The 72,089-nt window shown below is 35.2% G+C and overlaps 5 protein-coding genes across 10 annotated transcripts in view; 3 read left to right on the plus strand and 2 right to left on the minus strand.

Moving 5' to 3' along the window:
* The first annotated feature begins 11,668 nt into the window (after positions 1-11,668).
* Positions 11,669-34,934, plus strand: LOC121254199 (uncharacterized WD repeat-containing protein C2A9.03-like). Of its 5 annotated transcripts, none has more exons than XM_041154186.1 (11): positions 11,669-11,811; positions 27,693-27,742; positions 28,554-28,692; positions 28,795-28,962; positions 29,087-29,173; positions 29,568-29,702; positions 29,911-30,021; positions 32,443-32,534; positions 32,625-32,730; positions 33,291-33,377; positions 34,131-34,934. In XM_041154186.1, the coding sequence occupies exons 3-11, from the start codon at positions 28,561-28,563 to the stop codon at positions 34,542-34,544; spliced, it is 1,332 nt and encodes a 443-aa protein (XP_041010120.1). In that variant the 5' UTR covers positions 11,669-11,811; positions 27,693-27,742; positions 28,554-28,560; the 3' UTR covers positions 34,545-34,934. The 5 variants fall into 5 exon arrangements, with proteins under 5 accessions (XP_041010120.1, XP_041010113.1, XP_041010095.1 ...); XM_041154179.1 differs by having other exon boundaries at positions 27,693-27,736; positions 28,534-28,692; XM_041154161.1 differs by having other exon boundaries at positions 27,693-27,736.
* On the plus strand, positions 11,711-13,933 carry LOC121254189 (protein WHAT'S THIS FACTOR 1, chloroplastic). The gene is made up of 2 exons (XM_041154151.1): positions 11,711-11,853; positions 12,212-13,933. Exon 2 carries the CDS (start codon positions 12,436-12,438, stop codon positions 13,897-13,899), a length of 1,464 nt encoding a protein of 487 aa, XP_041010085.1. The 5' UTR covers positions 11,711-11,853; positions 12,212-12,435; the 3' UTR covers positions 13,900-13,933.
* Positions 34,935-50,187: 15,253 nt separating the features above from the next.
* On the plus strand, positions 50,188-53,948 carry LOC121254228 (probably inactive leucine-rich repeat receptor-like protein kinase At3g28040). Its single transcript, XM_041154197.1, has 2 exons — positions 50,188-52,178; positions 52,270-53,948. Exons 1-2 carry the CDS (start codon positions 50,632-50,634, stop codon positions 53,747-53,749), a joined length of 3,027 nt encoding a protein of 1,008 aa, XP_041010131.1. The 5' UTR covers positions 50,188-50,631; the 3' UTR covers positions 53,750-53,948.
* Positions 50,797-63,712, minus strand: LOC121254237 (eukaryotic translation initiation factor 3 subunit H). 2 transcript variants are annotated; one of them, XR_005938593.1, is made up of 12 exons: positions 63,414-63,684; positions 63,188-63,304; positions 62,969-63,072; positions 61,211-61,277; positions 59,208-59,341; positions 59,072-59,120; positions 58,466-58,537; positions 58,281-58,382; positions 58,135-58,202; positions 57,155-57,307; positions 56,565-56,677; positions 50,797-50,811 (listed from the first exon to the last, which is right to left on the minus strand). XR_005938593.1 is itself a non-coding variant. In XM_041154208.1 (11 exons), exons 1-11 carry the CDS (start codon positions 63,501-63,503, stop codon positions 56,620-56,622), a joined length of 1,014 nt encoding a protein of 337 aa, XP_041010142.1. In that variant the 5' UTR covers positions 63,504-63,712; the 3' UTR covers positions 56,361-56,619. The 2 variants fall into 2 exon arrangements, 1 of the variants encoding a protein (XP_041010142.1); XM_041154208.1 differs by lacking the exon at positions 50,797-50,811 and having other exon boundaries at positions 56,361-56,677; positions 63,414-63,712.
* Positions 63,713-71,265: 7,553 nt separating this feature from the next.
* The window catches only part of LOC121254251 (CRIB domain-containing protein RIC4-like), a 3,292-nt gene continuing 2,468 nt past the window's right edge, over positions 71,266-72,089 (minus strand). The window contains exon 3 of the mRNA XM_041154221.1: positions 71,266-71,748. Coding sequence (XP_041010155.1) covers positions 71,495-71,748 — 254 coding nt within the window. The 3' untranslated portion in view covers positions 71,266-71,494. The remainder of the gene's footprint in view (positions 71,749-72,089) is intronic.

Below are 72,089 nucleotides of genomic sequence, written 5' to 3' on the forward strand. Positions count from 1 at the left end.
CAGAAAAAATACTCATCATGCATCTCTGAAAAGTAGCTGGAGCATTACACAAACCAAAAGGCATTATGGTAAAAGCAATGGTGCCAAAAGGACAGGTGAAAGTAGTTTTCTCCTGGTTCTCAGGCGCTACAGCAATTTGATAATAACCAGAGTATCCATCCAAGAAGCAATAAAATGCATTACCAGCCACTCTTTCTAAAATTTGATCCAAAAATGGTAAAGAAAAATGATCATTCCTACTGGCTGAATTAAGTTTTCTATAATCAATGCATATTCTCCAACCAGTAACCAGTCTAGTTGGAATCAACTCATTTTTATCATTTTTGACAACAGTTAAACTAGATTTTTTTTGTACCACTTGAGTTGGACTTACCCACTTACTGTCTGAGATGGGCTAAATGATACACATTTTGCCAACTTCCTTCATGCTAGGATTGAGCCTACGTTGAGAATCACGAACCGGTCTAGCATCATCTTCAAGATGGATTTTATGGGTACAAACAGTAGCATCAATACCTTTGATGTCGACTATTGTCCAACCAATTGCGCCTCGATGCTTTTTTAAGACTTCAATCAACTGGGCTTCATCCTTTTGATTTAACTTTGAGGAAATCACCAAAGGAAAAGTGTCTTCTTCAGGACCAAGAAACACATACTTTAAATCTTGAGAAAGTGGTTTCAGTTCCAACTGGGAAACTTCTTCTTCTGAAGATTTAAGTATGTCTGGTGGTGGTAGAGTTTCAAACTGGGGTTTCCATCTTGCGCCTGCAAATTGTACTTCAAGTGATAAAGAAGAATCTGCAAAACAGTCCAAAAATTCAAAGACATTTTCATCAATATGGTCAGTTTTTTCATCAAGTAAAAATTCATGTGACTAAAAAATGGAATCATTATCAGAGAAATGAAAAGTTGAGCAAATAAATTCTATTGGTGTCAAACTCTCCACAACATTCAAATCACTTGTGTCATCAAAATGTGTTGGCATCATGCAAGCATTGAAAACGTTCGACTCAAGTGCCATGTTCCCAAAAGTAAGCTTCAGAACTCCACTTCTGCAATTAATCAAAGCATTTGATGTAGCTAGAAATGGTCTTCCAAGAATGACAGGAGCTTGGTAAATAATGGAGGCTGGCTGCTGCATATCAAGAACTACAAAATCCACTAGGTAGTAAAATTTTTCCATTGGACCAGCACATCCTCTACAATACCCCTCGGCTCCTTATCTGATCTGTCAGCCAACTGTAGCATGATGGAGGTCTTTTTCAACTCACTCAATCCCAACTGCTCCTACACTGAGAAAGGTAGCAAGTTCACACTACTCCCCAAATCAAGTAAATCCCTCCCAATGCGTGACTCACCGATCATAATGGCAATGTTGGGAGAGTCTGGATCTCCAAACTTCTGAGGAGTCTCGCTCAATATCAATGCACTGACTTGCTCCGTTAGGAAAACTTTCTTCTTTACATTCAGCTTCCTCTTCACTGTGCACAAGTCCTTTAGAAATTTTGCATATGAAGGAACTTGTTGTATGGCATCCAAGAGTGGAATATTAATCTTTACTTGCTTAAAGATCTCCTAAATCTCAGTGTGGTATTTGTTCTTTTGGCTAGCTGCCAATCTCTGAGGATAGGGAACCACAGGTTGGTACCCCATACTAGTTTCAGCATCTGCACTCACAGGCTTCTTCGACTCTGGTCTCACTACCTCTGGTTCTTTTTCAGCTTCACTAGTCTCTGCTGCATCTTCAGGTGTAGGAGAAACTACCTATGTGTCCATAGTCATCTCTGGTTAGGGAACTTCCTTTCCACTTCTCAAAGTAAGAACGACCTTCGCTGTCTCAAAAACCTCTCCTGAGATGCACTTGTTGTTGTGGTTGCCGGTATATTTAAGGATTAGACTGAGGCTGTGCTGGGAATTTCCCTTTCTCTAGAGTGCTCAATGTCGTGCCCATCTTATTGATGGTGCCCCGCAAGTCATTTATGGACTGAGTGTTCTGATTGTTTGTGGTGGCCTGAATCTGCATGAATTGCTGAAGTGTATTGGCCATTTGTGTCATACTGTCATCTAGAGACTTCTTCGCAGATGATTGAGGCTGAGAACTCTGTGCAGCTACATGAGGTTGAAATCCTGGAGACGCTACAAAAGGATAGCTCTGAGAACTCTGATATGACTGATACTGATGCTGAGGAGCAGTCTGATGAAATGGCTGCTGAGAAGGTGGTGGAGACCGGCCAGACTGATCATTCCTCCATGAGAAATTCGGGTGATTCCTCCACCCCGGATTATATGTATGGGAGAAAGGCTGATTTTGTGATCTATTTACCCAGTTCGCTGATTGCATCTACTCAAAGCCACTCTCCTAAAATACTGGCATAATCGGGCAATCTTGGGTCTTGTGGTTCAAATCAGCGCAAATAGAGCATGCCTCTACTGTTTTCACGGCCTTCACTTTTTCCATCTCCATGACCTCTAATCTTCTAGTCAATGCAGCTATTCGGGCTTGAACGTCAGTGTCCTCTTTAAACTCATATATGCCTCCACTAGCAATAGCCCTCAGTGACTGTGCTGTCAAAGAAACTCGATCAGTCCGAGTGTTCCATTGTTGTGCGCTCTCAGCAAGATAGTCAAAAAATAGCAATGCTTCATCAGGTTCCTTACTAAAGAATTCTCCATTGCACATAGTCTGAACAAATTGTTTGCATTGTGGAGTGAGACTAGTGTAAAAATAATTCACCAACCTCCAGGATTCAAAACCGTGATGTGGACAGATGTTCACCAAATCCTTAAACCTTTCCCAACTGGCCTGGAAAGTCTCGTCAGATTTCTGATTGAACTGACTGATCTGCTCTTGTAAATACTGAGTTCTCCGAAAAGGAAAAATTTTTTGTAAGAACTCACGTTGCATATCAGACCAACTGAGATAGAATTAGGTCTTAAAGAATTAAACCAGATCTTCACTTTATCCTTTAAAGAGAAAGGAAATAAACGAAGTCTAATAAATTGATCAGTAGTGGCTCTATTGATAAAAGTAGTACAGGCCAACTCAAAATCTGTCAAGTGCTGATAAGGACTCTCAGAATCCATCCCGTGGAATTGAGGTATCACTGACATCATGCCATGCTTAATGGAAAAAGTAGGTGCATCATCAGTTAAAATAATGTATGGTGGTGTAGTGGTGCGAGTGGGCTGCAAATAATCCCTAAGAGTGTGTGGTGCAGGTGTAGCCATGATTTGTTCAATTTCAATGTCCTAGTCTGTAGAAAAAATAGAAGAGCTATCTGTCTCTGGGCTGTGTATACTACTCTCAGTACTCAATGTACCTCTAACCAACATATTTGAACTGTCTCTCACCCATGACATTAAACATCAGTCCAAATAGCATAAGTAAGGTTCAAGTGATTGAGTAGTAGGTGACAAGTGAAATGTGTAATAAGAGATCAGATAGTGAAAGAAACATTTGAGATAAAAAAATAAAAAAATAACATGTCTAAATTTACGTCAAGCAACTATTCCCCGGCAACGGTACCAAAAACTTGACTCACTCAAAAATGAGTAGCATAAAAGCTATCCCAAGTGCAGGAAGATGTCACGTAATAATTAAGAATAAATTCCTAGATCGTCTCCTCAAGAAAAGTTACTTAAAATCAAACTCAATTAAAATGGTGAAAATATTCACAAAGAGAAAATAAAAATGATGGTATGTGCAATGGATGGAAGAGTGCAACAAGAATGAAAATGGCACTAGTCATTGGACTAGATTCATATTTTTAGATTTTTGAGTGTCGAAATGAAATGTAAAAGACTAACAAATTGAAATTAACAATCAAAGAATCAACTAAACTAAACAATCTTAATTAATCTGAAAATTAAACAATAAAATTGAAATTATTTAAGTCCTAATTAAACTTTAATCAATCTAATATGCAATGAAACTAAGAGATTAATAAAATTAAGTTAAGAATTAAACTAGATTAGAAAGTAATTGACAAAATATGAACTAAAAATTGAAAAGCCCCAAAATTAAGATTCTAGGGTTTATTCTTGTATTCAAATAACAAATTCTCAAAATTAATCCATAACAATTGTAATCACTGTTAAATGAAAACTTAAAGAAGCGAGAAAATAAATAACACGAAGTAAATAAACAGCAAATAAAATGCCCAAACTTCTAAGCTAAATATCTCAAAAATACATCACAAACTTTAAACTAAAATTAAATAAATAGTAGAGAGTGAAAAGAGCAAGCCAAATGAATGGAGATGGAAGTGGTAGGCAATGGAGAAGGCGGCTGGAGCGGCAATTGGACCCTGGAAGAGATCTTCAAATGTTCAGCGTTGCTCTACAATAGTCCCCAATTTTGTGCTAATGATATTCTTAAATAGGGTAGGAAAGAAACCCTAATGTCTTCATATTCCCGTACATAAAATCGTTTAAATTTTAGGACTCAACTTGGTAGTCACGTACGTGCTTTAGAAGTTCGAATTTGGAAATCCTTATTAAAGATAACTTTGTAGCCCTTTAAGATAGCTTTCCAACGCACCAAGAATTGTATCAATCCGATATTTGAACGGAAAGTTATAATTAAAATACTAAAGTGTGTCCATTCTGTCTCCTAACGCATTTTGGACTCTGATCCGAATTATTCTCAAACTCCATCATTATCCTTATTTGAAAGTCCTACACTCATTGAAAGTTCTTAGATTGTTCCAACGTCTTGCCCACTTGAAAGTCTTTTGAATTTGAAATTAGAAATAAAATAATAGAAATTTGAAATAAAATAAAATAAGAATAATAGAATATCAAAAATATGTTGTGCATGTGAATGAACATTGTCCAATTAAATCACAAGTTATAAAATTAAGCATAAATCATGCTATTAACCAATTTAAATCACAACTAGGATTTATTCATTTTAACCATTTTTTCATCTAAAACCAATAATAATATAATGAAATAAATAAAATATATTGGTTCTAAATGTATAAAATATGCAATAATTCAGCTCAATCAATAACCAAACAAGAAAATTTTAGAACAAAAAAATGAGGAATGATAAAAATAAAAATGAAGCTTAAAACATTATTTCATGATCAATAATCGTGTGGTGATCGATCAATGCTCTTAATCAAGATTCTAAACTTAATTTAATTCTTTCTAAAGCTCAAAGAGTCTTGGACTACTCTAATGAGCTAGTCTTCTAAATTCAAATGTTAATCTAAGAATTAATCTATAAGGGTAAACAGGCGGGCTGTTACAGTTTTGCAATCAATCAATTCAAACATGATCTCCCTTCTTTTTTTTTTATTATTTCTCAAAATTTTCAAAATAAATGGGAAAAAATTAAACAAAAGCAAAAAACGAGATAGATTCCCGAACAAGCCCATAAATTTATGTACTAAAATGAGCAATGTAAACCCTTGGTCTGCCAAATTCCAAATTTCCAGATATTGCAGCCAATCGATGGTATGAATAACATATAGGAACAGATAGCTTCAGGGGAGAGAAATTGAGAGGTGCGGCTTGAGAGAGAGAGAGAGAGAGAGGAGGAGGAGGAGGAGAAGAAGAAGAAGAAGCAATGTTCAGCTTGAGAGAGAAGAGATGGGAGAAAGAGAGACAAGGGAATGATGTTGATTACTTATGCCAAATTCCATTCTATTTTTTTTTTAAATGGTGACGCGTCAGGCCATTGGGGATTGGAGGGTATAAGCTCCTCTTGACACCAAATCCGGTTTCTAGCCTCTCCAAATAATATCCATATATCAATATAACTACTTAAGTTTAATTCTAGAGAAAATTCTGATAAGTAGTTCTCGAGTTTATATCACTTGTGAACAACATTACTACTTTTTAGAAACTTCAAATTTACTCTCATTTCGTTGATTACTTTTTCAAAATTCCAATATAAAGTGACACGTCAATAAAATGATTAATATGGTACCCACGTCTCTATAAAAATAAAATAACAATAATTTTTTTTAAAAATGATCACTTACCCCGCCGTGTAGACGCCGTCCCTCGACTCCCACTTGCCGTCTGACCCTTTTGAACCTTGGCACAATCATGCAGTCTCATACCCATCATCCACTCTCAATCGCATCCTTAAGCACTTTTCATCAACGTTGGTAAGTCCCTACACTGGTTGATTGCATCCGTTTGGACCATAACCTATCATGATCATGTAAGAGTTGAAATGAAATGGAAAGAAAAAGGAAAGATGGAAAGATGAAGGAAGATGCGACAGTTTTGTTAGTTAAGGTTTGTCTGATACGTAGTCGTTTTGGGTTTCTGTTGTATTAGCCAGTAGATTGTATAGGAAATACAATTTCGTTTGAGTTAGTGGTTGGAAGAGGAATGGTATCATTCTGTTGATATAAGTGTTAATTGTTGTAAATAGTTGTACGGTGCGTTTTGATTAAATTTATATAAGAAGAACCACGAGTTGGGTCAGAGGCCAACTCTAGATTAGTTGATCATTTCCCTCCAACTCTCTCTCTTCTTCTTGATCTTCTTTCTACTTTCTCTCTCTAATTCTTAGTTCTTGGAGGTTGACTACCTCGAAATAGTTAGGTTAATAGGGGCTCATTACAATTGGTATTAGTTGTTAGTGGGCCACGGCAGAGGGTACACGGTCCTATGCTTAGATTGATGATTTGGTGGACCATTTTCGGCAGCAGCATGATAGGCAGCAGAAACAGATTGAGGATGTAGTTGCAATGTTGGTTTAGCAGCAAGAAGCAACTCCGGTGGATATGGAGACTCACGTTAAAAGATTTTTTGAGTTATTGCAACAAGTTTCAAGAATTTCTTGCAATAATTCAGAAGGTAATGGTCAGACAACACGAAACTTTTAGGAAGCTCAGAATCTTGGCGTAATGGTGATATAAATGAAGGTGCAGTTGAAGTGCTTCATCATGATGTGGGTGATAGAGGGTTTACAAAGGGTATAAAGTTGGACTTTCCAAGGTTTGGGGCTAAGAATCCATCAGCTTGGATTTATAGAGCTAACCAATACTTTCTTTATCATTAAGTACCACTAGGGCAGAGAATATTTTTGGCATCCTTTCATATGGATGAAAAGGCTCTAATATGGTTCCAAGATGCAAGTGAGGCAGGAACTTTCCATTCTTGGGAAGAATTCACTCAAGTTGTGTAGATCAGATTTGGATCATCTGCGTATGATGATCCAATGGAGGCTCTTACAAGATTGAAAAAAGTAAGTTCTGTTACTAATTACAAAGCTGAGTTTGAGTTGCTGTCCAATAGAATTAACGGTGTATCAGGAAAAAAATAAGCTTAGTTGCTTTTTGAGTGGGTTGCATAATGAAGTTAGGTTACCTGTGAGGATGTTGAATCCTACTTCCTTGAATGATGCATTTGGATTATCTAAAATTCAAGAACAATACATTTGGAGTACAAGGAGATTGTGGAAGAATAATTCTATTGAATCCCATCAACAGAGTTCTGAGTGGGGAGTTTCTAAGAATGGTCCTATGGGATCTATTTTGGGCACACCTAAGTCTTTACCTACTGCAAAGCTTCCTTATTAGAACATTTCTGAAGCTCAAATGCAGGAGAGGAGGAAGAAAGGGTTGTGCTACTTTTGTGATGATAAATGGTATCAAGTCCATAAGTGTGTAAAGCCAAAATTGTATGTGATGGAAGGAATAGAGATTTTTTATAGTTATAATACTGAAGAAGTGGATGTGGAGACAAGGATTGATAATGCATTGGAAGGGGGTGAGGGCAGGGGAATATTGCTTCTATTTCATTGCAGGCTATAGGTGGTCTCCAAACCCTAAGACAATAAGGGTGATGGGTCATATTAATAAGAAAAAAAATAGTGATTTTGATTGATGCTGACAGTACCCACAACATTGTAAATACTGCGGTAGTGTCTTGATGTAATTTGGTTGCAGAGATGGAGCACCCTATTCAAGTAAGGGTGGCCAATGGTGAAATGTTAAGTAGTAAGGGAAAGACCTCAAATGCTGGAGTTAATATGCAAGGAACTGTGTTTACAGTTGATTTTTTTGCATTAGATTTAGGAGGTTGTGATGTAGTATTGGGGATTCAGTGGTTGCTATCTTTAGGTCCTGTGCTTTTGGACTTTGTTCAGTTGAAGATGAATTTTTCATATGAAGGGAAGACAGTTTGCCTTAAAGGCCTTACATACACTACTGAGTTGGTGGATGATAAGGAACTTTCCAATATTGCAAAGGTGGGATGGAAGGGATTTTGGTTGCAGCTTTTATTTTCTACTGATAACCAATGTAAGCCTGTAATGCAAGTGGAGATCTCTGAATTGCTGCAGAAATACACTAAGGTTTTTAATGAACCTAGTGGGTTACCTCCCAAGAGGTTGAGAGATTATTAGATAATACTTAAAAATGAGGCCATACCAGTGAGTATAAGACCCTACAGATACCCTTATCTTCAAAAAACAAAAATTGAGAAGATAGTTGCTGACTTGTTGAAATCTTGTGTAATTAGACCTAGCCAGATTCCATTTTCTTCACCAATTTTTTGCTAAGGAAATTAGATGGGTCATGGAGAATGTGTGTGGATTGTAGAGTCTTGAAAGAAACTACTATCAAAGATAAATATCGCATCCCAATTGCGGATGAGTTGTTTGGATCCACTGTGTTTTCTAAGCTGGACATGAGATTCGGTCACCACCAGATTCAAATGAAGAATAAGGATATGCATAAGAGAACTTTTAGAACACATGAGGGACATTATGAGTTCCTTGTCATGCCTTTTAGACTCACTAATGCTCCCTCCACATTCCAAATACTTATGAATGATGTGTTCATGCCACTCTTGAGGCAATTTGTGATAGTGTTTTTTATGATATTCTTGTATACAGTAAAGATTGTAAGTCTCACCTGTATCATTTGGCTACTGTTTTAGAGACTTTGGCAAAAAATCAGTTGTTTGCCAAGAAATCCAAATGTCAATTTGCCTACTCAAAAATTGAATATTTAAGACATTTGATTTTTAAGGATGGAGTGAGAGATGATCCCAAGAAGCTTGAGTCTATGATTAGCTGGTCAATTCCTAAAAATATCAAGTCTTTAAGGGATTTTTTGGGACTGACGGGATATTATAGAAAGTTTATTAAGAGTTATGGTCAAGTAGCAGCTCCTTTGATAGTATTATTGAAGAAAAATGCAATTCAATGGTCTGTGGAAGCAACAAAGGCATTTGAACAGTTGAAGCAGGATGTGACTAGTCCTCTTGTTCTGTCCTTACCAGATTTTACCAAGTAGTTTGTCATTAAATGTGATGCTTGGGTGTGGGGGTGGGTGCAGTCTTGATGTAGGACCATAAACCAATTGGTTTTTTGAGTTAGGCTGTGAAAGGAAAAAATTTGTTGCTGTCAACTTATGAAAAAGAATTATTGACTTTGGTGATAGCTGTTAAGAAATGGAGGCCATACTTGCATGTTAATGCTTTTATTATTAAAACAAATCATCATAGTTTGAAATATTTGTTAGAACAGAAGGCTAGAACAATAGCCTAGCAGATGTGGATTTCAAAATTATTGGGGTAAGAGTTTTCGATTGAGTATAAGAAAGGGGTTAAGAATAAGGTGGATGATGCATTGTCTAGAGTGGACTCTTCAGATGATTTTAATATGCTTGCTGATATTCCCTACTCCAACCTGGTTGGGGAAATTAAAAATGGATTACCTTCCACTTCTTCTTTCTTTTTGAAACATGGCCTTCTATTTAAAAAAGGAAGAATCTATGTGCCAGATTTTCCTGATTTGAAACTTAAGATTTTGCATTTTGATCATGCTAGTCCCACTGCAGGTCACTTGGGCTTTCAGCAGTCACTTCAGAGTGCCGGGGGTGATTTTTACTGGCCAGGCTTAAAGAAAGAAGTGAAGCAATATATGAAGGAATGTGATACTTGTCAGAGAAACAAGGAGGAGAATGTACACCCTACAGGGTTGTTACAACCTTTGCCAGTGCCTTAGCAAGTTTGGACTGACTTTTCCATGGACTTTATAGAAGGGTTGCCGATTTCAAGGGGATATTCTTGTATTATGGTAGTTGTAGATAGGCTATCAAAATACTCCCATTTTTATAACATTGAAGCATCCATTTACAGTTACAAACGTAGTTTCTCTATTCTTTGACAATGTATTCAAGTTACATGGAATGCCTCAAACCATAGTTTCGGATGAGGGCCCCACTTTCACAAGTTCCTTTTGGAAGGATCTCTTTAAGTTGCAAGGGGTTACTCTCTCTTATTCATCTACTTATCATCCCCAAAGTGATTGGCAAACTGAAGTCGTTAACAAATGTGTTGAGCATTTTCTAAGGAGTTTTACAGGTGATAAATCGAGGGAGTTGTATGATTGGTTAACATTGGCTAAGTGGTGGTATAATACCACATTTCATGCCTCAACCAAGTTGACTCCATATGAGGCAGTGCATGGCTGACCTCCAACAAAGTGACAACAGTATATTCTAGGTTTGACAGCTAATCAAGCAGTGAATGACTTGTTAAAGTCAAGGGATTAGATTTTGGCTATCCTCAAACAAAATATGGTAGCTACTAAGGAAAGAATGAAGCTTCAGTTTGATAAAGGCAGAATTGAGAGGGAATTTGTAGTGGGTGATTGGATATATTTAAGGCCTCAGCCTTATAGACAACATTCCTTGGTAACTAGGCATAATCTCAAACTCTCTCCCAAGTTTTTTGGGCCATTTTAGATTACTCAAAAGATTGGACAGGTTGCTTATAGGCTTGTTTTGCCTCAACACACTTCAATCGATCATGTATGTCATGTGTCCTATTTAAAGAGGAAGTTGAGGCAGAATATTTCACCTCTCTCTACACTACCTCTAGTTGATTTATAGGAGAGTTGTCACCTGAACCTATAGCCATTTTACAGCGCAGAAGTAAGAGGGTTAATAATATAGCAGTGGTTGAAGTGCTGGTGTAGTGGCAAAGAGTTGAAATGGAAGATGCTACTTGGGAATTATACTAGCAGTTAAGAGAGAAATTTCCTCACCTTGTGGGCAAGGTGCTCTGAAGGGGAGGAGTATGTCATGATCACATAGGAGCTGAAATGAAATGGAAAGAAGAAGGAAAAATGGAAAGATGAAGGAAGATGCAACAGTTTTGTTAGTTAAGGTTTGTCCAATACGAGTGGTTTTGGGTTTCTGTTGTATTTATGTGTGGCAATGTGGCAATTGGAATTGAAGGTCAGATTAACCTCCAACAAAATCGGACTCAGAGTCAGATGTAGGCCATATCAACTAGGGGTGCTACCCTCATGATGCAGGACGGGGTGCAGGGGACCCTTCCTCGCACCCCACCCTGCTCCCTGTTCCCGATAAGTAAGTCTCACATTGCTTAAGTATGAATATTTTATTATCTTAGCCTTCTATATAAAGATTGACATAGGAGGCTAGGATAATATAATAACTGAATCTTTTTAATAAATTGAATATATATACAATATATTTATTTATATATATAAATTTTAAAAAAATATTTTTTAATATGTGAAACAGAGTGGGGGTGGGACAGGGTCCTGCTGGGATCATCCTAACCCCCGCCCTTGTTGGTCCTTCTCCCTACGAGATGGGTCGAACGTATTATTATTGTTATTTTCACTTTTTTACCTCTTTTCTTTCACCTTCCCGCGATTCACATCATTCACTTATCAAAGATAGACACGAGACTACTTCCTTCGTTCCCTTCCCCGACTCGCTACAGCAAAAGTTGCCTGATTTCTTCGCCCATTCTCCTCACTCACTGCCCACTCTTCCCCCCTCGTTCCCTCCTCCTCCTTTCTCTCTTTCGCTTTGACGGAGATGCTTCTCAGTTTATCACGTATCGGTTCTTCTCTCTCTCTCTCTCTCTCTCTCATCTTCTGTTTTAGCTTTTTCTTTAGGGTTTTCCGGATTCTTCTTTTGTTTTTGAGTGTTCTGCGAAGCAAGCATATACGATTAGTTATTTCCCCCAAATTGATTTCTCAACCCGCGACTACTTGGTTTCTTCAATTTTGTATTTTGAGGCGTTGGAGAGTTCCTTTCTTCAGTTATATTTTCGTACTATCTATTTACACACAAAGGCTTCGTTTTTACTCAATCTTCCTTCATTTTGTTTTATTTTTTAGCTTTAATTGTAGTTTATGGGCGTATATCTACCTGAATCGTATATAGATATAACATTGAATTTCATTCTACAGATGGAAATAAAAGCTACAACAAGATCCAGCTCCATGTTCATGCAGAATACCTGCTCTAGAAGAAGAAGCCTTATTGGGAAAGAATTTTGAAGTTGTTATCTAATAGAAAGAAAGAGTGAGACTGATGGTGTCATATTATCTAATCGCGTGGTAGTTTTACTTTTACCCTCCTTCCACAAGGTGTAGACTTTATTTAAAGCTTGTTACCACGACAAGTTTGAAAAATGGCATTGTCCCTGCCATTCTCATCCCAAAGGGATTGGCCAATCTCTTTCCTCAATTCTAGTTTACTCCCTAGGAATCCTCCTTCATTTCATGCTAACAGTAACCAATATTTCAGGAATAATAAGAACTTCAGAAATCTATCCATTTCGATTTCCTGTTCATCACTCAAAATTGTTCGAAGTCCTTCACTAGACCGGCATGTTGTGAAGCAAAATAAGATTCGGTTTATTCAAAAGCTGAAAACACTGCTCCTTTCTAAACCAAAACACTTTTTGCCAATCCGCATTGTTTCGAAATGCCGATCATACCTTTGCCTTCCAAAGCCTCGCTCCATCCTCTCAATGATTCATCGTTATCCTTTAATTTTTGAAATCTTCCCAGTCCCAAGAGCACCCGTACCAATGAATGCAACAAAATCATATTCTCAACTATGTGTTCGTCTAACCCCAGCTGCAGCAGCTCTTGCCACCCAGGAATTAAATCTCAAATCAGCCATCTCAATGACCTTGGCAGCCAAACTCCAGAAACTTCTCATGCTCTCTTCTCACCGTCGGCTTCTTCTGTCAAAGTTGGTTCACCTGGCTCCAGATCTTGGCCTACCCCCTAATTTCCGTTCCCGTCTATGCAATGACCACCCTGACAAATTTAAAATTGTGGATACCTCCTACGGTTGTGCGCTTCAACTTGTCACTTGGGATCAAGACTTAGCAAAGCCTTTACCCTCTCCTGAAGTTCATTCGCGTGGGCTGATAGTAGATAGGCCTTTGAAATTTAAACAGCTTAGACTTCGAAGGGGACTGAACTTGAAGAGACGGCACCAGGATTTTTTGATCAAGTTCAGGGAAATGCCCGATGTGTGCCCTTATAATACTTCTGTGGGGGCATTTGTGAAAGAGTCCATCGAAGCAGAGAAAAGAGCTTGTGCAGTGGTGAGAGAAGTGTTAGGGATGACAATTGAGAAGAGGACTTTAATTGACCACTTGACTCATTTCAGGAAGGATTTTGGGCTGTCTAACAAGTTGAGGGGAATGATTGTGAGGCACCCAGAGATATTCTATGTGAGTTTGAAAGGGCAGAGGGACTCTGTGTTTTTGGTGGAGGGCTTTGATGAGAAAGGAGCCCTGTTGGAGAAGGACGAGACTTTGGCCATTAAAGAACAATTGATGGCACTGGTTAGGGAGGGAAAGAGGATGAGACGAGAGAAGAGAAAGGCTAGGATCTATAGCTATCCCACTGGTGATGGTGATGATGGTGATGCTTATGAGGTTGACAACAGTGATGATGACCATGATGATTGCTTGGATGACTTGTTCGAGTATGAGGATCCATATTTGGATTATGATGTTACTGATGGTGACGAGACCAACGAATCATTTGGCCACATGGAGAATGGGGTGTTTTGGACAGCAGATTCTACTTCTCTTCTTAATGATGTGGATGTAGCAAATTTCGAACCTTGGTAACTATGAATGTCAAAACAACGTACACATCTTGCAGCGTACACATCTTGCAGAAAAATGGTAAAAGTTAGGCATAGTGATTTCCTAGTGTTCAATATTGTGACATACATAAATTTGGATTGTTGCATATATCTTTAGTCGTAAGTCTGGACTTTGTAGGTCATTTGATGTATATCGTGCCAACAGAGTATTTGTAAAGAGAGAATATGGACCATAATCTATCTGTAGTTCCAGTCATTAACCAGTGGTGCCTCGAGTCTTTCGACCCATGATTTCAAACTTTTGTGTGAAAGGTAGAATGCGAATGGCACACGAATACACGAGTCCATTGGTGCTTCGGATTCTTCTGTCTTTTGTTAGTATCAAGTGTACAATGTTAATCCGTGAAGTGGCATTTGGTTGACTATTTTCGGGCTGCTGATGTGGGACATCATATTTTCTGATGCACCAAATGTCTTCCGTACCAGATTTCAGGCATGTTTTCAGTTTATTGTCATTTATTACTTTCATCAACAATGAAGGAATAGGTCTTCTGGGATATGGCACTGTAGAAGATAGGAGAGATGCTTATTTCCTGTAAGTTAATGTCAAAATGTTCCTCTGGTGAAAGTATTGTTGATTGTAGCAAACTATAGCTAATAAGGCATAGGAAGGGTTTGCTTTCGATGGAATTCTATCCTCTAGAGAGAGAAGCAATTCTTTTCTAGTTCTTTATCAAAAACTCTTCCAGGAAACATCTTTGGTTATTCTTGGGGAAAGTATTTGTTACAAATATATTAGCAAATAGGGAAACTAAATGGGTATTTAGGGAAACCTGATTCAATCCATAATGCTCCTATAAGAGGTCTCCCAGTTTAGATGTCTGAGGGATTTTGTTTTAGTATACAACAACTGTCTTAACATTCTTGTATCTGTGGAAAAGAATCTTGTCCTTTAATCAGTTTTCACCTTATTTTAGAGTAAGTTGATATGTCTGTTAACCTGAATCACAATCTGCCTATGATCCTTGGTCCTTTTGCCTGCCAGTATGTTTGAGAAAGAAATAATCCATTTTACAGACTCTGCACCCTTAGATTTGGAGACTGATAGCTTTTATCTGATGAGAAAGAGCTGTATAGAATCTCAGCTACAAAAAATTCATGATGGCATGGCTGAGGATATCCTCATCATGTCATGGGAATGCCATGTGGGAACAGCTTGTAGGGGAGTTAATTGGAACAGGCATTCCCTCACCGATCTTCGGGCAGCTGTATAATGCATTGGTGGCCCTTGTTTAGCCTCACTCTGCTGACATCTTGCTCAAGACTACCGAAGTTGGTCCAGTGGAATGCCAGATTTGTTGCTCTGGCGCTTTAATCAGGAGTACAGAGGTGAAGCATAGATTGTTGAAGTGAAAGGCCCTAGGGATCAGCGTGGCTACTTTTTCTAATGGACTGTGGGTTTAATACAGAGGTGAGCCCCTTGCAAATGTCTATATGAGAAGTCATTGATTTTCTGTAAGGGGGGAAGAAAAACATGACAAGAATGAATATATGAGCGAATAATTACATTAAGAGATCACCATGAAGAATTCTCTTCAATCCTTATGTATGTCTTTTGTGACACAACAATGAATTATTCTGCCTCTGTTCAGAAAGCAATATTCGAGTGAAACCCTACTCTATCGAAATTCAAGAACATCAGGTTCTGTGGTGGGGCAAGCAGAATGTCCAAGTCTGGCGACAATAAGAAAAAAGAATATAATAATATCAGCTCAGTTTAACTCTTTGGGCTCGTTTGAATAATGATATGAGACAGTTTTAGATGAGTTTAATAAAATATTGTCATAATATTATTTTGTAATATTATTATTGTTTTGAGAATTGAAAAAATTAAATTATTTATTATATTTTATATGAGAATTTGAAAAAGTTGTAATGATGATATGAGATGGGTTAAAAATATTTTTGTATCCAAATGGGACTTTAAGGTGAGAGTTCTTGAAAGAAAGCCGGTAGTGGATATTATTAATTAATGAGTAATGTTATATACCACTCTCTCATCTTATTTTGATCATACTAAGTAGTATGTGGCACATTCTTCACTATTAAATGATAAAGAAACATGCAATAAATGATTATTTAATAGTGATAATTGTGTCACATCATATTTAGTAAAATGAAAGTGAGATGGTAGTATAGTGAATAGAATTTTTCTTAATTTATTGGGCTGGATTTGTTTCTCGGCTTGGTGCTTGAGTGGTAGTAGAAGACCATGTCTTCGTTTACTTGATGACATGGAACATATATATGCCTTATTTTACCCGAGGTAAGGCCGTATCTTCCATTTTTACTCACTTTGTTTCTATGAGATTTTGAGATTTGGGTGGTCATTTTTCGATAACATCGACCCCACTCCCTTTCTTTTTAGATGGTAGAAAGATAGATCATTGATTCCTGGTGGATATATATTTGTTGACTTTATTAAATCCCAAAAGTGCAATGTCTACTGTTTCATACATATTCTGAGCTGTTATCTAATTGTTTTTCTATTGGTTTCTGTGACCCTGAAGACATATTTATGTAATTCGTTTATGTTGGCTATATGATGAAGCCAAGACACTCGTGAGTCGTGACCCGCATGAATCAGATACTTTCAAAGCCTATGAGTTCCAGCAAATCCAAGTTCTACCAAGATTTCTTAGTAGCATTGCCTATTTCCCATATATAGTTTTAAAAGCATGAAACTTTTCTCCTATGAAACCATATTATCCCCTCCAAATCCACAAAATTTGAAAGCTTAAAGGGTCTTCACACTTATTTTTTGAAATATTTGTCTAAAAAATCTTGAAAAAACTAGTTGTCCTAAACACATTTGAGACCATAGCTGATCAGTTGTCATTTTCATATGATCATGACCATGCTTCTACCTAACAATATTTTTCTTTCTTCAATATAGTTCTTTGCATCCAGTAGATTTCTTTATATTTACTTACCTGATATATAGGAAAATATACAGAAATAAGTTTATTGCATTAGTCATGAACCTCAGCTCACAAATTTCGGAAGTTTTGGTTGGTTTGAATACAAACATCATCTCATCATTATAATTTTATCAAATTCTAACGCAAAATATAATAAACTATTCAACTTTTTCAAATATCAAAATAATAATAATATTAAAAATAATATTTTATTCAACTCATTTCACTATGAGCCCTAATGGTCTTGATCCAACTTCTTTGTATTGGTCACTTCTTTTTTGGTAGGGGAAAATTTTTCACCCATATACAGCATCTCCCATTTTCATTTTTCACCATAAAGTACCAAAGATTTCAATTTGTACCATAAGCTGCCAACATTTCTCAATTTGCACCCTCAGTTTTAATGACCATTGTAATTATATTACGTGACCCATTTTTTGTTTACCTTAATGATCAGATCTAAACAAGGGGTGAGCATTGAAAAATGTAGGTAGTTTAGGCTGCAAGTTGTGGTGTATTTTCTACTTATCAAAAAAAAAAGTTGAAGTGTATTTTTTCCTTTTTTTTTCATACCTGGTAATGAGGAGAACATGAAACTTTCGTGTTGTGAAATCTTGTGAATGTTTAGGGGTTGTTTCGACGGAACTATTCCTCTCTCTTTTCATGATATGGAATAACAAATATATAAATTATTTTCATTAAATAACTGTTATTATTTGTTTAACCTTTTTTTATCTTTCATGGCCAAGTTACTCATGCTAGTAGTTTGTCGACCTAAGATGTTTTCTAAGAGATCCGTATTCTTTTTTCAAGATTATCGGTTAGAGAAAGAGAAAACATAACAGAAAGATCGGCATCGAATGACTTGGACTGTGGCTGACCAAATTTTTAGGGCGGTGTGTGGAGACCACACACTGATGATTGTGGGATGGGGTGGGTTAGATCTGAAAGATCTTGAGGTAGCGAATCTACTAGTACGACGCATATAGCCATTGGACGCATTTTGGGACGTTGGATGCATTTTGGCGCAACGGCGCGTGACAGCCATGTGTAGAACAAACCATGCATGAGTATCACAAGCTGAGATTTTCACCACAATTCCACTTCATCCCAATAGATCAGCAACTATGAGGTTGCGTGGTGGGGCGCTTGCAAGCTGTCGGTTATCAAAGTGCAGTAGATCTGACCAAAATCGAGCCAGTGGAAATGAGGGATTAAAAACACCAACAAAGAAACTTATACACAAATAGGTACTAAAAAAATAAAAGGAGATGAGGATAACTCTTCTATGGAAAAATAGATTAGAAAAGATTAGAAAATTTTCTAGAGAGAAGCGGGAGTTTCTCTTTCTAGAAAGAGAGAAGTGGGGAATTATTGAGAATCATCATTTCATCAGGATTTGGATCATCCATAATTATTAAGAGTCTAAAGTGAGATAAATATGCACATAAAATGGACAATGCTGATCTGTATTTAACAAATGTTCCATGGCATACTTCATGTATTTAACAAATGTTCCAGAGCATACTTCATGTATTTATCTATCTCCCACTCTAAGCCTAGAGTCAAAAACTTTGAGAGATTTCCATCACTTTTATTATTCTCTAATGTGACATTAAATAATTGACAGATAAGTAAAAAATAATTGGTATATATGTAAAAAGTGTGTTTCTCTCTCTTTAATGTGCACCCTCCATTAAATCTAATAATCATGATTTCATTCATTTTCAATCCATCTTAATAGTCAAAATTCGATGAGGGTTCTAATTGTTAAGATTTGATAGTTGAAGGGTGTAATATGTCAATTTTGTTTTTTGTGTATAATGCAAAGCATCTATTAGTTGAAGGTTGGAAAGTTTATTTTTTAAAAATTAATGAAATTAGCAGTATATATATAAAATGAAAGGAAATGAATCTAATTTCGAATCCATAAAACCCAAGTCAAGACCAAGCTCGCAATACCCATTTTAGTCCATAATGAGCCTTTTATGAAAGCTTGCATACATATCGAGGAAATTGTGGATAAACAAAACTTGGAGGTTGGATCATATAGATTTCTTATCTAGCAAACATATATTGCTAAAGAAAGAATTGTTCAGATAACAGTGATTTTGTTCATCTGTACTCTTCATAAAAAAATCTCATTCACAACCCACCATGCTCATGTTGTTGTATTCAGCTTGCAACCCTTCCTCGAATTGAGTTGTTTGTTAAGTATATTTTTGAGCGGGTGAAAGAAAAATGGAAGCCATTTACAGTTAGGTCATTTGTTTGTCTAGCTCTCAAAGTATCAATGGAGTAAAGAGGGAGGAGGAATGGTCGATTCGATATGGTGGCGATGGATGTGCTTTGGAGGTAAGGGGGAAGGGAGAAGAAGGGGGTTTTGGTTGTCTTGGGTTTTCTTCAGAGGCAAAATAGGGATGATCAAGATTGTGTTGGGGTGGCCAAAGGAAATAGGAGAGTTTGTGAGACTTTATTTTCATAATAATTAGTCCTTACTACCAATTGTTACATATCCACATAGAAAAGTAATCTTAATTTTTCTCATCATATACCTTAGAACAATATTGATTTAGGAATCTATTTTTCTATTCTATTTAGGGGTGTTCAACCGGGTCCCAGACTGGGTATCCGGGTATACTCGGCCCGGAACCCGGATTTTAAATCCGGACCGGGTTCTAGCCCGGATATACCCGGGTTATGACCCGGGCCGAAACTCAGATTAATCTGGATTTTTACAACCCGCAAATCCGAGTTCCGGACTATACCCGGTTTTTTTTTTAGTCCATATTTCAATTTAAAAGCCTAATTTTTTTTTTAAATGCCTATATTAAAGACTTTTCAAGAAAAATCCATGTTGAAGAGCATAATTCCCTTCATGTAAAAGCCTAAAAGCCTATATTTATTTTAAAAAATGTTGAAAATCATAATTTTTTATAAAAGCCTGTATTTTATGAAAAATTTGTCTAAGCCAAGTTAAAAAGCATCATACTAACATTGTCAAGAATAATAAAAGTACATAAAAATGAAAAACTAAAATGCATGCAATCCCCTACATATATATTACATTATTTGTCATTTATACATTACATTACAAAATATAAAATTACAAGATATGAATTACAAAATCATTAGCATGGTCTTCCATCAATTATTTAATCTCACACCGAGTATCAACTTTAAGTGATTTGAATGACTGAAAGAGATCCTGCAAAAAACAAAAGTTTTGAATAGTTAGAAAAGCTATGTAGTCTTTTAATCTCACACCAAAATTGTAATGCCAAAATTGTTATCAAGCATAAAGCATAAAGCAAAGCAGGAGTTATATAAATTAATAGAAGAGAATCGACAATGGAGCCAAGGAAAAGAGCCAATATCTGTAAAAGCTAGAAAGTTTCTTTAAACTTAAAAGCTTACAGTCCCAGTTGAAAGGAGACTATGTCGTAAAAATCCAGATCTAACCCATAAAAATACTCCTCAAACATTGTCATCAAAACAGGGAAACATCAAGCATCTGTTTATATCATAACTCATTGCTAAACCAATATGGTATGGAGGAATGGAATGGAATACTTTTACCTTTGGGAACATATAGGCAAAGAATCATGGCAGATGATGCTATCTTTAGAAGACCATATGAAGCATTATAATTTATGACATTATCATTAATTACAATTCTTGCAAGCGATAAGCAGAAATAGAAGTCAGTTCCATGTTATGTCAAAAGAGAGTTATAGCTTATCCTACCTTATCCACAAAGACAGACACAACAATGCAAGTAAAAGAAACAAAGGGCTATGCTCAGCTATCTAAAGCTATACACATGCTACAGACACGAGGGTGCATAACTGTCAACTATTCCAAAGAAGAGACTTCTAAATATTTTCTCAACCCATCAAGCAATCTGCCTATAAATATATATATATATATATATATGAATAAATATAGATAGAAGTCACTATTGGGAGCATCCATTTTGCACACATGATGTGGCATCATCTAGACCACACATCTCCCCAAGTGAGTGTTGTGAACAATCAACTAGAAGTAGCCATGCAGTGAGTGCAAAGTGTGCACTGCCACAATGGCTTCTCTCTAGCATTACTATATATATATATATATTGTTGCGTTACCAACAAATGACATAAATCCTGCACCACACCCTGTTCTCTGCATCAAAAGCATAGTCACTGCTGAATGCATCTATTACTTTTACTACATATTGACAATCTTCTCATAAGTAATATATCTGCGGGAGCAAATGAAAGGGTCAAAAAAGGAACCTTCTGGGAAAAAACCCTTAAAACTTAAGAATCGCCAAAAGAGGAAACTGATCGAAGATCCAAATCACAGCACCAACGAGAAGATTTACGCTTCTCATCAGCTGAACAAAGCCCATCATAATCTTTCAAATACCGAGACATTTTAACCCATAAAAATACTCCTCAAACATTCTGATCAAAACAAAATCAAAATCAACAAACAAAGAGAAGAAAACATACCCACGGATGAAGACGACGGCACGAGGATCTAACCCATAAAAAATACTCCTCAAATATTCAGACATTCTCATCAAAACAAACTCAAAATCAACAACGAGAGAAAAAAACAAACAGAGAGAAGAAAGCATACCCAAGGATGAAGACGACGGCACGAGGATGAAGAAAACAAACAGAGAGGGTTTCGGCAGCTTAGAAAAGAAAAAGAAACGGATGAGGAAATCGGGAAAATCTTTGAGGCCAACGACGAGACAGATCGTGGTCACAGGTAGGGAGTGAAGAATGAAAGAGAGACACGGTGGCTACTAGTGTTTCGTGGCTAGGGTTTCGCGTTATAGAGAGAGAGTGTGTGTGTGTGGTTGGGGGAGTGATAAGCGACGAAATGAAGTTTGGAGCTGAAGTCAGATTTTTTCTTTTTTATACAAACTCGGGTACCAGCTTTTTAATACAGAATCCGACTTTCATACCCAGATCCCGGCCGGCTATATCCGGTTTTCACCATGTGGGTTTCGGCCCGGGTAAAACCGTAACCAGAACCCGGTTATCCGGGTTCCCGACCGGGCCGGAAAAAAACCCGACCCGGATGAACAGTCTTAATTCTATTATATAAAAAAAGCGTTTTCTTTATGTGATATATATTTACGTAATACTAGATACAATCTTAGAGTGTGTAAGTTTTGCGCACTTCTTTTAAAAAAAGTAGGGCTTATCTTGAAAAAGTTAGATTTTTAATGTGGGTTTCAGTTTTTCTTTAATTATGTTCAAAAGAAGTGTGCATGACTTCCATATTCTATAACTGTATAAACCATTTTCCTATCCAACACTCTTTTGTAAAACTTAGAAACAATCTTGAGATAGTAACAAATAACTAAGGTGGGTTCGGTCTGGTACGGTACTGGTTCTTAATAACCAAAATTGGCCCTAAACTGGTGTGGTACTAGTTTTCAAATTTTGAAAATTGTTTTAAACCGAACCAGACTGGTATATATATCTTTTTAATTTTGTATATTATATTATATATATTCTATGTTAAATTGCTAATTAATCTGACATGAAATTCTAATCTTATTATTCAAGTCTATTAATCTTATAACATAAATTTAATATAACACTTGATGAAAGTTAGACTCTACTTATACTAGTATAATTAGACATTAATTATACTATTTTAGTCTTATTCTTCAAGTTTATTAATCTTACTAATAAGTTAGACACTACTTATATTATACTAGTACAATTGAACATAAATATATTAGTAATTGGTAATAATAAATACTAAATTCTAACAATTAATTTTATTATTGAAAAAATTATAATACTAAACTTATATAGTGCCACATGTATAAACAAAAAATCGGACCGGACTGGACCGAAATCTGAAAAATCGAAAGTTTCTGTTTCAGTGATGAATCAGTTCATATCAGTTCTTAAATTTCTAAAACCAATGCATAACGATTTGGTTCCAAAATTTCTCCAAAACTAAATCGAACTAGACCAGTTACATCCCTAAGGATAAAAGAAAAAATTTCTCACTCCATAATTTTCATAACAAATAATGATAATTATCAACAATTAAGAAAAAATCTTGAGGTGTAATCGGTCCAAATATGTCCGGTTTTGAACAAATTTTGGAATTGAGTTGGTATACACCAGTTTGAAAATTTAAGAATTGATACAGACCAATTCATCATCGAAATCGAAACTTTCTCTATTTTTTCAATTTCAATCTAGTTCGGTCTAATTTTTCAGGTTTACTGTTTATATATGTGACATTATATAAGTTTAGTATTATAATTTTTTCAACACCTCGTTTGGATATAGAAACACTCTCAATCTATCTCATCTCATCTTATCATTACAACTTTTCCAAATTCTCATACAAAATATAATAAATAATTCAACTTTTTTAAATTCAAAAATAATAATAATATTAAAAAATAATATTCTAACAATTATTCACTATCCAAACGAGCCTAATTAATTGTTAAAGTTTAATATTTATTATTAACAATTACTAATTCATTAGTATCTAATTATACTAGTATAGTATAAGTAGTGTCTAACTTATTAGTAAGATTAACTTATTAGTTATAAGATAAATATACATGAATAATAAGATTAAAATTTCATGTTAGATTAATTAACAATTTAGCATATATTATATATATTATAATCTAAAAAAAATTATCTATAATATAAAAATTAAATAAAAAAAATATTTTATATATAATATAAAAAATTAAAAAAATATATAACTATACCAGTCTTGTTCAGTTCAAACCAATTCTTGAAATATAAAAATCAATATTGAACCGGTTTAGAACTGGTTTCAATTCTTAAGAATCAGTATCGGACTGGATTGATTACGAACCGATCGATTCCATCTGTTTTTCAATTTTTTTTTACACCCTTAAGAATATCCACGTATTGCCATATATAGACTTATTAAAATCCCAAACAATATAAAATAATAAATCCCCTACCAAAATTTATGAAGCCATACTACCAAAGACCAAAAGACTATAATATAAAACTACAAATGACACTCTAATAAGACAACAATAATAGATGTTTGGATGCTATACGAGTCCTAACATAACAATATTAAATGTTAGAGGAATATGATGCCAAATAAAATAGTATTCTTTAATATATCACCTAAAATTAAACCTAAGAATGCAAGCCTTGTTTTAGTAACGCATTTTATAATAATATTTGAATAGTAATATTTAAATGAAATGCTTTCCATATTTTTCCATTCTCGTGAACCGTCCATCACAATTCTTCCTACCGTTCACATCAAACCCATCTTGAGACTTGCAGCTATCAGTCTCTTTTTTATGTTTGACATAAACTTTTCACTTAGAATTTTAAGACTATCTTGGGATCCTAATTTGGATTTGATTTCATCTTTTATGACCTACATCACACGGCATTATTCAAGCATAGAGGACACGTATTTGATTTTGCACTAACTCTAATAATAATATTAATAATAATAATAATAATAATAATAATAATAATAATAATAACAATAGCGACAACAACAACGACAATAACATAATGTATAGGAAAATTAATTCTACTTACCACACCTCTATCTTACTTTTATTTATTTATGATGCGGAGACATTTCTATTATTTTTTATGTTTCTTTAAAATAAATAAATGTCGATTCAAGAGTGATAAAAAAATGTCATATAATAAGATAAAAATAAGATTAAAGTGCGGGATGTAGTCGTATGTATATTAAAATAAAATTATTAATAAAGTGATATTATTAAAATGGAGTGAAACTAATATAAGAGCATTTTACATTTTACTGGAGTAAAAATGTAAGCTATTATTTTGATAATTTTATATTAATGTTTAGTGCTATGATTTTTATTCAAGTTATGTAGTCAATTTTTCAAATGTTTTGATTAAGAAAATATAATAATATCACATATCAATATAACTATTTAAAGTTTAATTCTAGTGAAAAGTGGCGTAAGCTGGTGATTTACACTTGGCTGGACGACATGTCACGATCGCAAATCTAGAATGGAACTGGTCATAGGTAATCCACATCAGTCCCTCGTCCACCAAATTCCAAATTTTCAAATGAGAAAGTCTACTTTACCTCCTTAATTTGACATCTCTATTTGACATCTAATCAAAATTTATTTTTTTATTTTATTTTTTTTATTTAATAGTTAAAGAAGTGATTTTAAGTGTATTTATGTATTTTTTTTATTTTTTAAATATATTTAAATATGTTAAAAAAATATGAAAAAAAAAAAAAAATTATGCTGGGCATACCGCCCAGCGGTCAAAATGGGGCGGCATAGTAGCCGCCCCTTTTCAAATATTCCAGCAGGCGATGGTATGAGCAACATCTAGGAAAAGATAGCTTCAGTAGAGAGAGTTTGAGAGGTGTGGCTTGAAAGGAAGAAGCGTTCGACTTCATATAGAAGAGGGGAGAAAGAGAGATAGGAGAATGATGTGGATTACTTATACATAGTTCTGTTCTAATTTTCTTGAGATGATAAAGTGTCATCACGCTATTAGAAGGTATAAGTAGGGCTGTAAGCCGTTCAGTCCGGTCGGCTGGTCAGTCCGGATTGGAAAAACTGACCGGACCCAACGTTTCTAACCTCTCCCAAATAATATCCATACATCAATATAACCATGAGAATTTTGATAAGTAGTTCTCGAGTTTATATCACTTGTAAACAATATTACCACTTTTTAGAAACTTCAAATTTACTCTAATTTCGTTGATTACTTTTCCAAAATTCCAATATAAAGTGCCACGTCAATAAAATGATTAATGCGATACGGTACCCACGTCTCTATAAAATGAAAATAACAATAACTTAAAAAAAATGAAAAGAAACTTAAAACTAGAAAACTGAAGGCAACCTAAAAATACCAAAACAAGGAACCTGCAAATTTCAAATTTTAAGACTCGGAATCTAAATATACAAAAGTAAAAACAAAAAATCAACATAATAATAAAAAGAAAGAAAGAAAAATTAATATAAATATTAAGATTTAAACTAAAATAAAAGGGAAAGAGAAAGGAAAACCTTAAAATGGAATAATATTAAAAATGTAAAAAAAAAGAAAATCCTAAAAAAAAAAAAACAGAACATCATTAAAACTAAAAAAACATTTATTCTCAACTTAACTGAAAAACAATTATGATTAATTTCATTTTTCACTCCACCTTTTCAAATTGTACCTCAAATTACCAAAAAGGAGGGGGAAAAAAACAATTTAGTTGCTCGAAATACCATTTTTTTTTCCCAATTTTCACCCTTCATCCTTTACTACAATGTAACCGTAAAATTTTTTAAAGTCAATTGTCCATCAGCATTCTCCATGGCTTGTGTAAAAGGCGGTTTTTTTTTTTTTTTTTCCCTAAAAACATAAATATTTATCCAAAATGAATGTCCAATGGATTATGTATCCCATATGTATTTCCATTTGTCTACGGTACACCCGTTATATGTAGCGAGTAATGTTAGATACAGTTTTTAAAATGTGCAAATCTCGTATACTCATTTTAAAAAAAATGAGATCTATCATTAAAAAAATTATTTTTTTATATAGGTCTCATATTTACACATTTTTTTCAATAAGAGTGCACGAGACTTGTACACTCTATGAATACAAATATCATTTCTATTTTCCTTTATTCTCTCATATTTTCACTTTATACCCAGGTTTCTCATCATATATTGAAGAATCTATTAAGAATATACTCATAATATAATCCTATTTTATTTTATTTTATTTATAGTTCTTGCTTGGTTTATATATTTTTATTTTGTATGCATAGGATAAAATTATATCACATTCTATATGGAGAGATATTGCAATATCAAAATATATAAAGATATTGCAAACTTATTGATAGTTAGAGAAAATATTTGAAATGAATAAAATCATATTAAAAGAATATTTAAATGATATAGAGAAAATATAAATAAGATGACGTATGATATATTGTAAAAATTAGTTTATAAAATAGAAAAAGTGAGTTTGGTGACGTATTTTAAAGAACATGATAAAAGAAACTATTGGGAGTGCTCTAAATACATCACTAAAACTCATTTTTTTCTATTTTACTTAATAAATCTTACAATATACTATACATTAATTTATCTATTTTTTCTTTATATCATTTAAGAATAAAAGAAAAAAAATACTATATTAAATTTATCGAAAATACCATACCTTGCTTAAATTTACCTAAAAATATCATTCCTTGCTTAAATTTATTTACCAAAAATAAAAATAAAAGAGAAAAAAATTTGCATGTAATATCAAATTGTTGATTTTGAATATTTTATTTTGATAATTTGAAGTGAAATTTGAAAAAAAAAAAAAAGGAAGAAAAGATAATAATTTTTTGAGATGGAAAACAAAATTTATCAAAAAAAAAAAAAAAGAAAAAAGAAAAAGCAAAAAGAAAAAAATCTAAAAATATAGTTTAATTGGAAAGTTTGTTGCGTGCATATTGTCATCAACTCGGTTTCATTTCCCCACACAGCGTATAAAGTCGGTTTTGCCGACACTACTATCGAAACACCCTCCCACTCCCCACTCCCCACCCCCCAATTATTACTATTTTTTTTTTTTAAATTAATTTTCTTTTATTATTATTTTAATTTTTTTTTACCTCTTTTCTTTCTCCTCCCCGCGATACAACATCATTCGCTTCTCAAAAGATAGACACGAGACTTCTTCCTTCGTTCCTTTCCTCGACTCGCTACAGCAAAAGTGGCCTGATTTCTTCGCCCATTCTCCTCACTCACTGTCCACTCTTCCCCCTTCGGTCCCTCCTCCTCTCTCTCTTTCGCTTTGACGGAGACGCTTCTCAGCTTATCACGTATCGGTTCTACTCTCTCTCTCTTTCTCATCTTCTGTTTTAGCTTTTTCTTTAGGGTTTTCCGGATTTTTCTTTCGTTTTTGAGTGTTTTGCGAAGCAAGCATATACGATTAGTTGTTTCCCCCAAATTTATTTCTCAACCCGCGACGACTTGGTTTCTTCATTTTTGTATTTTGAGGCGTTGGGGCGTTCCTTTCTTCAATTATATTTTCGTACTATCTATTTTCACAATCTTTACTCAATATTTCTTCATTTTTACTCAATCTTCCTTCATTTGGTTTTAGTTTTTAGCTTTAATTGTGGTTTTTGGGCATATATCCCCCCTCAATTTGTCATTTATGACGAGGAGAAGTTGTTTTTGTGTGTGTGTGGGGGGGGGGGGGGGTTCTTGATATATATTGTGAAGTTTCTTCAGTAGTTATTTACAATTGCTTCCCATATATGTTGGTCTCTGCTTTTTTCTGATTGCAATTATTTATGCATTCTATGTTTCTCGTTTTAAAATCCTTTCGATTTCTTCAAATTCGAATGTTGTACGCAATGGCCCTAGCAAGAAATTCATCATTAGTTTTTCTATATTACTATTCTCGTTCCCAAGTTCATTTTTACCTTCTGGGTATCTGTTTATATGTTTGTTTGTCTATTCGTTTATGTATTTTTTATTTTATTTTATTTTATTTCTGCTCGTATAGGGATAATCTAGTGGTTAGGGTTGTTACTCATTTTCAATAGGGTTCCTGATTATTTTTCCCGATTGATTCTTTTCGGTTTTCCTTTTCTTTATGGTTAATTTACAGAGTTTTGTACGTGAATGCAGAAAGAGCATGTCCTACCAGGCAGTGGACGGAGCCGATTACATGGTGGATGAGCAGGAAATGGAAGATTTCGGTCATGAATTCGAGGAAGAAGTCTATGGTGGAGATGGTGGAGAGTTGGGTCTTGACGAGTATAACATGGTGCTCCCCTTTTAGCTCTGAATATGTATAAATGCCTATGTTGTTTTGGTTTGGATACCATGGGCAATTTTTGAGTTATCTACTCTCTTCCATAATTTGCAGCTGACCAGAGTGACAGATACCTCGGCTGCCCAAGCCAGGAAGGGAAAGGATATTCAAGGTATACCATGGGATAGACTTAATATAACGAGGGAGAACTATAGGTTGACGAGGCTCGAACAGTACAGGAATTATGAGAATGTTCCAAATTCTGGGGAATCAATAGACAAGGTATGTTACCTGTTCTAAAGTTCGGTCTCTCTCTGATTCTCTGTTTGTCTGCCTTTCTCTAAGGGGTTGTGGGTATTTGGAGTTGTTGCGAAATATAATGACACGATTGTTTTCCTTGCGTTAGGAGTGCAAGCCAATGGAGAAGGGTGGTTACTACTTTGAGTTTTTTCACAACACGAGATCAGTTAAGCCAACAATCCTTCATTTCCAGGTTTGTGGACTTTCCAAGGCCCCTATTGTGATCTTCTGATTTGTTTGCTTTTGCTTTGAGCTTCTTTCTTTCCTTTTTTTTTTTTTGTTTTTTTTTTAAATATTTTTAATTAATGTGTTAATTAGGATTTTTATGTCATTAGTATTATATATTCCCTCCTTGCCTTAAATGGTTGTATACACCAAATAAAGCACCCACAGATATATGACCTTTTTTTACTGCTCAGAATTTCCCTTTAAAGTTGGTATTTTCTTTCCTGGTGAATTGTAAGATCTTTTTCCTATATTTAATCCCGCAACCCCCTTCCATGTTCACCGCTGTTATATCTGAGTTTCATTCTCTTTGTTATGCAATTTTATGGTCCAGTTGACACTTTTTTGCAATTGGGATGCAGCTAAGAAACCTGATTTGGGCTACTTCGAAACATGATGTCTATCTATTGTCGAACTATTCAGTAATGCACTGGTCATCATTAACCGGAAATTTGTCTGAGATCCTCAATTTCTCAGGACACATAGCACCTGCTGAGGTATTATTTTCGTTATTTTAATCCTACAGTTGTTAACATTTTTATCCTGTCAAAAGCATTTTTACAAAATTGTATTGCTTTACATAAGTATGTTTGGATATATCTTTTGTTCTGCTCATGTTGTTTGCTATTCCGCTACTATATGCTTATAGCTTTTTTTAATCTTATATATATATTTCATGCAAAGTTATGTTATTTTGTTGTGTAGAAACACGCAGGAAGTTTATTGGAAGGTTTTATGCAGACACAAATCAGCACACTGGCGGTTAAGGAGAATTTCCTAGTTGCAGGTGGCTTCCAAGGAGAGCTTACTTGTAAGGTAAGTCATATGTTGGCTGCATTTCATGTATATAGTGGTTATTGGTAGACTTATTGGCTACAATTGAAAATAAATGTTTGTTTATGTCTTGAAAATAGAAATGAATTCATTTGACTTTCCCATCATTTGTGCAATTTCACCCTTGATCTATGTGGGCGGATATCCCATTATTCAGCTCTCTTTCTTTTTTTCTGAAAAAAAAAAAAAATTCTATATAAGAAAGAAGAAAGGGAGAGGAAGAGAATCCTTCACTAAATGAAGCAACTAGTGGTATAACTTTCTCACTGCCAGTTTTGTCATAAGTGGAAAAAAGTACTCTTTGTGAATTTTTCATTTATGGAGGACATACCAGCTTCTGCATTCAGCAATCTAGAATTCAGAGTGTACCTGATCAGTGGAAAAGTTACTCTCTAAAAAAGCATAATTCTGAGGAGGCCCTGTGCAAAATTTTCTTGACTCTGCTGTAAGGCCTGGTTCCTTGAGAAAGGAGAGCACCGTTTCCTCTTTGTTCTTTCTCAAAGGGCCTTGAGACATAATATGTTGCCAATCATTGTCCTCTGCAGAGAATTGTTCTCACTCGGATCGCATAGAGTTTTGGCGTAGATATTGCGCATATCTTCTTTTACAAGTGTACTGTAAGTGGGTGTCAAGTGTTTGGGTTGGCAATGAGGGTGTGGACTGTGTGTGATCCGAGTGAGAGTCAAGCAAGATCTGTTATTTTTGTCTATGTTGAAGTTCTCCAAATTTGGTTTTGAACAGGACCTTGTAGGAGGAAAGTCTACATGTTCAAACGACAGTGATTATTCTGCATGCTCTAGAATTGATAGATTCATTCTCTCTCCTGACTGGGAAGCCCCGTTCCATTATAATCTCAGAGGGGGCTTCTTCGTTACTATCAGACCGTTTTCCCTTGCTGCTTGTTTGTGATGATAAGGTGTGGAGTAAATGCTACTCTAAGTTTAAGAGGACATGACTGGTCACTGTTGACCAAGGGTTTTGGGGAGGCTTGAATTTTGATGATCTATCTATTACCAAGATTTGGCTGGAACCAAGTGATGGGTTGAAAATGAAAGTATTGCCTTGTCATTCTGGAATTTGTTTTAAGTAAGAATAAAATTTTATTGATAGAACAATAGGCATAGCCCAAATACACAGGAAGTATACACGGAAAATGCCTAGCAACCACCAGGAACTAGATAAAGATACAAGAAAATTATGAAAACTAGTCCCATTACAAAGAGATAACAGAAGCCCAAGAAAATAAGGTGTCAAAGAAGAATCTCTTCAACTCGGCCAAGGAACGTCCCGAGCTTCAAAACACCTACCATTTCTCTACATCCAAAGACACCTCATAATATAATGATAAATCATTTTACACACTGCAGCAATATGAACGTTACCCCGAATACCAATCCAATGCCTGAAAAAAATTGAATTGTTTTTTGTATTTTGTTTGGGAGTTTGGTAAAGTTGTAATGATTAAATGAGATGAGATGGTTTGTGAAAAAAAACCAGGCCTAATTCTCTGTGGCACTAGAAATTCCCTTAATCCATTGATATCCAGTTTTTGTCTCCTTCAGTTCTTATGCTTTCAGTTCTTACCGATAAAAAAAAAAAGTTCTTATGCTTTCAGTTCTGCACTGTAATGCCTGAGTTAACCATCCCTGTGTTCTGTGATTGTAGTAGAAGTTCTTCCCAGTTGTCTACTTGCACTTAAAAGGTCTTCTAGAATTGTCCCCAATACATATACAATTATCTTTCCTTTGTTTGTCTCAATCCGATCCATCAAAATTATGTATGATAAAATTGGTTAACAATCTGAAAATATTGCTAGCAGATTAACTATACTGCACAAGGATTAGGAGTAACATTAGTAAAATTATACCCTGATTAAGTCAAACCTCAGCATATAGTTACAATATGGGGATGAAACCCCTGAGAAATGCATCTTGTATTGGTTCAATAGGTAGCTGAATGGTCAGAATAAGATCAACATACCCATTCAGTTCTTTCTAGGTTCCTTTATTTCTGGTATACCCTTCATAACAAAATGACACCTTCAAATAACAATCTATATTGTTTTTAAATAGAATCTCTGATTACTCATAACAATAATTCCAATCTATGTAAATTCTAGCAAATCAATCAAAGGATAGAAAGTGTTTCCCACCACCTACTGTCCAACAGTTACATCACTGTATCGGATTTCTGTTTCTAGAATACCTTTGTAAGCTTTATTGTTCTTAAGCTACTTATCAAAAAAGCATTATAGTTCTTAAGCTTAAAAGGAAACAAACAAAATCTTCAGAAATCTTTCTGAATGATTTGGATATATAATCAGATTCAGTTAATTTTTCCTTGGCTACTTCTATTACATGTACATTTTTGTGTGTGAAGATTTTATTTTGACCATTGCTGCAGCGTTTGGATAAGCAAGGAGTTAGTTTTTGTACCCGGACCACATATGATGATAATGCCATCACAAATGCCATCGAAATATATGACAGCCTGAGGTATCATAACATTTTTTTTTTCAAATAGAACAGTTGAGCTGCTCTTATGTTCTTCAAGGAACACAATTTGGTAATGAAACTCTTCTGCAGCGGTGGAATCAATTTCATGGCATCCAATAATGATTGTGGTGTAAGAGAATATGACATGGAGAAATTTCAGCTTTTGAATCACTTCCGATTCCCCTGGCCAGTGAATGTGAGTCTCTTGAGTACTTAGAATAAATGAGTCTCTCAAGTATTTAGAATAAAATGGTTGATATTCTTGATTGTAATTTTCCTGATAAATGTTAGTGATTATCGTTGCAATTCTGATTTCCGAATATTTGAAATGAGGATAATAATCTGGAAGGTTAACTGCAATGGTCACAAAGGTTATGAGGCTAAATGGCTAAGGTTTTTATGTCAAATTGATATCTTGACACCAAGTTTTGGACAAGGAACCCACATTTTCTTTCGACTTTTACATTCATCAACTCATTGATTTGTGTTGAACGTTGAAAAGTATTGAGGACATGGGTTACTTATAAAAAAAAAATTATTGAGGGCATGGGTCATTAATAGGAAAACGTAAAGACACCTAACAAAGCTTGTGAAGAGGGTATTGTCTGCTGGTGCTGTGTGATGCTTTTTTCGAAATGTTGAGTTATCTATGGCCAATTTGAGACCTACACAACTGTTTTTTCTTTTTAATCTAGTCATAGCTAGCATGATCCTATAATTATTTTCTTATGAATCATCTGGTTCACTCTAATGCAGCATACATCAATGAATCCAGACCGTAGGCTTATTACTGTTGTTGGAGATCACAGAGATGGATTGCTTGTTGATTCACAGAGCGGAAAGGTAAAGAAAGTGTTATGATGTTATACTGTATTGTGTTTCGCTTTTCCATTCCTAGGTATAGACATTTTTTTTTTTTTGATTCGCACTGGGTGTCTAGGAATAGCATCCCAACTAATCCCGGGGGTGCACAGGCCCTCGGCAAAGAGTTTCCTACAAGTGCATCTCGGGTAATTCAAGGGGAAAATCCCCTAGTCCGATTGCTCCTAGAGATTGTTTGCACCCAATGGGATTTGAACCTTAGACCTGGGGGAGCATACCCCCAAGTCCAAGGCTTTTACCACTTGAGCTAGGCCCTAAGTCCAAGGCTTTTACCACTTGAGCTAGGCCCTAAGGGTTACCTAGGTATAGACATTTTTACTGAGGAGACTAGTGAAATGGATGTTTCAATTGTAACGGTCCCTAAATTTTCTACATTTCTCTTTGTTGTCAAATAGCACATTACACTGTTTGTCGGAAGGAAGGGTTTTTATATTTTTCAAGATGACCATTGATGTAATCCAGTTTTAAATTGTTTTCTTTCAGTGTCATATTTTAGGCAACCATTGTCACCTTGTGCTGGTTGGCATATGTTCCAAGTGTATTATAAATCACTATACTTGTTTGCTATCTCTTGGTTGCATCTTCTCTGCTATGTGAACATCATAGTTATTTTCATTTAAACTGGATTTAAAAGAAGCAACTTGCTGGTGCTTAAGAGTAAGAAATGAAAATGTTCACTGACAAGATGGAATTGTTTTTTTAACATATTTTCAGACTGTTGCTACTGTGGTTGGTCATCTAGATTACTCTTTTGCTTCTGCTTGGCACCCTGATGGACGCACCTTTGCCACTGGGAATCAGGATAAGACTTGCCGAGTTTGGGATATTAGAAAGCTATCATCTCCAGTTGCAATTCTCAAGGGTAACTTGGGTGCTGTCCGATCAATTCGATTTTCCTCGGATGGTCAGTTCATGGTGGTGGCTGAACCTGCAGATTTTGTCCATGTGTATAGCACAAAGTCAGATTACAAAAAGCGCCAAGAGATTGATTTCTTTGGAGAGATCTCAGGCGTATCGCTGAGTCCGGATGATGAATCTCTGTATATAGGAATCTGGGATCGGACATATGCAAGCTTGTTACAGTATAACAGAAGGCATACATATGGTTATCTTGATTCACTCTTGTGAGTTGTGAAGGATTTGTCAAGAGAGTAGTTACCTACAATGGGACCGCGGGATTGTTGGAGGAGGATGAAAAGTGGGGAAGAAAAAAAGCAAGATACTGAAGATTTTACTCTTCGTTTGATGTTAGGTCAGTTTCATATCAAGATGGACAGAAGAATAAGTTATTTCTGGTTAGAACCTTAGTATGTGTATAGTGATACTTGTTTATTTACATGAAAGCAAATGATCTTCTCATTCTCTCTCTCTCTCTCTCTCTCTTGGCAATCAAGTTGATTGTGGAAATATCAAATGAGCCTAATTCATTCATTTGATAAAGCCAAATGAGAAATAGAGAGGTGACCACCTAAATAACATCATGGAATTGTTGAGGTTTTGTTATATACAGTCATTTTTGTGTACTCTTTGGGTATTCTATTGATGTGATTGACTAAAATAATTATTTTATATTAAAAAAAGTGATACAGTCAATCACGATAGTGGAGTGTACAAAAGTGATTGCACATAAAATTTTTGATATATAAAAGTGGATTATGAAGATCAAGAGAAGAAGGATATAACATCACTGATATGAACTCGTGAAAATGAAATCTCTTGAATCTATTTGAAAATTTACCTAAGAAAGTCAAAATCAAGTCAATGGATGGAGAATTTAGATCTGTTGAGAACTCGTTTCAAGAATTTAGATTATATTAAAATCTAGATTCGTTAAAGAATTTATCTCAAGAATCCAGATTACAAGGAGGACCGTCACAAATGTTGTGATTTACTTTTAATAAGTTCAAAAGTTCAATCAAGAACAAGAGGAATAAACTTAACTTACAATGAAAATTTAATATTGTCTAAATTTTGTGTTGGACGACTAAAAGTATTTAAATATCTAAACCCAATTAACCTTAGGCCAAAACAAAGCCTATTTTATCCAAAATGCCCCTAGATGAATAGTGTCATAGCTACAGTAACGCGGCTACAGTAACTTCTTGAAACTTTAGTTCCTAAAATGTAATTTTCCAAATAAGCCATTGGCCAAAATACAAGGCATTTCCAAAAACCCTAGTTCATAAGAAATAAGACATATGTGGACCAATCATCCTCAAACCTACTTATTCTAAATTAATAAAATAAATCATTTAAATGAATTAAACAAATTGAAAGCCTTCAAGTGTCCAAAGTTTTTAAATCATTTTGTTGCCCTCTTCCATAGCTTGCATCAAATGAATCAAAACTAGATTTTCATCTCTCAAGCTCATCTTGAATGTTTGGCTCTTGCTAGACTCGTCCTAAGTGGATTACACCAATCCTTATATTGTCTCATTAATTTTCTTGGCTCTTGATCTTGTAATTGGCCCATCTGGAACTTGCAAAGGATCTTTAAGACTAGATCCATCTTGGTGCCCATAATTCCCTCTCTCCTTAAAAGAATTCGATATCGAATCTCCACCTGCACTAAAAGAAAAAATGTTAGTAATATTGAAAATAGCAAAAACATGATACTTACCTGGAAGATCTATTTTATATGCATTATCATTAATTTGTTCAAGAATTTGAAAAAGTTCATCCAAACTTCTCCTGTCATCAACAGGCAAAGACATTAGATCGAAATGAGTAAATAGATTAACTTTATAAACAATTTCAAAATGTGAAAATTTAGTAGTAGTATGAACACTCTAATTATATGTAAACTCAATGAATGACAAACAATACTCCTACAAATATTCATGAAACACATCTAAAGTCTTCTTTACACCAAAATGACCACTCTAATTATATGCAAACTCAATGAAAGGCAAATGATACTCTCGCAAACGTTCATGCAAGAAGTCAATGAATGGCAAATGATACTCCCACAAACGTTCATGCAACATGTGAAAAATCTTCTTTACACCAAAATGACCACTCTAATTATATGCAAAGTCAATGAAAGACAAATGTAACTCCTGCAAACGTTCATGTAACAAGTTAATAAATGTCAAATGATACTCCCACAAACGTTTATGTAACACGTCTAAAATCTTCTTTACACCAAAATGATCCATCAAACCAAATCCATACACAAACAACTCACGCTTAAGACTAGTAGGCTTACAAAGTCTATTCTCTTTAATAAAATACCAATATAGTCTATAGAACTGACCAAATGATGCATTCTCACGTACTCTATACACACTAGCTAAGCCATTATCATTAACATACAATTTCTTATCATATTCAACTCTCAATAACTTTGTATCTAAAATGATGATAAGGACATACCTTCTTGCTAAAGCAGTAACTACAAAATTTTCTTTACCTTGTGTGTACTTAATTATATAAGGAAATGTTTAAATGAATTGCACCCACTTGGCATGCATTCTATTCAACTTACCTTGTCCCTTCAAGTGCGCCAATGACTTATGTTCTTTAAAGAAAGGTCGGGTAGGGATTGTCGCACCTAGCACAGAATCAATGTAATGCTCTATCTCTTTAATAGGTGGCAATCTACTAAACACACCGCTAGAAATCATGACCACATATCCCTGCAACAAAGAAATAACAACATTAGACAAAGATACGACAAGTTCGTTAGTATTAAGACTCGCCTTAGTATAAAAATTCAATTTTCTCTTTATTTTTCTCTCACTTTCTTTACTCTCTCTTTTCTTTCCACTCTTTTTTTTTTCACTCTCTTTTTCCCTTTCACTCTCTTTTTTCTTTTCACTCTCTTTCTTTCTGTCACTCTTTTTTTCTTCATCTTTTTTTGACCTCTCGACCTCACAATTGTTTTTCAACTCATTCTCTTTTTTTTCTTGAGTCGCAACCTCACCTTCATATTTTTTCTTTCTCATTTCTCTCTCTCCTTTTTGACCTCACTATTTCTTTTTTTCTTAATCTCACATTCACTCCTGCTTTTTGACTCAATCTCACTTTTACTCTTGTTTTTTAGTTCAATATATTTTTCATTTTTTTTTATCACTCTCACTCTCACTCTTTATTTTTTGATCACTCTCATTTCTACTCTTTTCTTTTTGAGCAACCTCACTTTTCAGTTTCAGTTAGTCCTCATGGACCTGTGTTGGAGTTAAAGGAGCAAGTTTGATTGTTTTTTCCGTCTTTTTCAAAACTATACATGTTCTTGAACCCATCATGAATCACCTTCCTATCATAGTGCCACGGGTTCTCCAACAAAATGCGGCCAGCATGCATAGGCACTATATTACAATGCACCACATCCTGATATTTTCCAATTGAAAAAGAAACTAGTACTTGCTTATTTACACTAACCTCCCTACAATCACTCAACAACTGCAACTTATATGGTCTAGGGTATTTCAAGGTAGGTAAATTCAATTTCTCAACTAAAGTAGTGCTAGCCAAATTAATACAACTCCTCCCATTAATGATCATACTACATACCTTGTTGTTGATGTGGCATCTAGTATGAAAAATGTTCTCGCTCTGCTGCTCTGTATTATCTATCTTAATTTGTATATTGAGTGCACATCTAGCAACAAGAAACTCACCATATTCTCCATTCTTACACTTATGTTCAATACTAGGCTCACGTCTCCTCCTATCTCTCCCACTTTGCAGTTTTCTATATACTGCATCTCGTTGATTCATCCTATCTCTCATTTCATCCAACACCAAGTTCAACCGCTCAAACTGTTGTTGTATGGTTTGTAACACAAAGGATGAGTTATTTGCCATCTCCTTTGGTGATGAGTTTGCATAAAAAAGAATGTTAGTGGAAAAGCTCACACACTCCCTTAAGTGTTTACACTCGAATAATGGCATTCCACTCATGTTTCACTCTTAATTGACTTTTTTTCGATAATAGTCTCACATTCTCTTGCATTTTACCTCAATAGTTTTCCCGCTCAAGTTCTTTAAGAACTAGTTGAACTAAATCAAGACAATACAACTTTGTATTATTCCAACCAACAATAGGTTCAAGAAACAAGGGAGGAATAAAATGACACGAGACTCGAGAAATTTATACGAGAAAAAGAGTAATTATAAAACAAGATATCAACTATAGAAATGTATTCAGCCCATTTGAGGATAAAGCTCAATCAACAAATGTCTTCCTTTCTCTTTGTTGTAACTATATAGCAACCTTTGCATATTCTACTTTTTTCTTTTCCTTTCTGTGATTCAATTACAAATAGCAATATTCAATAGTGAAAATCAAGCAATTGAATTCAAACACACAAGAATTGACAATGAAGTGGAAGATAATCAATGAAACGACACTTCAAGCAATTGACAAACTTAGAGATGCAAGAAAACCTAGAATTTTAAAATCCTAGGTGATGTAAATTTCAACCAAATGAAAAACCCTAAGAATCTCGGCAGCCTATTATTTTTTTTTTTGCAACCTTATAACAATGAAACCCTAAAATTAAATTTAAAGATCCAAAAATTAAAAGATAGAATTAAACCTGATTGGAAACCTGGCTCTGATACCAAATGATATGAATCTGCGGGAGTAGAATCTCTTGAACCCACAATCAATTTGAAAACTTACCCAAGAAAGCTAAAATCAAGTTAATGGATGGAGAATCTAAACCTGTTGAGAACTCGTTTCAAGAACTTAGATTATATAAAAATCTAGACCCGTTGAAGAAGCTGTCTTAAGAACCTAGATTACAAGGAGGAATGTCACAAAAGTTGTGATCTATCTTTGATAAGTTCAAAAGTTCAATCAAGAACAAGATAAGTAAACTCAGCTCACAATGAAAATTTAATATTGTCTAAGCCTTGTGTTAGACGACTACAAGTATTTAAATACCTAAACCCAATTAACCCTCGGCCAAAACAAGGCCCTTGGATAAATAATACCGCGGCTACAGTAACGTGGTTACAGTAACTTCTTGAAACCCTAGTTCCTAAAATGTAACTTTCCAAATAAGCCATTGGCCAAATTACAAGGCCTTTCCAAAACCCTAATTCATAAGAAATAAGACATATGTGGGCCAATCATCATCAAACCCACTTATTTTAAACTAATAAAATAAATCATTTAAATGAATTAAACAAGTTGATAGTCTTCCCAAAGCCTTTTAAGTCATATTGTTGCTCTCTTCCATAGCTTGCATCAAATGAATCAAAATTGGATTTTCATCCTTCAAGCTCATCTTGAATGTTGGGTTCTTGCTAGACTCGTCTCAAGTGGATTATACCAATCCTTGTATTGCCTCCTTGATTTTCTTGGCTCTTGACCTTGTAATTAGGTCATCTGTAACTTACAAAGGATCTTTAAGACTAGGTCCATCTTGTTGCCCATCAATCACACTACTCGATCACCCAATCCAATAGTCCATGTTGATATTATATATAGGTCTTCATTGTATAAAAAATTATATATATTTATATATATATTTTCTTTATCATCATCTTTATTTATTTTTATCTTGTTGGGCTGAGTTTGAAATATTAATTAGAAATTAAAAACATCAATCACATGATCAAGTTTACTGCAATTAAAGTACCATATATAGTTTGAGGTAGATATGATCAAAGATTAATTTCTTGGAGGGACAATATTATGCCAAAGCTGTAGATCATGCCTCATATATACTTGATATTGTGTTTTTGTGACCCCATGCATATGCATGCCATGCAGAAAACTATTATTTATTTATTTATTTAATCACTAATAATTGGGCAAAGGTTTATCAGATTATTTATGACTAAGGGAGCATATATATATATATATATATATATATATATATATAACACCATAACAAACACAATTACGGTATCATTTTGTCAATTACGATTAATTACCAACTGCATGCGCATGCAGCTTGAAGATATCTATCTCATCAGTCTACTTGATGGCCTAAGGTCTTGTTTGCCATTGTCATGGAAAATAATTTTTTTTTTCCAGTAGGATCTTAAATGTTAATTAATTACTTACTGTTTGATAATTAAATATGTATTTAATTTGTTTTTAAAATTAGTTACAGTGTTTTTTTAAAATCTAGTATTATCTGACCGACTTTTTTTAACAAAACCTTCAATTTAATACTTTTTTCAAAAAAAAAAAAAAGTGAATCTTCGGCTTTTCTTAAGTGTTTAGAGCACTTAATTTTATAAATTTACCAAACATAATGTTAAAAACATTTTTTAAACCTCGAACTCAAACTAAACCAATTAAGCGTATCTGTCAACCTTCTTTTTCTGAAATTGAGAAACACGTGCAATGGCATTCCAACCGATGGAATAGACCGATGTTTTATTTATTTATTTTTTAATAGTTAAGGAAGTGATTCTTAGTGAATGTGTATATTTAAAAAAAAAAAGTTTAAAGATGTTTAAAAAATTTGAAAGATGCTTAAAAAAAATTAATATTGATTCATATCCTACTTTTGTATATGATGTTTCCATATCCTATTTTTGTATCTCTAATTTATATTGATTCATATTTGATTAAAAACTAGAGAGAATACAAGAGAGTTGACGGACTTTGACAATATTCTCATTGAGAAGTTCTACGGCTACAAGAGATTATCCGATAAAAGTAAATTTATAAATTGATACAATTTTATATGATATGTTAGATTTAATTTATAATAAAAATAGTTTTACAATCTAATTTATTACATTAAACCACATGTGTTTGTAGATTTATTTTTGTATGATCACTTTATTGATAAAGCATTTCTTAGTCTCATTATAGCAAACACATAACTAAAAAATAAAAGTAACAAAGGGAAATGGATCCAACTAAAGGTGTAACTGATCTGGTTCAGTTCGGATTTAGAAAATTTTAGAATCGAATTGATATTATATATGAAAATTTAAGAATCGATACAAACTGGTTCATCATCAAAATTGAAACTTTCAATTTTTTTGTTTTTGGTCTGGTTTGATTTTTCAGTTTACCGTTTACACATGTGGCATTATATAAGTTGAGACTTGAGAGCCGGTTCTTCTAATGCTTGTTTTCCTCAAAGAAATTCGCATGTTGTATTAATAAGATCAAAATTACTAATTTAGCATATAATATAATATAACAAATATTTTATAATATAAAAAATAAAAGTATATATATATATTAATCTGATTCGGTTTAAATCAATTTTTAAAATATGAAAATTGATACCAAACTGGTTTCGGACCAATTACGAACTGGACGGACCCTCGATTCAATTGATTTTTTTTCTTATTTTTTACACCCATAAATCCAACAATCTCTAAAACTATATATGAGCTAATAGGAAAATTTCTTTTCCAAGTGGTCAGCTTTTGCTAAAAATTTGACGTTTCAAGTCAGATTTTGCTAATTAAAAGTGTTGTTCGACACGACACGAAGATATTGATCAAATTTATTTATTTGATTCATCTTGATGATCACATACGTAGCTTGTCTTAATAAAACAATGATTTGACACAACAGAGACCAGAAGGTGCCAACAGATAAAGGTAAGCACTGATTTAGTTGTATTCGGATTATCATATCCAACTTCAACTCCGACTTTATCCAAATTTAAATATGAACTTCTATTCTGATTTGTTGGAGCGGAGTTAGAGTGGTATTTGATTTGACCTTTTAGTTTTAAATTTTTTTTTGGTTTCATATTTAACCTAGTTTTAAAAAAGAATTTTTTTTTAGGTTTTCAATTTTAATTTTTTCAAAAAATTAAAAATTAAAACTAGATCCAAGACTTATTTTTATACTAGACTTGTACTATAGTGACTAATTATATCATGTTATCATACTATAGTATTACATATTAGAGTAATATTAGGTACAAATCTCAAATAGACAAGCCCAAAGACTTGTATGAGGTTTGTGCAAATCATTTCTTAACTTATTTATAACTTATTTCTACATTAAACTTATTTATAGTGTCGAATTATATATTATTATACTTTAAAAAATTAGTATTATGTGTTAATAACTTATTATACTAGACTTAATAGTTTTTTTTTTTTACTAATGTCTAATTTATTTATATACAAGAATTATATTATTGTCTAATTACATGTTACTATACTAATATCTAACTTAATTATATACTAGACTTTCTAGTGTTTAATTGCATTATATTATACTTTAGTAAATTAATATATGTTATTAACCTATTATACTAGACTTATTTAAATATTAGTGTCTAACTTATTTCTATACTTGATTATGCATGATAGGTAGTAATATTATGATATTTACATCTACTAAACTATTTATATTATGGTAGAAACATATTATTTTATAATAATAATTAGCTCATACTTATATATTATTGAATTTAATTATATAAATTCTAGTTATATAACTATAAAACTATACTAATATATATGATAAATATCTAGATAAATAAATATTTTTATAACATATATACAATATCAGAATCGGATTCAAAATCGGAGTCAGAATCAGATAGTAAAATCAGAGTCGGACCGGATTGGAGTCGGACTCAGTCTAACAACGGAGCTAGTGACCAGTAATATAATTTGGTAGTGTTAGGACCGTATATTGTAGCCCTACGATCATGTGGCTCACAAAGCTACAATATATATATATATTAATTTGAAAATAAAGAAAGAAAAGAAATGGGAGGGGGGAGGCAGCTTTTATTCCTCTCGTGAACCAGTTTTGTTATCTTGTGACAGGTACTGCCGCTGTCTTTCCAACGCATGCAAATCACCCATCACCCATGTTCCATTGGGTCCCAGCCTTCATGCATTCTCTCCCACTTTTTCTTGTCTTTATATCAATTTCATTATTATTATTATTATTATTATTTACTGAAAGTAGTAGACTATATATATATATGCTCGATCCTGCATGCATGCAGCCTAGTCCAGGCCGATCAGCAAGAGAACAATTAAAATTTAATTTACTACCAATCAGTACTACTCTTAATATATCACCTTAATTATATATATATATATATATATATATAAATGTTGATATAGAAAAAAAGAAAAAAACGACTGCAAGCTGTCTGCAACGTATGACAACATGCAACTCAAGATGAAAGATCTGCATGCATGCCAAACTTATCATATTTCTAGCAGTTTTTTTGTACCTATTTTTTTTTTTTAAATATTTAGAAAATACTTTAGGTTTATTTATTTATGACTGTCTCCATTGCCCTAATTGGTGCACATGATGGAGCTAGACGTTGTTGTGTGTCTATATTTGGTCAAATAGAATTACCCGAAATATACCACCCTTCCTTTGAATGGTACGTACGTACGTGTTGATCCTAAAACACAGCTTCTAAGAGGAAAACCTACTATATATATATATATATATATATATATATATGCACACACACATACACGCTATATATTAAATGTAAACACGTTGAAGAAATTAATGCTTCTGAATGAATTAATTTGGTAAACAATATTACACGACTATTTATACTAGTTACAATAAGTAAAGTAAAAAATACAAAGAATGAAATATAAATAGATCAGGAAATTACAAACAAGGACCCAGTAAAATACAGAATAAAATAACACTTTAACAAATAAAAATTAATATAACAAGTATAAATTGTAATACTCCCTCTCAAGATAGAGAGTAAATGGAATGAACTCCTATCTCGGTGATCAAAGTAGAGAATTATTGACTGCCCGAATCTTTAGTAAGAACATCAGCAAGTTGATGTTGAGAAGCAACATGAAATGTCTTAATGACCCCATCCTGAAGCTTGTCTCGTACAAAATGGTAATCGAGTTCAATATGTGTTTGTGCGTTCATGGATAACAAGATTAACAGCAATATGGAGAGCATCTGTGTTATCACAAAAATAAATGAGCACTATTAGAATGAGAAACTTGAAAGTCTGAAAGTAAGGTAAGAAGCCAAACAATTTCACAAGTTGTAGTGGCCATCAGATGGTATTCAGCCTCTACAGATGAACGAGAAACTATTTGTTGTTTCTTGGATTTCCAAGACACCAAAGAATCTCCAAGGAAAACAAAGTAAAGTTAGCTGGAAAAAGCAAACCATGTCCTGGAGTTGATTTTGCATACTGTAAAATACGGTAGGCAGCTTGTAAATGAGGCTCACGTGGCTTATTGACTAAGTCGATGAACAGAGAAGGTCAGATCATGCCTTGTAATGGTAAGATATAACAATCTACCAATTAATCTTCTAAAAATAGTAGGATCACTTAATAAAGCACCAGTATATCTACTAAGTTTTAAATTCTATTCCATTGGAAAATATGTTGATTTAGCACCAAGAAACCTAGCATCTTGTAATATTTTAAGTGCATACTTACGTTGGCACAAAGAAATACCTTGAGGAGACCGTGCAACTTCCAAGCCAAGGAAATATTTAAGCTATCCCAGATCCTTCAGTTTAAACTTGGTGTTCAGTAACAGTTTCAGATTATCAACATCATGTGAATTATTACTTGCAATCAATATGTCATCAACATACACAAAGTGCAATAAAAGAATCACCATTGAACTGGTAAACAAGGAGTAATCAACTTTTGATTGGTTAAAACCAAGTTCAAGAAGAGTATTAGAGAACTTGGAAAACCGTTGATGAGATGCTTGCTTTAGTCTATAAAGGGACTTGTTTAATTTGCACACTTTAGACTCCCTCTTAGTATGAAAACCAAGAGGAGTTGTGTAAACTTCCTCAAGTAAGTCACCATGTTAAAAAGCATTATTCACATCAAGTTGAATCAAAGACCAATTCTTAACAGCAGCTATGGTAAGAAGTATACGAACAGTTTCTATTTTTGCCACAGGTGAAAAAGTTTCAGAATGGTCCAAACCCTCATGTTGGGTATACCCCTTAACAACCAATCTTGCTTTGTAACGTTCAATAGAACCATCAGCTCTAGACTTGATTTTATAGACTCATTTACATCCAATGAGTTTTTTTCCAGTAGGTATGGAGGTAACAGTCCAGTATTATTATTTTCTAAGGTTACAATCTCGGCAGCCATAGCATCTCTCCAATGAGAGTGCTTGGCTGCCTGATAATAAAACTCATGCTCTATATTAACAATAATAGCTAAAGCAAATGATTTATGTTTACGAGACAACATATGATAAGAAACAGAATGATTAAGATCATATTGAGTACCTGCTGGTATATGAACAAAACCTGTGGAATTTGATGAAGAGTGTGCAGTAAGGGAGTTGCAATAATAATGCTGCAAATAACCAAGAGCTCCTCTAAGTCTAGATGATTTACGGATTGGAAGAGAATCATTAGATGATTGAACTGGTTTAAGATCTGTATTGAGTTGTGATGAAGTGGGAATAGGTAAATCTGAAGGAAAATAATCCTCAATAGTAGGTAAAACTATGTCTGGAGGTAAGGAATTTTGAGCAGTAGATCTAATTGAAGGCACATGATATTGATCAAAAGTTGATGTTTAATTTGGAAGAGGCAATGGAATAGAATTAAAATGCATTGAAGTTCAGTTAGATGGAGAGGCAAAAGGTAAAGGAAAAGAAGATTTATAAGGAAAAACATGCTCATGAAAAATAACATGTCTTGAAACAAAAGTATGTTTGATAGCAAGATCTAAGAGCTTATAGCCCTTTATGCCAACATGATAACCAAAAAATATACATTGTTGTGCTCTAGGATCAAACTTAGAACATGATCTAAGTAGAAAAGATGAAAAACAAAGACAACCAAAGGTTCTGAGTTGATCATAGGTAGGAGGGGATTGAAAAAGCAACTTACAAGGTGATTTATTTCCTAAAATAGGTGTAGGCAATCTGTTTATGAAATGAGTAGTTGTGAGAATTGCATCTCCCCAAAAAGGAAGAGGCAAATTAAATTGAAATATTAAGGCCTGAGCTGTGTTTAAGATATGTTGATGCTTACGCTCAACAACAGATTTCTGTTGAGGAGCTTCAACACAACTTAAATGGTGTATAACACCTTTTGATTTAAGAAATGATGTTAAGAAAAATTCAGTACCATGATCAGTGTGAATTTTCTTAACTTTTCTTTGAAACTGTGTTTTAATAAGTTTGAAAAATTGAGGAATGAGACAAGAAACTTCAGATTTGCATTTTAAAAGATAAATCCATGTGGCCCTTGTACAATCATTAACAATTGTTAAAAAAAATTTGTGACCTTCAACAGTGGGGGTAGAAAAAGGTCTCCATACATCACAGTGAATTAAATCAAATGAAGAGGCAGAGAAATGAGGATTATTAGGAAAAAAATAATTTTTTTTGTTTGGCCAGAGGACAAACAAGGTATGAAAAATCAGTTTCTAACATATAAGGAACAACTTTATTTAGTAATTTTATCCTTGAAACAGAAGGATGACCCAATCTATGATGTCAAAATTCAAATAAAGCATGTTTTGATGATTTTGAAAAAAAAAAAATAATTGTTTAGCTAAATTTGAAGAAGATACATGTAAAGGTTGAGAGTAAAGTAAATCACTAGAAGAAGAGCCTGATTGTTGCAGAAGATAAAGGCCTTCCTTGTGTCTACCCACTTTAATTAGCTGCCAGTGAATCAAGTCCTATATAAAAACAAGATCAGAAAAAAAAAGAAGACAAACAGCAAGTCAGATTTGATGTTAACTTGCAAACGAAAATTAAATTGAAGGAAAAACTTGGAATACAAAGAACATCTCTAAGTATTAAATCCTTAGAAATGTGAACAATGCCAACATGTGTAATAGATACACTTTGGCCATTTGGAAGCTTGACTGTGGTGTTAATAACTGGAGTAAAGGAGGAGAAAAAAAGATGTGGTTGAAACCATGTGATCTGTAGCTCCCGAGTCAAGAATCCAAGAAAAAGAATCAAGATTAGTAGGTATAATACGAGTAGAAGAAAACACAGATGGAATATAAAAATCAGAAGAACCTATACCAGCAATTTGAACAGAGAAAACTGCATTAGCAGTGTGTTGTGAAATTACAGAGGACATACTAGGATCAGATGATTGAAGCATAGCCAGTAATTGCTGATATTGAGACTCAGTTAATGAAAAAGGAGATACAATCGAAGAAGTGTTGTCAAAGAAAACTTGATTGGCCATGGACTGCTGCCGTGGCTTGAACTTGTATCCAGGAGGAAATCCATTTAATTTGAAACACTTCTCAATAACATGGCCAACAAGACCACAATGCTTGCACAAAGAGCGTTCCTTCTTGAGCATAGGCTTCACAAATCAATCAGTCTCATATTTAACAGCAAAAACATGATTCTCATGTGAAGGGACAGGGAGAATTGAAATCTCACGTTGTTGTTCCTCTTGTAAAACAAGGCTAAAACCCTTGTTAAGAGGAGGCAACAGCTCCATTAATAAAATCAGAGCCCTAATAGAGGCATATGACTTATTCAAACCAACAAGAAAATGAAGTATATGCTCTTGTTGAAGATAGGAATTAAGAGTTTGAATAGCTCCACAAGAACAAACCGGAATTGGTTTGTAATTGATTAACTTGTCCCAAAGACCTTTTAATTTAGTAAAATAGGCACTAACATTCAACTGGTCTTGAGAAAGAGTCGAAATCGACTTTTGTAACTGGAAAATATGGGGGCCATTCTTCTGAGAGAATCACTCCTTAAGGTCATTCTAGATCTCATGTGCCGTATTGATGTAGAGAATACTAGCAAAAATCTCAGACGAAACAATGTTAAGAACCCATGATATTACCATGTTATTACATTGTATCCAAGAAGCAAGCGTTGGATCGGTCGGATTTGAAGGTTTGAGAACACTTCCATCAACAAATCCTAACTTGTTCTTCGTGGACAAAGCCATGTGCATGGATCGAGATCACGAGTGATAGTTATCACCATTGAGAGACCGAGTAACTAGAACAATACCAGAACTATATCCTGGATGAAGAAAAAAGGACTCGAATGTTCTGCCATCGAAATCGAAGAGGAAGACGAAGACGAAGACGAAGACGAAGGGCTCAAAGCCATGAGAGAATAGAGAAAAAAAAAAAGAGCAGATGCGTGTGTAAACACGTTGAAGTAAATGCTTCTGAATGAAATAATTTGGTAAATAATATTAGACGACTATTTATACTAGTTACAAGAAGTAAAGTAAAAAATACAAAGAATGAAATACAAATAGAGGAAATTACAAACAAGGACCCAGTGAAGGACCAGTAAAGAGAAATCCAACATAGTTAATTTTTGTTGGCAACTTAGAAGAGGTACTCATGATCTGCTAAAGGATTCTATTGCAGCCGTTAGAGGTCGCACAAATTTTAGATCGGGATTGAAGAAAATCTCAACCTCCTACTCCACAAAGTACTGGATATGAGATGACTGGTTTGGATATCAATATCTTCTTATCTTATTTTATTTAATCTTATCTCAATATTAAAATACTATAAATATAAACACTTTTTAATTGCAAATTTTCAATTTTTTTTTATCCGATCATTACCTAATCATTACAACTTTCTCAAACTTACAAACAAAACACACAAAAAATTTAACTTTTTTAAATTCTAAAAAAAAAAAAATATTTTAACAATATAACTTTATAATATTTTTATTCAACCTTTTTTTTCTCATTTTCCAAAACTCTATAAAATATCTTAACTTAAAAAATTTCACTACTATTCATAGATCATCTAATCTCATATTACTATCCAAACGAGGGTAAAGAAGCTAAAAAGATAAGCGCAATAATGCAAATCTATATATATCAGTTAGAATGAACATTTTTTTATGAAAAATGATTTATACAAGTCTTAAATAGATAAGTTTTAGGCTTTTGTAAAAAAGCTGATCCCACCTTTAAAAAGTGTAAAAGGAACTATTCTTTTTTAGTGAGATCTATTTTTTATAAAGTGTTTATATAATATTTATCTATTTGAGATTTGCATGTAGTATTACTCATTTTTTTAATTATGAAAAAAGAATGTTGTCACCGTAAAACACTCATTTTTCTCGTACAGATTAGTGTGCTACATTTTGTTCAATTAACCATAACTAAATTAGATAGAAAACATATTTGCTTGCTTTAATAATTAATAAGTACAGCTTCAAATTAATATAAAAAGAAAACAGTAGTAGAAGAGATTAAGGTTGTGTTTGACTGTTGAATCAAACTCAAACTTATTTCAAATTAATTATTGATGAGATTTATTACTTTTTCAAATTCTCATAAAAAAATTAAACTCATCTTGACCTATTTCATACATTTCAATTTAAAAAATTAAACTCATATCAATTTAAAAAAATCAAATCTATCTCAATAGGTTCTATAAAATATTATTATTCACAACTCAACTCATCTCAACATTCAAATGTAGGCTAATTAATCATCGGCGACAATAGTAAAATAGACAATATCTTGTAATTTAAGATAGAGTTGTGTTAGGTTGCCGTCCAATTTTGATAGTTGGGTGTGCCGCCACCTAGCACAAATGTGTGTTTTTATTTATTTTTTATTTTTTTTATTTTTTAAATATATTTAAATATTTTTAAAAATTAAAAAAATATACTAATATGTTAAAAATTATTTTCTTAATAATTAAATAAAAAAATTAAATACACAAACAATTAAAATGAAGGAGCAAAGGGGTCACCGCTCCCCGTCCAAAGCCGCTTCACGTCCCATGGCAGCAGTTAGGAAACAGGCGGATCAACGCAACGTCGTCTCACCCCAGGCTAAGGGCAAACTAGTATTTTTCTTTTAAGATATATAGAGAATCCTCCGCATGCAGTCGAGAGAGAGAGAGCAACATGCTCTGGCAGGAATGGCGACAAATTTAGAAACGACCAGTATGCGGTAGGTAGCTGGAAATATGTATCTACTACTATTTCTTTCTGTCTCAGATCGGAATTCATCAGACTCATTCAATATCATCTCCACTTCTCACTTTTCCAACTTCACTTCCTGTTTCACTTTCACCAACCCTTCTGCCTCTTTTCCCCCTACTTCTTATCTTTCCGAAAGCCATCTTTCAACCCTATCTTTGTGTTGATGTTATCTCTGTCTCGTGAACATATATTGTAACATCACTTTTGCTTATCCAGTACTACTGCACTACGTTTCTGTTTCAAGGTAACGGTAGCTCAGATTATGTTCTCCTTGGCGACTCATATCCATAGCCATAGCTAGCTACCAGAGAACATCGATCGAGAGCAGAAGAGCTGAGAAAATTAAAGTAGGAAGATGGGTTTCCTTGTATGCCTTTTTTACGTGCTGCTTTCAGTGGCTGCTTTGCGTGGTTGCATGGGGGACGGCTATGGCGTCCCTATCCGACTAAATGACGATGTTTTAGGCCTCATTGTATTCAAATCAGACCTTCGTGACCCCTCTTCTCATCTTTCTTCCTGGAACGAAGACGATGACTCCCCATGTTCTTGGAAATACGTTAAGTGCAATCCCGTCTCCGGCCGTGTTTCGGAGATTTCACTCGATGGATTGGGCTTAACGGGGAGAATCGGAAGAGGTCTCGAGAAGTTGCAACACTTGAAGGTACTCTCACTTTCGCGTAACAACTTTTCTGGCAGTATTAGTCCTCAGCTTGCTCTCACCTCTGGCCTTGAGAGTCTCAATCTTAGTCGAAACAGTCTCTCAGGCAGCATTCCCATTTCTCTTGTGAATATGAGTACCATTAGAGTTCTTGATCTTTCGGAGAATTCATTCTCCGGTGCAGTGCCTGATAATCTGTTTCAAAACTGTTTATCCCTCCGGCGACTGTCGTTAGCGGGGAATATGCTTGAAGGGTCGATTCCCAGTACACTGCCTAGATGCTCCTTTTTGAATAGCCTTAATCTCTCCAAGAACCGCTTCTCCGGTACTTTGGATTTCGCTTCCGGGATTTGGACGTTGAAAAGGCTTCGGGTTTTGGATCTTTCCAAAAATGCACTCTCTGGATCGGTACCAAATGGGATAGCAGCCATACATTATTTGAAGGAGTTCCTACTATCGGGCAACCATTTCTCAGGTCCGCTGCCTATTGATACAGGACTATGTCCGCACTTGAATAGGTTGGATTTTGGCGATAATCTTTTCACAGGAGCACTTCCAGATTCACTGCAAAGGCTGAATTCCCTGACCTTTTTCAGGGTATCTAATAACATGTTAACCGGTGATTTCCCTTCGTGGGTTGGTAACATGAGCAGTCTGGAATACTTGGACTTCTCAAGGAATGGTCTAGAAGGAAACCTTCCATCATCAATGGGTGAACTTAAATCACTGAAATATTTGAGTTTGTCTCATAACAAACTCGGTGGAAACATCCCAATGTCACTGGTTTATTGTACTAGGTTATCTGTTATCCACTTGGGAGGCAACAGCTTTGATGGAAGAATACCAGAGAGTTTCTTCGATCTGGGATTGGAGGAAATAGACTTTTCGGGTAACAAACTGATGGGCTCCATCCCACGTGGTTCAAGTAGGATCTATGGATCTCTCCGCAAATTGGATATGTCAAGGAACAATCTTACTGGAAGCATTCCTGCAGAAATGGGTCTTTTCTCCAACTTGAGATACTTGAATCTATCATGGAACAATCTCAAATCTAGGGTACCCCCAGAGCTGGGGTTCTTGATCCCAAACTTAACCATACTAGATCTTCGTAACAGTGCCTTGTATGGTTCGATCCCCGGAGAAATATGTGATTCTGGAAGTTTAGGAATTCTTCAGTTGGATGGAAATGCATTGATGGGCTCGATTCCTGAAGAGATCGGGAACTGTACATCTATCTACTTACTGTAAGTTTCAGAGTTTATGAAGTCTAGTGTGTGCATGATAATTTTGATCAATATCATGTATCGATTCTGATTATTATTTTTTTTAATGCAGGAGCTTGTCCCACAATGATTTGAGTGGTTCAATTCCCAAGTCCATTTCAAATTTAAACAAGCTGAAGATTTTACAACTGGAATTCAATGAACTTAGTGGGGAGATACCCCAAGAACTTGGAAGACTGCAAAATCTTCTTGCAGTAAATATATCTTACAACAGGCTCGTAGGCAGGCTTCCTGTTGGGGGTATATTTCCAAATCTGGATCAAAGTTCCCTGCAGGGAAACTTTGGCATATGCTCACCCTTGTTGAAGGGACCATGCAAGCTGAATGTTCCAAAGCCTCTAGTCCTTGACCCCAATGCCTACGATAATCAAATGGGTGATCATAAACAAAGAAACAGATCCTCAAAGTCCAAAGAAATTGGTCACCACAATTTTTTGAGTGTTTCTGCTATTGTAGCTATTTCAGCTGCCATACTTATCACATTTGGGGTGATTGTTATTGCTCTACTCAATGTCTCCGCCCGGAGGAGGCTTATATTTGTGGACAATGCCTTGGAAAGCATATGCTCGAGCTCTTCACGATCAGGAAGTCCACCCACAGGAAAGCTCATTCTGTTTGATTCAAGGTCACCCCCTGATTTGATTGGCAATCCTGAACCCCTGCTTAACAAGGCCTCTGAGATTGGTGGCGGAGTGTTTGGAACAGTTTACAAGGTTCCATTGGGAACACAAGGAAGAATGGTAGCAATTAAAAAGCTTGTTACATCAAACATAATCCGATATCCTGAAGACTTCGATCGAGAAGTTAGAATCTTGGGAAAAGCGGAGCACCCAAATTTGATAAAACTGAAGGGTTACTACTGGGCTCCTCAAACACAGCTTCTGGTGGCTGAGTTTGCACCCAATGGCAGCTTACAATCAAAACTTCACGAGAGGCTTCCTTCAGTTCCCCCTCTTTCTTGGGCACAGAGATTCAAAATCCTGCTTGGCACAGCAAAGGGACTTGCCCACTTGCATCATTCTTTCCGTCCTCCAATCATCCACTACAACATTAAACCCAGTAACATCTTGCTTGACGAGAATCACAACCCGAAGATCTCAGACTTTGGACTGGCAAGGCTTCTAACAGAGCTCGAAAAGCACATAATAAGCAACAGGTTTCAGAGCGCGCTTGGTTATGTGGCTCCAGAATTAGCATGCCAGAGCCTAAGGGTGAACGAAAAATGTGACATATATGGTTTTGGGGTAATGATTCTTGAGGTTGTGACAGGTAAAAGGCCTGTGGAATATGGAGAAGACAATGTTGTGATATTGAGTGACCATGTGAGATTTTCGCTTGAGCAAGGTAATGCATTGGATTGTGTTGATCCGAGTATGAGTGAGTACCCAGAAGATGAGGTCCTGCCAGTACTGAAATTGGCTCTGGTTTGCACCTCTCAGATACCTTCCAGCAGACCTTCAATGGAAGAAGTGGTGCACATTCTGCAGCTCATTAAGACCCCAGCCCCACAGAGAACGGAATTGTACTACTGATAACGTCAATTTAGCTAGGCACTGTGATATCTCTTAACTTGCTTGTACAACAAACTTATCTCCCCATTATTGTCTTTACAAGTCTCTATTATTTCTGCTTCTTTTGATTGATGAGAATGGTGTACTAGTTGTTGGCCTTTCCTTCGATTGTATTGCGTACAATCGGCTTCTACAAGTCTTTCTTATTTCTTTTTTCAAACTTCTGGTGGAATTCTATAAATGATCATTGCCAAGTTTATGCGAACTTTCTCTTCAGATTCACTTTTAGAACCACATTTTGAGTGTTCCGATGTGAGTTGGCGTAAAGATTTTCTTTGCAAGTCTTCACTTTTAGATTCATATGAAAGGATTCCATAAGAAACATGGCTACCTAGCTAGGGTGTACCATGAAGATTGGATATACTCTAAATCCATTTGCTTGCATCTCAATTTATGCAGCCAAAAAAAAAAACTGCAAGCAGAACTTTGAATTTTTTTGATAATTAGTTAATAAAACATTTGGAATGCAATGCAGGTGGGAATTCTTTGAATGTGACAAATTAAAACTCACCAATAAATTAAAGATTTTCAAGTGAGCTTGTGAATCAAAGCCCATAAATTCGTTCCCATTAGGAAGAGTTTTAAGTCTCGTTTAGATTAAGAGATGCTGAGATGGTTTTAGATGAGTTGAATAAAATATTATTAGAATATTATTTTTTAATATTATTATTGTTTTAGAATTTGAAAATGTTGAATTGTTTATTACAATTTGTGTGAGAATTTGAAAAAGTTGTAATGATGAGATGAGATGAGTTTTCAATTCAAACTGAGGAGTGTTGGGGAACCCATGCACGGTTTCTCATTAGTAAGCAAGCACGGGCTATTCTCAATATTTTCTCTCCTCTACAACAGAAGAATTGTTCACGAGATGTGGTCTGTTGCTTGTTGACTCTTTTCTTTCTCAACCCAAAGCTCGAATGCTTAACATTGCCGTGGGCGTGGAGATTAATACAATAATACAATGACAAAAATCATTAGATGCTCCGAAATGACCACACACGACACTGCATCTAGACTGATTATCGATGACGACTTCACGTGCATTTTGTATATATTCCAGTAATGCTGATTATTATTGAAATACAACAACAACAACAACATAATTCTTTTCGAAGAATAAAAATTTATACTGTTGGATTAGAAAGACAGAGAGTGTGTCGAGAGATTCACGTGCTTGTTCTAAAAAATCAAACCCAATCCGTGACTTACGACAACAGGGTGTCCCCATCGATGTTCCCATCTTCACAAGTCTCGTGACTCAATGGGCATAAAATAAAGTAGGGAGAGATAGGTGCGGCATTAAGAAACAACCTTTTCACTAGGCTTTGGAAGATGAGGACAACATAGAAAATGTCATCTATCAGTAAACTTTTCAAGTTTGGGTTGATTTACATGCGCAAATCATATATTGTAGCTTGGCTTAGAACTCAAAGTTCAACACGATTAGTACGGTATCTGTTACCAAATTCCACGTGTATTCTCTCCCAAGTTTAATTTTGAACGTGATTGCCAAACAAAAACCACTGAACGTACTTGATAATTCTTTGGAAAAACATATCACACTAAACACTAACGATGTAAAAGCATTTATATTTTTTGGGTAACTATAATAGATCCCTCATGTACGATGTTTATGTAGGACTTGTAAGGAACAGAAATCTACATTGTAGAGAGGTGGTGGTGGGACTGCAGTTAATGTTCAGAAGGACTAGTACAGCCAATGAGTAAAGATGCCACAAATGCATTGTTGTCCTCTACATGGGTTTGGACAGGCGCTATGTGCCCCTAAATAAATCCTAACAGCTAACAAGGGTCGAATGATGTTGCCATCGATAAACCTAGTTCAAAAAAGAATTAATCTGGAGCGCAGCTACTGTTTAAGAACAGCCATTTTACATACCCTACGTGACATCATCCATACTAAACATCTCCCAGACATAATCTAAACCGAGTTGTGAGAGAGAGAGAGAGAGAGAGATGGATGAGAGGTGGAGGACTTAACTAACTCGGAAGTGCTTGAAGAGTCGTGGTGGTCAGGAGAGGTGCTCGGTGGGGCTAGAACCGATGCACGATGACAATAGGGTCGTCGGCGACCCTGAGCCCAAGTGAAACCCATTTTATGAGTTGTTTGTGTGTGTGCGACGGAGAGGGAGAAGGTTCGTAGTGGCTGAATTTGCGAGAGGTGGTCACCGGTGTGAGGTGATAGAGGTGCGGTGGCCTGGATGGTCACGTACGGCGATGCAAGTGAAGAAAAATGGGTGAAACCCATTTCGGTTAGATTACCACAGGTGAGAGAGAGAGCTACGTGTGGGGGAGATCGATGGTAGCTAGCTTGGTCACTAGTGTGAGGGGGAGTCGTCGGTGGTAGCAATGAGGCTTGGCGGCACACATCGGCTCCGGGTTGGACTTAAGGAAAATTAAGCGTGGGGAGAATCGGGCCAGAGGAAAGAGAGAGGAAGTGAGGAAAGAGAATTAAAAAAAAAACCAAAAGATTGATTTCTTGGTCGGGCGTGCAGCCACGTAGTATGTGCAATGTGTGCATAGCTACAGTGGCTACTCTGTAGCACTACTCTTCAAAAAATCCTCACATAGAAATACAACGAAGTGACTACAAATTAAAGAACAAGGAAAAATAAATGAAAAGAAATACATGTGTCTGCTAGAACTGTTATATTAGCAAGGTCTTGGAACCGACTGCGGTTCAACTTCTTGAAATTCTCTATTTCATAATATTGCTATTCAGAAATAACAAATATGATGCAACTTTCGATGATAAATTCCAAAAAAGTGCACGATGCACTGCGAGTGGACAATTCACCAGCTATGATGCCTTAATTCTCATGCAAAGCCTTCATCATATACAATCTACTGAAGTTCTGCCCCGCAACCCTGTACTCCACAGATAAACATTGATAAAAAGTATTAGTACTTTTATCGGTACAGGTTTTAGAAGAGCAAAAGAGTAAAAGACCATTCATTATAGTCAACCAAATAGAATGAAAACGTATGGCGGGCTGTGCAAACACTAGAGTCAGTCAGGATCATGAGGACTTAAGATAAACATGGCAACGGACGTCGTTATCAAGAGATCAATCCCATGGAAATAAAGATTATTTTATAACATCGAATGAAAATTTGAAAATAACTGAGACAAAGCATAGGCAGAGGGGGAGGAGCTAAGTTCATACAAACAGAGATGCACTAGCAAAAGTTAAAAATGTCCCCACCATGGGTCATAGTTTCGGATAAATATTTTTTTATTTTGAAAAAAGGCAGAAACCTGAGATGAAAAATTATTGCTAAGCTTCCCTCTTTAAGTGACAAAACAAAAAAGATCCATGCGTCTCTTTAAAATTTATAACATACCCATTAATCTGGTTGCAGTAGTTCGAGACTTGATTCGTTATAAGAAAGCTATCCAACCGTGAAGGCTCAGGGACTGGCTTAAAGATGGGATTTGAAGGATCCTCCTCTGGTAATGGCTCTTCTCCAGCAGCTTTGCGTGCCGCATTCTCTGCCCTGCAAAACACACAACAGAACCAAATATACGTCTAAAATTACCAATTTCAATTACCATCTTGTACACTGTTAGACTTGCCATGAACTTCATCAGTTTCCAATATTTTTACAACATTAACCAGACATGTTTATTTTTTTTTCATTGAATGATACAGAATAATATTTTTTGTCTAAATTGTGATCCATTCAGTGACATTATATTTCCATTGGTATTCCACATGCATCCAGTGGCCCTAACCCTGCAACCTCACCCTCCACCCTATTCCTACATGAAGAAGTACCATCCGAGCTAGAGATCAATGAGATATTACACCTTTTTTAGTCCTGCACCCAGTAAAGCATTCCAACTTTGAAGGAAAACATCCTTTCAAACCAAGCAAGAATTAAAGGAAAGGCTTTCCTGTCCCGACTCCCACCCACACTTAACAGGAAACAAAACTCAAAGATCACCCCAACCAGATGGAAATCACAATCTGCACATCCTTTATATCATTAAAATGATTGATGGCCAGTGTTCTTCCCATACACGGGCATTTGGCAGCCGAAGAACAAAATAAATCTAATAAGTTATCAGTCTAAGCAGATTAGTATAATAGGGTTTGCCATCTCTATACATGCAAACAATCATAGGTAATCAAATAATTCAAATTCAAAATTTCTCCCTTGTATATAAATGTTAGTATTATCAATAATTACTATAATTTGTACCAATTAGAAACAACACATACAAAAAGAACTCCCCACCTATGGAGCCCCGAAATCATGACACATGAAATACGATAGCAGAATTAAGTATTGTGCAGTTCAATGTATGTTGATGACATTACCTTCTCTTCTGAAGCCATGCTTGCTGCTGGGCTTGCTGACGAGACAAGCTCCGGTAGTAGAATTGGAACTGGAAGTGACAAGATTTATAATGATCAGCAAACAAAAAATCATGACAATAGAGCCTTAGATAAAAGGGGAACACGACCTTTTGCTGTTCCATTGACAAATCATCCATGCATTCAATCAGAAATTCCATATTCCTCTCCATAAATGGGTTTGTTGATAATTGTAGCCGATCATAATCACACTAAAAGAGAAACCAGAATATAATTAGAGTATAGAGAGAATTATTCTAGTACTCAAACAATTTTCACAGACATCATATGTCACCTGGGTAACTGGTGTATCTGCTTCTAGCTCTGTCATAAAGGCACTGACAAGGGCAGAATTTGAAACTTTGATCTGTTGAGAGCAAGCAGCATCATAAGCATCAAGATGAAATGGAAACCAGAGTTTCTACCTAAACAAGTTCCTTCACATAAAGCATCCACAAAAAATAAACTCCCAAATACCTACAGTCACACCATAAAAAAAAAAAAAAAAAAAAAAAAAAATGGTAGTCTAAAATGTTATGAGATGAAAAAAGTCAGTCAATCAATTATGCCATTCACAAAACTTGTTTTATAGATATGAGAAATCAGGTAATACCTTGAGTTAAAAGGTACCAGAAGCAGAAGTCTTACCTGCCTAAAAGGGAATGAATCTTCTAGGTTCTTTTCAAATTAAATAAAATATATTCTGATATCCTAAAACTTCTCTTAATTATACAATATGTAAACGATTTCCATGAGAGCTTATTGGTATGCTCTTCAATCAACAAGAACAATGCTATCATGTGAATGTTCATGCATCAGGAACAAAATAACTGAAGTTATGAGTATCAACATGGAAGTTAAGATATTGAAAGAGAAGAAACAGTAAGCCTCAAGAACTTACAGGTATTTCTTCAAATATATCCACCCATGATAAGTTTTTCTCTCTCAACCTATTGTGCAAAAAGATATAAGAAATGAGATTTCATCTAATAATGTGATTTCATGTGATATCGTAAAGACAGAAAAAACTTCCATACTTCTCTCCAGTAAAATTGTGATTGCGGTAAAGATCCATGAATGAATCAGAAAGCTTCAAAGCCTTGAGAGCTAAGACGCCTTGACTGGACCTTGACGGATCATAGATAATACAGACACAGCGTCTAATATTCTCCTGCAAGCACATTTAGGCTTTCAATAGGAATAATTAGCATGAAAAAATATATATTTTGATGACAAGCATGAAAAAATATATTACCAAGAGAGCCAAGGAATAAAGTCCACAAACATTTTTATTGATAGGTACTCAAGAAGTTTTATTATTAAGAAAAGAAGGAATAGCCCAAGTACACAGGATGTATACATGAGAAGTACCTAACTAGGGTTTACAACCGAAAGTAGGAAATCATGGACATTTAGTCCAAAGTCTACAAACATATTTGGAAAACAAAATGTCAATTTGAGACTTTCCATCCCCAAAAACTCCAATTAAAAGACTAGATCATGCAATTTATTCAAGCTACTGTTAAAATTGGACAGAATGGAAATACAATACATGGATAGACCAAGAGTGAAACGGAACCATAAAAGTCTTGGTAATTCAACTCCTGTAGCTAACAGCACTAGAACCCATGATCTGAGTGTGCTATTTCAGCTATAGCCCAATGGCAAACAATATTAACTCCTATTTAAATAAGTAATAACTCTACTCAACCAAACACATGTTATTTTAAATCAGTATCACTGCGGCTGAGAAATAAACATGTTATAAATGTTGTTCTTGATGTTTATTGAGCCTTTATCTAATGTATCTGACACCAGCCTGGATATGAACAAATGTTTCACCATTAGCACCAGACACAAGACAGCTGTACCCCACATTTTTCTTTACAGACCCAAGATAAGCAATGTAGATCACATTATCTAGGAGATAGAAATTATCATCCCAGAAACCAGGGTTAGGGTAGAGGAAGGATAGGGGGAAAACAACATCAGCCTTAATAATTAATTACCCAAATGACCAGAAACACCTTTCAAAAGGTAACTTCTAATAAATTAGGGTTCCGATACAAAACATTAAAAACAAATTGAGATCTATCAGTTTCCATACATAGAGGATCTAGAAACTTATAGTCAAAGGTTTCATTTCCTGAATTCATTTTTTTCTGAAATATCCAAGATTAAATAGGAAGGTGGTCAACGGAATCTCACATTGATTGTGAGTGGGTTCTTACCCTTTATAATGATCTCAAGGGGCTGTAATTGTATTGACTGATTCTTTTTGGACTATAGGCCTAAATGTGGCTTCGGCCATCCTTGGGTTGTTACAAATGGTATCAGAGCCAAACCCAACCATGAGTATGGGACTTGAGTTGGGTCGCCTATCATGGAATGGCCCAACAATGACGTCGAGATTAAAGGGGGGGATTGTAATACCTTGGATTGAATAGGAAGGTAGCGAATGAGATCCCGCATTACTTGCAAGGGAGAAGTTCTTGCCCTTCATAATGATTCCAATGGACTTTAATAGTACCATTGACTAGTCCTTTTGAGTATGGGCCCAAATGTGGCTTGGGCATTCTTTGGGTTATTACACTTTCCTTTTGACATTCCGACTGCCTTCCTATATGCAAATGCAACGTCTAACAATGAAATGGAAAAGTTGAAGTGCATAATATAGTGTCAATGAACCTTAAGGATCCATCAGTTAGGTCAATAAGGTAGCCACTTCCAGCCTGATTTGATAATCACTGAAGTATTAATGCCCAACATCACTAGTATGTTTTTCTTCAGATGATAGCCAATGGTTTATTTGAAAATCAAAGACAACAATTTTATTTCTCTTCATTATACATACATGTATTAAGATCCCCAACAAATATGTCTCCATACTGCAATCAGATAATATTCCATGCATATAGGAAAAGGCAAGGGAGTGAGGTGCAGAAAATATGATAAATAGCGCACTACTTCAAGATTTCATATTTACAATCAATTTTACTTGCACAAAAATGTAATATGAACAATGACATATAACCAATACCTGATAATTCATGAAGGTTTCAATCAATTCGACTGTCTGAAAAGAACCTAATAAGGTTGATTGGTACCTGTCAAATTGAAGAGAAGCTACTCACTGCACAGTTTGAGTGACCATAAGAGCATAAACTGAAACTATCTCCATTCCTAACATCTTATCCATTTATAACACTTGAAAAGAAGCTTCACCTACATACAAACGCATGCCTGTACTTTGTAACCTTTAATAGTTTCACTGCCTATATAGTTAACCTCTTTAAAAAGATAATTAATTGTTAGAAAAGTTCAATCCGATGAGAATCCCCTTAGGTCCTGGTGCATATGGAGACATAGTAAATCTGTAAGCTAAGTTTTATTAGTAAGCACAATGGCAATGTCCAAGTACATAGGAAGTGTATGTCAAATATGCCTAAGTAGAAAAAGTAAAGAAATCAAGAAAATCCTGAATTCTAAAGCTAGAGAAACAGAAGCAAGCCATCCAATAATAAAGTGTATTGAAGAAGAAAGCCATGCGGTCATCCATTGTCCTTGAGCTGTCTTCAATGCTCTGATCATTTCTCTCTCCATATGTACTACATTAAAAGATAATCATTGTCCATCAGGTTCCATTGTGATCATTAGATCTTCATTTCCAGCATGCCGAAAGATCTACAGAATGTCTAGACATCACCTAAATAGACCAAAAATGGCTTTCAATAAAATTCTCACTATCTCACAATGGACTAAAAGATGATCCATGGTTTTCCCATTCCTCTTGCACGTGTAGCATAATTCTATTACCACAACATGTTCTTCCTCTAGTTTTCCGAGGTCAAATCTCCGCTAGTGCAGTCATCCTGACAAAAAAAGTTGCTCTCAAGGGGCCTCACTCCACCAGATGGACTTCCATGGAATGGTTATATCGACGAGTAAGAAAACTTCATTAGAACGCAGAAAAGGCGCAACCAAGTAGACAAGATCTATACAAGACAGACACCTATCTAGAAAATCATGAAAGTTTAGTCCATTAGAGTCTATTGTGGGTGTCCAAAAAAAAGAGCATTTATAAAGAAAGTTTTGAATTCCTCTGTTCGTTTGGGGTCCTCAAAGATTCCATCATTCCTTTCATTCCAAATATACCAAATAAGGAAAGTTGGAACCATCTTTGACATTGCTGCAATTTGCGGGGTGCCACATAACCCTCTTCAAGAATCAAATAGACCCACACTCTAACCCAAGCCAAACCAACCCAACTGAAGAAGTCACTGCACAATGCACAAGCAATCTTACAAAGGAGTAAAATAAGCAATCTTACCAAGGAGTAAAAGATGATCAACGGACTCGCCGCTCCTCTTACACATGCAATGATAATCAATCACAACGATGTGTCTTTTCCTTAAATTATAGATGGTGAGAATCTTCCCTAAAGTAGCCGTTCAAGCAAACAAAAAATCTTTATGGGATCTTAGTCCCCCATATACTCTCACAAGCAAAATCTAAGTACAACCTCCAAACAAATACAGAGAATGTTTTTAATCAAGAACAATGAGCATGAAAGGCCACCGGATTTCAACTACCTACACTTTGACCGTGTAACAGAAGATAATTGAGTAATTATGATTGTTGGCAACTTAAAGCTGTTAAACCATGAACGTACATATTGCACTGCCAGAACTGTAGTTCCTTTTTTTTGGTTAAAGATTTTAAGCATGTAATAATTCCAAAGGCAAATCAAAAGCAAGGCATAAAAACTCAGCAATGTATCAGCTAAACCAAAACTGACCATCCAACGGTGTTGTTGTCAACATTAACCTCCCTCAAGCATTTCATCATTTCGAGCTGGTAATTGGCACCTTCGGCTTCGTTTTCCTCATCCTCTTCCCTAATCTAAACATTCACAATTAGAAGTTATCAGAAATAATGGGATTTAAGCACAGCGAGAAACGGAGAGGGAGAGGGAAACGATGATAATCAGAATTTCCTCAAGAAGAGATTATTTTACCGGGAAGGGGAAACAGTTGGTAACTTCAAGAACGGTGCCCACATCAAGCCCGAGAAGTTGGCCCGTAACAAGAGCCGGTGAGAACTCCTTGCAGTGTTTGATTATCTTCAAGATAGCCTGTTGGTTCAATGAAATCATTTTAGCCCCCCAAAAAAGCAAAAAAAAAAAAAAAAAAACAGTAACAGAATCATTCTCCTGTAAACAAAGTGACTGAAAATCGCATTACCAGACCCTCGATCTGAACAACAAGGAGAGGAGAAGCAACCTCCTCAGTGGCTGCCACTTGGAGGAACGACCTAGGCGTAGGGGCAGCCATGGCGAAGGATTTCAAGTGTAAGGAGGATGTAAAGGAAGCTCCCTCTCTCTCGTATCTGAGAGCCCACCGAAGAACAAGAACCTACTGAATGGATGAGGGAGCGAAAAATTGATTGAAAGAAAAAACCCTAGCTTCGGCAGGGGTTGAGATTGAGAGGCAGATGCGTTTTGCTTGGGTTATATCATTGGGCTTAAGTTTCTACCGTGGGCTGGAATTGGGCTAGGTGAGAAAGTATTATGTCAAGGTTCTTATTGGGCCAGACCCAAACGGAAAATGAATTTGGATGAAAATTAGACGGCAAATGATCCCACCGTGAATATAGTATTTGTCATCGAGTTTTTCTACTCATCATTCCTATATATCATACTTTTTTTTTAAATTTTTTAAATTTTATTCTTCTTAAATTAATTGAATTCTTTTACTCATTATCCATATATTACACATTTATCAAGAGAAAAAAATAAAATAAAAAATAAAAAAGTATGGTGTGTGGTGTGTGTGAGGATGATGAATATAATTTTTCTTTGTCATCCATCCTATCTATCTTAATTTCTTAAGAATGAGAATTTAAAATTAAGAGGGTAAATTGTCAAAAATAGTAATTTCTTAAGAATGTCAAAAATGTTATTTTGTGAATCACATTACTATTAAGGGGTACTTGTACTTTTGGGCTTACAAATTGGTAATTGTACTTTTTGGACAAGATATTTTAGGCTGTACTTTGTTGGTCTTGTATTGGGCCATTGTGGTGCTCCATTTTTAGTACATTTTAAAATCAAAAAGGTCGGCTCAATCCACAGTTTAAGGGGGTTGGTGGCATGATGCACTCAAACCAAATAGATTCCTTTTACATAAGAGAATTCCTTTCGGCCGGTCTGGCTCTCCAACCCCAAACAGCAGCACCCCAATAATAGCCCTCTACGTAAGTCCTTCAATTTACGTATTCTGCATCCATCTTACAGAAGATCACAAACTCCACAAAAAAAACTTTTGTGCCCTCATTGTCTTCTACCCTAACTAGAGAGACAAACCTAGAGAAAACCAAGTCTTGTGCCTCCTTCTTCTTCCACCCTAACCAAATCCAGATAATACCTTGCCAAGTCGAGATAGGCTCTTTCCTGCCGAGCCACGAAGGACAGAGATTGTCCCCCGAGCCGTGACAGACTGATCTCGAGACCCCCAAGCACCCATCCCAAACCCAAGGGTCTTGAAGTGTCCCATTCGAGAATATTGCCCCATACTAGCTGAGTTCTTTGTTTTTTCTTTTCTTTTTGGTTCATTTGGCCTTCGACAGCAACAAAGACTGAGAGAGCGACCTGAGGTGGAGTTGACGGTGGCGAGAAAATAGCAACGAGCTGAGCATTGCAAATCTAAGAAAATGGCGGTGTGGTTTTCATAGGGTGATCAACACTCTGTTTTGTTATTTATTTATTGTATAAAAAAAATGTGATTTGTGTGTTACGGTGGTGCTGGTTGCTATCGGTGGTAGTGTTAGGAAGAAATTGTGCTTTGTTTTTGCTCCTAAAAAACAGAGGTTTGTTGGGTGGCATATGGGCTATTTTCATGGTGACGACGGACTGATTTTGAGAATACTACCCCATTCGCCACTCTGTTTTTTTTTTTGTATGAAAAAAATGAGATTTGTGTGTTACGGTGGTGCTGGATGCTATCGGTGGTGGTGTTAGGAAGATATTGTGCTCTATTTACGGAGCAAAAACAGAGGTTTGTAAGGTGGCGTTTGGGCTATTTTAATGGTTGTTCAAAGCTTGCTACGGAGGTTAGACGTGGGGCTTCGCGGTGCACTTTTCTTGCAGTGCCATGCAATGCTCGATTGTCTCATGGTGGATCGATTTTTTTTTTTTTTTTTTTTTTGTGTGGCAAGGGTTGGTGGCGCACGGTAGAGCTTTGTGGGTGGGTTAACGGAGGCTAAACGTAGTGCACTTTCTCTTTATGCATGTGTGTGTGTGTGTGTGTGTGTGTGTGTGTGTGTGTGTGTGTGTGTGTGTGTGTGTGTGTGTGTGTGCAGTGGCTTCCAAATTCGGGATTAATGTGGAGGGGCTATTGTGGGTTTTATCATGAGGCGGTGGAACTGAGATGGCATCGGGTTGGTGGCGGTGGAACTCTGCTTTTTTTATTGTGCGGCGGTGAAACTGGAAGCACAGGATCGATTTAATTTCCTATCGTGAATGAGTGTCTCTTTTCTTTCCCATGTGAACGGGTGTATTGTAAATTTGATGTAATTTTTGAGGTGGCAATATATGTATGGAAGGCTGTTAAACAAAGAAAAATAGCTCGACTAGTTAGAAGGGGAACTCTTTACATAAATAATATATAAAGAGCGAGTTTAGATCTTACTACGCAGTAATTCATGTAATAAATTAGATTAAAAGATCACTATAGATATATCATGTTAGGTTGAAATGCTTTTGCTACCTTATCCGACCAAAATGGCCTGCAAGAGATCCAGATTAGGCTAAAATGTCTCTGTCACTCATTCTTCCTCCCCCATTTCTCTCTATCTCATTCTCATCATCGCGCAAAACCTCTACATTGACGTTTTGATGCCCTTATTCATAAACTACGCTCGCTACTAAGAGCCAAGCATTTTAGAAATGAAGAAAGAGGTCATTACTGTTTGGAAAATGCTAGCCCCACCGCTTGAGCTTCCTGCTTAACGTGGCATTTAGGTAGCTGACTTAATAGAATAAAAAATGACTGCATCTTCCTTCTTGACTTAGAAAAAAATCCTCTCTTTCTCCCTCTCAATCAACGACTTTTTTTTTCTCTCTCTCTCTCTCTCTTTCTCCATTTTCTCGCTCCCTCTCTATTCCACTCACTCCCTCTCATCCTCTCTCTCTCTCTCTAATGATATTGGGTCTGTGGTGGTGGAGGATTATTGAAGCTTTGATGGAGCCTTGCCACAGTTTGTCATCAGTGGAGTGAGATTAGAAAGTGAGAGAGATCGAGGGAAAGACTTACCAATGGCGGTGGTATGCGACATTGATAGATTCTAGGGCTCACGAAAATCGCAACAGTGACGAAGATGCAGCCAACTATGCTATCCTGAACAGCCCACCCCTAACCCAAAAAAAAAGAAAAAAAAGAAATTGAAGTTCATTCTTGCACCTTTATTTTCTGTTCTTATTTTGTGTTGCGTGTATGGTATATTGTTTGTATCTAAAAATTTACCCAAGATCTACAAGGTTGAACCTTCTTTATTCTCTCCTATGTTATTTTTGGATTTTGCATGGTCTGTTTGGATGCGTAGAAAGTGGAGAAAATATGAATAACCGATAAAACACTACAATTACATGCGACAACCAAGCACCTTCACAAATTGGGAGTTTTGCAAGGGGCGGGATCTGTCGAGGAGGGGTTTGGGGGATATTTTTTCATCCACTAGGGAAGAAGTAAATGACGCATAAAAAAAAAAAAAACAACGTGGCTTTTCCACTTCAAGCGGGAACCGAAAATTGGAAGACACAACGGTTACTGTAGCAGCACCCTTATTGTTTTTTGCTTACACAAGATTCACCAGCTTGATCCGTAGGATGAACTTCCTTTATCCAGTCAAAATTTGTGGCTTTTAGGTTCTCTTACTTTCTTACTTGCTCTAAAGGCTAGCAAACACCAACCAATGAGAGAGAACAAATTGCATTTTCATGAGTAATGTTAAGTAAAAGCTCTGAATAGATAAGTTTCGCATGGGCTCTTTGTAAAAAAAGTGAGTCATACTAAAAAAGAATGTTTTTTTTTCTCCTTTTCAATGCGCGGTCTACTTTTTACAAGAGTTTGAGCGAGATTTGTCTATTTTACAAATCATTTCTCTTTGAAGATATTAGTTTGAATCCTTTACTCTGTCTCTCATTACGAGAGCTAAAAACCCGGCTTGTAACATCCACCCTCATCGTCAAAGATAGATCTGCTACCCAATGCTTTTGAGCCCTCAAAAGTCAACCTTATGTAGTCTTGTAAATGGCATTCCCTCTATCTCTCTATGTAACCACCAGACCTAGAACCAAGCCCAAGCTAATCACAAGTTCTATAAAATTTTTCTTTTAGGTCAACATGTATGAAAAGTTTATTTGGAGTTTAACTAGTAATTCTAGAGTAGGCTACGGGCCTAAAAATTTATTTTGGTATAGTATAGATTTTATTGGACTTGATAATTAGGTTAAAAAATTTTTAATGGACCAAGTGGGAATTTGTCCGAAACTTTATGGGACAGGTTGTATTACTTTTAGAATTTGAGTCGAGGCTCATTAGTATCGATAAAATACTCGACCCTTGAGAAAAATTACGGACAAGCCAAAGAAATTTTTGAACTGTTCTAACCGACTGAGCCTAATTCATTTGTTAATTTCATACACTACCCAAGTTGTGGGCTTAAATACTCTCAAATGGGCCCAAAAACCCAAGCCCTTAAGAATCAAAGATCATAATCTACACCATGCATGTCCAAGCCAACAGTCCCAGTTCTTCCACACATTAGCTGCACGGGCCCCTGTTTGTGATCCTCAGAACAAAGCCAACCGCTGCCAGTGATGAAAGCTGCCACTCTCTCTCTCTCTCTCTCTCTCTCTCTCTCTCTCAGTGCTCAGCCGCCCAGCTCGCCGGCGTCTTCACCTCAACACCCAGTTTCGCCGTCACGAGTTGCTCTCTCTCGTTGAGTCCAAGGCCCCTATCGCACGGCTTCATACTCTAGTGAGCCTTCTATTTTCTTCACAAAGATGGGTGCCTCATGACCCTTCCGTAGAATAATCTGAGGTGTAGTGTTATTTACAAAGAAATGCCATCAAGTCATATTGTTACATGATTATAAGTAAGGTGCCTGAAGAACCCTTCTAAATATATATATTTTTTGTTATTGCTCTTATAGTTAAGCCTTGGCAGAATACTTTTTGATTTGGGATGGGCTTGACTTGTAAAATTTGAACAAATATTTTAAATTAAGCTTACTTTTAAATAGACTTTTGATTGAGCTGGAATTATGCTGCATGAATATTAAGTGGATATCGATGAGTTTGGGAAGTGATGGTATTTTAGAGTTACGAGAATTTTAGATTTATAGAAAAAATAGGTTATTTCAATCTTTTAGGCTTAAGTATCAAAATACGTGCTTGATTGGAGATTAAGTAAGTATTTTATAGGTGACGATTAATTTTTATTTGATATTTTTGTGAGGAAATTCAGAGAAGTTAAAAAGTCTAGATAAGCGGGGCTCCTATACTAGATTTTGCATAAAATGAATGGACTGACGTTGATTTTATGAAAAATATGTATGCTTTGTTATGAAAAGAAAATTTGAAAACAACCTCGGTCATTTTATCTACATTACTCATGAAATCTGTATTAGAAGAGAAAAATATTTTTCTGTCATGATTGGTGTAGACATGAACTATTTTTAGCATTATGTTTCTGAGTTGTGCAAAAAGAGCGAATATGAAAATTTGTGTATAATTATGTGAAGATGTTTTGAATCTGTTTTGATTATGAAGATAATATGATTCTCTTCAGTACTCCATTTTGATAAGATGTGGTATCTGAAAATGTTTGGTATGGCATTCAAATTCTTTATATGGTTTTGTTTCTTCTTTGCTCCGACCTTACCACGAGTGTAAAATTGTGGCCTCTGTTTAGGTTGATACCAACTTTTCTATTTCTAGTGCACCCACTTTGGAAGTAAAGTGATTGTCTGCGTGGTCTTTCCTGTGTACATGCTTGGAGCTCCGAGAATGAAGAAGGAGAATATTTTACATTCTGTTTTTGCTACGTTAGCTTGCACAACTCTACCACGGGGGTTAAACATGTCATTATGTTATGATTTGATGTTCAGTTATGCCATGCCAAATGACTTTTCAATAATAATATTTCTGAATTTTCTCTTTGATATTTTTGAATAACACGTTATGATTATGCATTCTGAAACTAAAAATGTTTTGTTCTGCATTTTGAACTCTCTAAATACTCATGTGTACATACTAGTTTATGTTTTTTGCTTATTGAGTTGTTGATAACTTACCCCTTATCTCCACAATAGTTTCAGATAATTTTAATGGTTCAACTGAAAATCAAGATGAGGAAATATGAGCATGATTAGATAATAGTAGAGGAATAAGTGCCAAATGGTGCAAGTAATTATTGAATAGTCTTAATCAGTAGATTTATTATTTTATATGGATTTGAGTATTTAGAAACATCGATATTTTTGAGTCTTTAAGGAGATTTTAATTTGTTATGTTGAGGTTTCTCTTTGGTGTCCTTGTGGAGGAATATATATATTTGGTTTGAACAAGTAAATTTATATTTTATGGAGTTTTTGGAGTATATATAATTATGTTATGGGAGATAATCTTAGGCGACAGGAGCTAACTTCCTAGACTTGTGGGTGCAGGGCGTTACACTCTATGTTTTAGTTTTAGAATCTCTGGTTCGAAATCCTTTTGGTCTGTTCATGTTTGGTTGAATAAAAAATGTTAGGCATAGCAAAGAAAATTTAGGATATGTTCCTTGTAAGTTCATGTTTGTGTTTGAGACTGAGTTTGAAAGTTCATTTGGTTATATGAATAATGATATGTCCTAAAATAGATTAAACCAAACAACACTGCACAGAAGGAGGTTAGGATCAGACCTCAGATTTTGGTTGATGCTGTGCTTAGATATCTTTATGCAACTACTCAGCATTTCTCTCTTTGATTTTGGTTTTTCATTCATAAGATCTAATCTTTCCTTGCGTAATTTTTGTAATCCTTTTCTTGCATGTTTAGTTTTTCTTCCTTGGTACTTTTTTAAAAGTTTTGTACGTGTGCTTATTGCTGCTGCAGATATCGTTTGCAATGCATTAATGCTTGCTTCTCCTTGATCATGAACTAGGGTTTGAGATTGGCCCATGACATGATCATCATCTCCAGCACCTTATAATTTCCTCTTCTCCCTCAGATCATGGCATAAAAAATCAGGAATTTATGAACTCATTGAACTTGACTACAATTGGGAGAGATGCAAAAAGCAGAGGAAATGGAGGAAGAGAACATATTTTAACAAAGAATGCAGGTTGATTTTTATTTTATTTTATAATTCGAGGGTATAATGTGTCAGTTTTAATAGTTCATGCATGGGACGTCGTGTTTTAAGATTGCCAAGAACTATATAAGCAAATAAGTGGAGGTGGGTTAAATGTTGGTTTTTGGGATGAAGTAAATTATAATAAAAACTGCATTAATATCTGCATCCTATAGATGTAGATATCATGCATGTATTTTTAAGATTCAAACGTCCAAGACTTTAATAGGAGGAAGTATTCCACTAGCTGCTAGAGTCATCATGAATAAGTTAATATATAAGATCACTAATATATATATATATATATATATATATATATCTTGAAAGAGGCCAGGCTACACTTCTTGGCTCAATGTCTGTCAGTGTGTCCTAGTTATGCATTGGCTCACATGTATTTGGATTTTGACAACTACTACACAGAGAGAGAGAGAGAGAGAGAGAGAGAGACAGAGACAGATCAGAGAGCAAAGGACAAGATTTTTTAATATCTCCCAGCTGTTAAAGGGAAAAACAACACACAAACACACACAATATGTGTGTATATGATTCAAGTAAATCGTCCATATATATATATATATATATATATATATAGCACATTTGTAAGGAAGTTTGAATCAGGGTTTGCAAGATCTCTACAGAAGATGCAGTACTAGCAGTACTCTTGTCATGATCAGCACCTAGGTGTTTGCAGGAAAGAAAGTGAACAACGTCAAAAACCGAAACGTTGTTTTGGATGTGATTTTTTCAGACTGTACGTATACAAAGCTAGCTAGCACACATGCAATATATATGGTTATCACCAATATAAGTTTTCAATCCAATATTATAAAGACTTGTCTTCACCACTCAGTACCTAATCATCATGATCATCATCTTTATACCTTTTTTTTTTGCAGTCAAAATAATCAATCATTTTAACTAAACTTTCATCAATTAGGAGCAACGACATGATTAAGTACGAGATCATCAGGTTCGTGATCAGCCTGTGCTGCCATGGCGAACTCGAACTGCCTCAAAGAAATTGAAGGGAAAGAAATAATTTCAGGAGCTGTCAGATTTTCCCAACCCTTTGCTGGGTTTGTTGTCGTTGACCCGTCCAACCCTATGTGTGTGACATGTTTCACGTCTGTTGGATATCCAATCTCCATCTCCTTTTCCATCTCTTCATTCTCTTCCTTGTAAACTATATTTTCATAAGAGAGAGATGGTACTGTAAATGACAAGTTAAGAAGTATATATATATATATATATATATATATATATAATATGCAGTCATGACTATCAATAATCTAATAAATCTGAAAATTACAAGTACGGTGTTGAAGATAGAATTAATATTAATAATTATGTTATGTATTTTATTCTATCTCTCTTCCGTCACCGCTATATATACTGACGTGGCAGTACCCATCAACCATTAGATTATATATTTATTATTTTTAAAAGGGAAATATTATGTTCTACACTGTCATCCATGCTCCTATCCTATTTGCAATAATATGAGATTATAATCATCTACTCTTG

The sequence above is a fragment of the Juglans microcarpa x Juglans regia genome, chromosome 1D (genome assembly GCF_004785595.1).
Source record: "Juglans microcarpa x Juglans regia isolate MS1-56 chromosome 1D, Jm3101_v1.0, whole genome shotgun sequence".
Lineage (NCBI taxonomy): Eukaryota > Viridiplantae > Streptophyta > Magnoliopsida > Fagales > Juglandaceae > Juglans > Juglans microcarpa x Juglans regia.

Excerpts from the sequence above, each read along its gene's own strand:
- LOC121254199 (XM_041154186.1), top strand. The coding sequence starts at position 28,561 with ATGTCCTACCAGGCAGTGGACGGAGCCGATTACATGGTGGATGAGCAG. Across the intron at positions 28,693-28,794 it reads GTCTTGACGAGTATAACATG|CTGACCAGAGTGACAGATAC; the intron begins GTGCTCCCCTTT and ends CATAATTTGCAG. Across the intron at positions 28,963-29,086 it reads CTGGGGAATCAATAGACAAG|GAGTGCAAGCCAATGGAGAA; the intron begins GTATGTTACCTG and ends TCCTTGCGTTAG.
- LOC121254237 (XM_041154208.1), bottom strand. The coding sequence starts at position 63,503 with ATGGCTGCCCCTACGCCTAGGTCGTTCCTCCAAGTGGCAGCCACTGAG. Across the intron at positions 59,342-61,210 it reads AAACCTTCATGAATTATCAG|GAGAATATTAGACGCTGTGT; the intron begins GTATTGGTTATA and ends ATGTGCTTGCAG. Across the intron at positions 57,308-58,134 it reads GCATGGCTTCAGAAGAGAAG|GGCAGAGAATGCGGCACGCA; the intron begins GTAATGTCATCA and ends TGTGTTTTGCAG.
- LOC121254189 (XM_041154151.1), top strand. The coding sequence starts at position 12,436 with ATGGCATTGTCCCTGCCATTCTCATCCCAAAGGGATTGGCCAATCTCT.
- LOC121254228 (XM_041154197.1), top strand. The coding sequence starts at position 50,632 with ATGGGTTTCCTTGTATGCCTTTTTTACGTGCTGCTTTCAGTGGCTGCT. Across the intron at positions 52,179-52,269 it reads TGTACATCTATCTACTTACT|GAGCTTGTCCCACAATGATT; the intron begins GTAAGTTTCAGA and ends TTTTTAATGCAG.